The 72,089-nt window shown below is 46.5% G+C and overlaps 1 protein-coding gene and 2 pseudogenes across 2 annotated transcripts; 2 read left to right on the top strand and 1 right to left on the bottom strand.

The window, feature by feature from the left end:
* The first annotated feature begins 21,805 nt into the window (after positions 1–21,805).
* LOC146171722 (uncharacterized) lies at positions 21,806–23,484 on the top strand (annotated as a pseudogene).
* A 30-nt stretch (positions 23,485–23,514) lies between these two features.
* Positions 23,515–30,411, top strand: LOC146171721 (uncharacterized; annotated as a pseudogene).
* Positions 30,412–47,682: 17,271 nt separating this feature from the next.
* On the bottom strand, positions 47,683–67,069 carry LOC146171720 (anaphase-promoting complex subunit 10-like). Of its 2 annotated transcripts, none has more exons than XM_084586300.1 (4): positions 66,639–67,069; positions 64,047–64,173; positions 63,798–63,960; positions 47,683–48,043 (listed from the first exon to the last, which is right to left on the bottom strand). In XM_084586300.1, exons 2-4 carry the CDS (start codon positions 64,135–64,137, stop codon positions 47,785–47,787), a joined length of 513 nt encoding a protein of 170 aa, XP_084442426.1. In that variant the 5' UTR covers positions 64,138–64,173; positions 66,639–67,069; the 3' UTR covers positions 47,683–47,784. The 2 variants fall into 2 exon arrangements, with proteins under 2 accessions (XP_084442426.1, XP_084442425.1); XM_084586299.1 differs by having other exon boundaries at positions 64,047–64,141; positions 66,639–67,067.
* Positions 67,070–72,089: the final 5,020 nt, after the last annotated feature.

Here is a 72,089-nt window from a genome sequence, read left to right as displayed (position 1 = left end):
TGTTTCGATCAGGTACCGGAGATAGTCTGTGCAAAATGCTACAGTGACACGCGCGCCGCAAAGCAACGAAAATACAAATCAAAGCTCTTTCATGCTCTGCTTCGGGAAGCCAGCTTCCCGCTTCCCTGCGTTGGCCCGTCGAGCCGCAGCTATGACGTATTTGTCGACAACGACGTCGATTGGTCTGTCTCGCTGTCTGAGGGTGAAAGATGGGAGTCTACCGCTCGCTGCGCGCTTTAGCGTAAGTTGGAAAAGGGGCGTGGCAGCGTCTTTCGCCGCGCCGCGGCGCTCGCCACCTATGCATCAAGTGTTCCGCGGAGCTTGGCGCAAACTATAAAACACGAGTTTCCTCAGCTTGCCTCGAACCACAGTCGAGCTGCCAGCTTTAAAATCCCACGGGCAAGACGGTAGCAAACAATTTCGCGATTGTTAACGTACTAATAATATGAGGCTGACATGAGCAAAGCTAGGCAGCGACTACCCGAAGTTGCATGGCTGGCCGAAGCATGAATGCCTGCTCTAGCGCTCTCTGCAGCGGTTCCGCGTTTTTTTTTTTTTTGTCAATTTGTATATACACGCCGTGCATTTGCCAGTTCATTAACTTGCTAAACACAGTATTTACGAGTGTGGTGACGACATCCATCGCATGAATGCAATTCTATAAATGGTTCCGCCACTAGCCACAAGATTATTGCTGACTTGGATACATGTCACGATAGCTATTTTTTTTTTCTCTCGCACAATTTTAAAGCAGCCTTGGAAGATCGTAAACACGCAAGTTCGATAGAGGTGAAGGGTAATCGTGGCGCGTTCAGGCACCTCTGACGTCATATGAGTATATGCGAGGTTTTCGGAAGTGATCCCGTTAAAAACGGATCAGCTTATATACAATAGAAAGTGAGGAGAAGCTATTACCTCGCTTGTAAACTACGCGGCCCATCATAGCATAAATTTGCGCACAATTATCTCGCGAGTTGCAGCTTATTTCTTGTTTTCACTTGTTTGCATATGCTACAGACTGGGTGCAGTGATTTTATTTTTTATTTTTACTGCTATTCCTATACACGCAGTGGGCCAAGCCGAGCAAGTGGGTTAATTCAAACGAATTATGATTAGACTATATTACAATGGCACATGGCGGTGAATAAGATTATCATACACGCCTGCCACACTAGTTAGCAATTTTTCATTAACTTTCAATGATACAGGAAATTTATAGGAACATTTTTGGCACTAAACCTCCGCCGGTTGTAATGATACTAACAACGTTCTGAACTAAATTACGAGGCAAACACCGTGAGCAATTTAAAAAAAGACATGTTTATTTACAAAATTTATGAGGTGGACTAAGAGAAAAACAATGTGGGCAAGCACTATCGAGAAGTACACACAAACATTTCGTTATTTGCAAAGTTCAATCACTACATGATGATGTCATCTTTTTAAAAAATAAGGCACTACGACCGCCACCTCCACCACGTTGAACAAGTATCAGTAGTAGTTTAGTGACAAAAGGAGGGTGAAATTGTTCTCCGACCGCGGCAAGTGCCATTTTTATCATGTACTGGAGCTGCTGCCGATAAAGTCACAGAGAGTACTGCTGAGGACGGAGCAAGTTAACGCTGTTCGCGCTCGAGTACTCGGACACTGTTGCACGTCCAAGTTCACTCTATAATAAAGGCTGCGCACATATAGCATTCTACTACTAATGAATCGTGAGAGCGGCACATGCACAAATGACTGAAGTGCAGCGCCCAGCATCCACCTGCAAAAAAAAAAAAAAAAAAAAACAGCCGGTTTTTCAACGTGGTGTTATCCTACAAGAACATTTTTGGTTGATGTTCATTTCTATCTGAAATTAAAATTATAACCGAGATCATTCAACTAAGATTCGACCCTGGATTCGTAATTTGGGTACGCGGCTTTCTTGCTTAGCAGATGGCCAAATTTCCTGAATAATTCCCAGCATGCCGTCCTAAGCACTCTTCTTTATCGCTACATATTCTACATACACTTTGAAGTGGTTGCCGAAATTATCAGCGATTATGAAGAAGGCGAATTCCCTATCGACGACAAACAATCGAATCGTCGGGGGCACTTTACCAACCTCAGTGTTGTGAACTCTTGAACTACAGACAAATGTTTGCATCGGAGAAATTACCTTCTCCGCACAGTTAGCTAATAAATCAAGCACAAAGCGCAGCACCAGGTTTGACGCACAAAATAGTGCAATACTTACAGCACTCACTTCAACGTCTCCAAGCTGCACTTTCACGACATCGTTGAAACTTTCGAACAGCCAACTGCTATTCAGGCTAGTAACATGCGCGTTAAAATGCACTGAGATGCACTGGTGCAAGAACCATGATACACGCATTCTTGTGTGAGCACTAAGTATGAGCGCTTTGGAATGAACCATTTCCCTATTTGAACACAAATTCCTGGAAGTTTTAATGCTTCGTATGGTTAGTGCGGACGCAATTACACTATCAATCACAGCAATTGTGGGTACTTCATTCGTCTGCAGTAATATATTTACCTACCTGTCAAGCAAAGTAGCCTCTTGGCAGTCTGCGCATTAAAGCTTGTGGATGGCTTGCGCTTTCTTGTATAACCCATTGTTCTGGCGCGCTCCGATGGTGGCACTTTCCATAACCCAACCTTCCCAAAGGAAAAAGGCAAAAAAGAAAAAAAAACAAAAAAGGAAACAGAACAAAGGAGACATAGACATGCGCCTCCCCAAACACACCGAGACAGGACGCCACGCGTTTCTTGCTGATATTGATGATGCATATTGAATAGAAAAACAGCGTAGGAAACTGACTGTGTGTATCATTGGGTCAAAAGAAGCGAAGCCGCGATTTAACTGGGAGTTATGGCAGCTTCACGACAATCTACTCACAGATGAAAATTTTATAGATACTGTGCAGCGACGCATAAAATCCTTATTAGAAGTAGAACCTGAAACAGTACTTGGATCATGGGAGCATTTTAAGGAGGATGTTCAGATACACGCAATTGAGCGATCGGGTTCCTTATACAGAAAACAAAGGAGTAAAGAGAAAGAATTTCAAGATCTTGACATTTTGTTTAGCTTAGAGAGGTGCACAACCAAGGCAATATATGAAGGAAATCAGAATGGTTAAAAGCCACCTAGAGGCTATCGATATACGCAAGTATAAAAGGGCTGTCGTCCGAGTACGTGCAGAAAAATTATTTTCCCAAGAAGCGCCCACCAAGCGTGCAATAGTAGAGGAAAAAAAAGTAAGCGATGAAGAATGAAATAAAAGATATCAGCACCAGCAATGGGGTCACAAGCGGCAGGGCGGAGATAAAACAAGCGTCCGTAGAATATTTTCGCTCCGTGCTAGGCCACGCAAGGAGACTGGAGGAAGGATTTGAAAAAAAACTTTTTGCCACTGATGTCAAGACGCGATAACACCGTGAAAGCAAGCTTGGAGAAGCCCATCAGAATGTGAGAGATAGAAATTGCTACAGACGACCTGCCCGGTGGAAAATCACCTGGTCCTGATGGATCGGGCATCGCTTTTTATAAAGCTTTTAAGGGGGAAGTAGCGCAGGCATTGCATCGACTTTTTAGCGAGCCATTTGATAAAGAAGAAACGCCACCGTCATTTAGAAGGACGCACGTGGTGTTGATACCAAAGAGCGATGATCCCGTCAAATTGTTCTCAGTGAAGTCATATCGGCCTATAACACTTGCCAATGTGGATTACAAAATCTTAATGAAGGTGCTAGCGAAACGGTTGCAGAACGTAATTAAAGATGTTGTTGGCCTACATCAAACATGTGGAATTAAAGGGAGAAGCATATATACAAATATTCACATAGCTAGAGGCATTTTGGAATGCTGTGACGTGTTTGGAGATTACGTTGCAATGCTGCAACTTGTGGGGATTCACAATCCCCTTCCTCCATTATAACGCCCGCGCGTAATTAACACGCGTGATTACGCGCGCTGGCAGAGAGGTTGGCGGAGGAGGCCACCCCCCGCCGCCTCCCGGGCCTGCGGCGACGCTGCCGCGGGCTTCCCTCTTTCCTGCCGGCGTAACCGGGAGACCTCCTCTCCCGTTCCGTGTCGAGGAGCGCGACTGTAGCAACTCGCTCGGGGTTCTTCGGCGAATGAGCGCGCACGCGCGCGGTTCATGATTTCCGCCGAGGAGACCACCGCCGTCACCGAGAATCGCCCATTGACCGTAGGCACCGCAACGGGATGTGAGCGAGAAGCTGTGTCAGGTGAGCAGACACTTCCTCTCACCTACTTGACGCGCTTCCCTATTAGGTGGTTGTTATTTCACCCCCGTACGCGGCGTTCGCTCGCTACACGGTGGTTGTTACTAATTGCTATTCCTTTGCCGTGTACTCGAGCAGTGCAATAAACTCTGTTCGAGTACGTAACTCGGTGTTTGTCCCCTCTGGCCCGAACCCGCCGCAGTGGCGATTTCTCGCACCGCGGGTTGGGGGTCACAGCTCTGTCTGCTAGGGCTGGCACGTCGGGGCTAGAAGGCGACTGTAGCATCTAGCCCCCCCGTGGCGCATTCTCTTACGAGAATTAACCCCCATAAACTAGACCTGGAGAAAGATTTTGACCGAGTTAGTCAAGAAATTTTATTTTGGATACTGGATTATGTAAATGTAGGCTCAGTCATATTAGGTGGAGTTAAAATGGCATATGCAAATTGTCTCACTAGCATTATTGTAAATAAGGAAGTCGCAGAAAGTTTCAGATAAGATCGTCCGTAAGACAAGGATGTCCGCTGTCTCCTCTGCTATTTGCCACATATATAGCACCGTTTTGCTTAAAGGTGATTAAAAATGAAAGGGCCCGAAGATTTAGACTTATGGAAAGCCAAGTAAAGATATTGTCATATGCTGACGACACAGCCGTTTTCCGTGAGATTAAGACAGCGTTTCAGAAGCAATCAAAGATGCTTGTCCAGAAACAGCCAGCGAAGTCAACTGGGACAAATGTTTGGGGCTGTGGCATGGGGCTTGGTGTAACGCACCTTCCCTTTTCGAAAATGTTTCTTGGTCTGTCACACCTGCGAGGTACCTTGGAGTGCCGCTGGAACACTACAACGATACGAAAGATTACCGGAATGCTGAACGTGAACGTATCCAGTCAAAAACAACAAAGTAGGGTGGCCTTGATTTATCAATGTTCGCGCGTTCAACTGTATGCAGTTTGTTCATTGTTGCGAAAGTCTGGTATGTTTTGCAAGCACTGTCTATGTCAAGGGTTAGCGTCCAGAAATTTCACCCATTGCTGGCGGTTTTCGCATGGGGTTCAGTTTGGGAGAGAACAAGTCGTACAAATTTGTTTCGCTCAGTAAAACGTGGAGGACCTGGTTTGGCTCATTTATTTTTACGACAAATAGTATCCAGGTTTATGTTCTTACGGAACCAAACCAACCCTTTTCTGCATACGGTTAGACTGAGCCAAGATTTACCCGAAATTTTGGTGTCCTCAAGCAACTTTAAACACAGAAGACTGAGTGTTTTCTTGCGTGAGGTTGTGGCTTCTTTTAATATTGTAAAGGTGAGATTCTCAATGGAATACCTATGCTCTGTAACCTAAAAACAACTGCATAAGGACCTGCTTGATGTAATGATGCCAGTGCCGCTGTATCGATCATTACACTGTGAAGGGGAAGGTAAGGACGTCCTAAAAAGAGTTAAAAAGATGGCAGCACGGTCGTCAGCAAAACGTTTTTTCTTCCCATTACACAGTGGTACATTCCCTTTTAAACCGTGGTTACGGGAAAAAGGTGTCTTTGTTCTGTGGTCGGTGGACTGCTTGATTTGTCATAACCCGGAAACCATAGACCATATTTTTGTTGACTGCTGGGATGCAGTCTTTCCGTGGGTTATCTTGCAGAGGACTTTAAAAAAGGACTTGCCAATTACACCCTATGGTGTACGGTACCTGCCGGTTCATAATCAAGGGGGTATGCGATATGACTTATTCATGTTGCTTTGCCTCCACAGTGTATGGAAAACGAGAATGGCTGTGAGACACGCGGACGTCGATACTAGCTCAGCGAGAGAGTATTTCATTGAGAGTATCAACAATCTGACCGCCATCTATAATACCCAAAGTGAGAAACCTGAATGGATGTCAGTTTTGAGTGAACTGGCCAACCTAAAGCGTTTTTGAAACTTTGTGAACCCTTACTTTTGCTAGAGCGCTTTGTAGCATTATACTTTGACTTTGCCAAACTGTAAATATCATTGTTAACAGGAAATAAATAAAAAAATAAAAAAGCCGGGGTGGCGCAGTGGTTACGGCGCTCGACTACTGTTCCAAAAGACGCGAGATCGAATCCCGGCCTCGGCGGCCGCTTTTCTATGGCGGCGAAAAGCAAGGCGCCCGTGTGCTGTGCAATGTCAGTGCACGTTAAAGAACCCCGGGTGGTCGAAATTTCTGGAGTCCTCTGCTACGGCGTCTCTCAGAGTCTGAGTCGCTTTGGGTCGTTAAACCCCACAAACCAACCAAATTTTTTGTTCCGTCGAAATGAAAGGAAATCTTTGCATTTCCTTAAATATACTCTACCTCTGAGTGGTAAAGTAAGGTAAAGTGGGGTATTTTTCCGACATCGTCAGAGGCTCCATACTATTGAAAATTTGAAAATTGAAAACAAAAATTTATTTCCAGTAATATAAAGAAAATGGGCCTCGGGCGAAAAGCTACAACGATAGCTTGAAAGATGCCCGAACGTAATGGCCTATGGTAAACACAGTGTTTAAGTCACAGATGTGAAACACCGCTACAATAAACTTAAATACGTTTTTAGCGCACACACCGAAAAGCTTATCTGTAACTCATTCGTGTGACGAGATGTTGATGTTTGATTTTTCATCTCCATTCAGTTACGCGGCTTCGCGCTAGCGGCCGTCGCAGAAGACGCGACCGGTTTTCCGAGGTGCATGGATGGGAATTCTGGGGATGGCAAGCGCGCATGGCAAATAAAAGGGTGCTAAGATTTGCATGCCAACTTTATTTTTCCAATTTTTTGGGGGAAGAAAATATTGGGCCAGGGCGGTGCTTAGAATCGGAAGGTGCCTAGACTGGCGAAACCACCGTATGTCGTCGGTTGGATCGCAAAGTGGCCTCCAGCCTGGCTAGCAGATATGGATTGTAACTGGGAAGCCAAGTGATATGCCCTGAATGCTGCACCAAGAACAGTTGCGTCACAATTTTGATGACAAATGAGGTCGGTTTTCCCTTTGCAACCACGACGCATACTTTTATGCGACAGGGGGCCTTACGGCGCTATCGCGTAAAATCAAAGGCGGCGGCAGGAACCACATGCGAGGGCCGCGTCTTCGAGCTCAAGAGCGTACGCTTCATAAAAATACCCAGCGATTTCCGAAGTAATAAGAAATAACCTGATTAGTCACTCTCAGAGGATAATGGGCATCCATAAAGTTCATATCTCATATCGCACTTGACCTCCCGTCGGCATCACACATTCCACCTTGATTAAGCTTGAACCAGCGAGACTTCGTGGCCTGTGACACTAGAGCTCCCAACTCCAAGTTTCGATGCGCGACAACAGCGCCAGAGCGGTGCGAGGCGAAAGTGCTGGGGGCCGGCCGGCAGCGAAGTCGTGGAGTGCAGCCATGACGGAATTTGAGTGGTGGCGAAGGCTGAACCCAAAAGCGGATTAGCGGTACCGCACCATAGCCACAGGTCGGGGGGCCAAAACTCAAATTAAGAAATTATATTTCTACATAATAAAAAGTATGAATAAACATAAGAAGAATATATATTTTGATAACGTTGCATGTGAATGAGGTAAGGTATTTTATTCAATCATTCTTAAACCTTTAAAAATCTTGCAATACTCCTAATGCGTCTCTTGTGATGTTGCCTCGGTCTTGGTGAGATTTTGCAGGCCTTGTTAGGTTCTTGCGAACTTGCGAAGTAGGCAATCATGGAGAAAGGTTTTTCTGTCCTCCATGTAGGCAATCATGGAGGTAACCAATGCAACAAGGCTGACGAAGCCACGGAGCGGTTTCTTATCGCTGTCAGCTTGTGGTGCGCTCGGTAAAGCGTGTAACATTAGCTCGCAAGTCTGAAAATGTTCCTTTTGCGAAGATGTCGCCGTTCTTGCTGGTCGCCGCACTGTAGCCGTCTGGTAAGATTAATCTCCCCCTACAGCCGAGTTTTCTTGGTTTCGTCTCCTTCGGCGAGTGGTCAGTGAGAAGTCTCTTTGGAGCATTGTATTGCGCTTCTCGGTCTTTATCGCAAGATGAGCCCGCGCTAAGTGAGGACGCTAGGCTCTGTGGCACATTGCGGCAGCGTGGACTCAACCATCGGTGTCTTTGTACACCGTTTCCGTCTGACTTTCACCCATAAGTGAGCTCTTGTTAGTGTCTTGTTTTCGCAGCGATTAATTCTCGACCCCCAACAAAGGCACTCCTCAAGGGTGCGTCATCTCGCCACTACTTTTCAACGCGGCTATGATCGGACTCGCGAGACAACTCGAAAAGATTGAAGGCATACAGCACGCCATATACGCTGACGACTTCACGGTCTGGGATACCTCTGAGTCGCTCGGCCAGAAAGACGAACGACTGCAAGCAGCGGCTACCTGCGTGCAAGAATATGTCCGTGCACGAGGCCTCGCCTACTCCACAGAAAAATCCGAACTCCTGCGAGTTCACAAAGGCAAACACAAGAAAGGGACCCTCAATGGCTCCCTCGAAGGACAGCTGCTTCCCGAACGAGACAAGATACGAGTCTTGGGAATGTGGCTGCAGATCAACCAGCGATGCGGCCATACGCTCAGCCTTCTAAAGCAATCGACCACTCCGGTCGCCAGGATGATCACGCGCGTGTCGCAGAAGCGGAGCGGCATGCGAGAGGGGGATACGCTGCGCCTGGTTCAGAGCTTGGTGCTCAGTCGCGTGGGCTACGCCCTCCCGTACTTGAACCTCAACAAAGGAGAAGTGGAACGTGCAGATATCACCATCCGCAAAGCTTACTAGACAGCCCTGCACCTACCAATGATCACCTCCAACGCAAAACTACTAGCTCCTCGAGTTCACAACACCTTCGAAGAGATCAAAGCAGCCCAACTGGCCACGCAGATAGCCAGGCTCCAGCAGAGGGGCGCACGCTTCTTAGGCAACTGGGGATAGGCGGAACTGCGGAAATCGAGAATTGTACTGCGAGCATACCGGACGCAATTCGCCAGACGCTAAAGGTTAGCTCCCTTCCCGGAACACGGACCCCAATTTGCATGAGGCCCGTAGGGCAGCCTGGGCGAAGTATGTACAACAAAAACTAGCTACAAAATCCACAGCGGTATACACGGACGCGGCTCCGTATAGCAGGAAGATCTCATAACAGCCCAGTGGCGGTAGCTATTGATTCCAACCTAAAGGAATTAGAAACCGCCTCAGTGAGGGAATCCACGGTAACCGAAGGGGAGGAGCTGGCCATTGCTCTAGCGGCGGTAGCCGGTTATCGAAGCAACACGTCCCTTACCTTTCTTACAGATTCGAGAGAAGCATGCCGTAACAACACGAACGGCCGCATTGGTCGCGCCGCGCTCTGGCTCCCACAGAGCGCAACCCCGCCAAAAGACACACACAACATTTACTGGGTGGCTTCCTCTCAATCGGACAATCTACCCGAGCGAGTCGGCCCTACGTACTCAGACATTCTCAACTACTATAAGGGGGTACGGATCCACTCTTCACTGGTACCAACGACCACAAATTCCCGATTAGCGGGCCATCTAGAGTGCGTGAGCAATTACAATCGGTGGCGATTCCGTTAAACTGAGCAACGTCCTATTCTACCTCACGGACGTTGCCAACCCAAGGTTTTGTGAACGCGAAGCCGACCTCCCAACCTAGTCTACCTTCAGGAAGAGCTTAGGGGATGTCTTCGGCCGCCCCGCGGTGCGTAAACTCCGCGCCGAGCAACGTATCTGTGCACGACCTCACCTTCCCTCGGAAACTGCTGGCTGCATTAAGGACGTGGTTGAGTAGAACATCCGCCTCGCATGCAAGAGGGCCGGGGTTCAAATCCCGGTGCCGCGCGATTCTCCACCGTATTAAAAAAAAAAAATATCCGCGTGTCGATGGAATTGCATAAACAGGTTTGGGGTGCGACCTGATGCCGTTGAACACCTCCGGCAACGCACTCCCTCCCCAGAACAGGAGTTGGCCGCCCTGGTGCAGTAAATGGCCGCAACCTCTCATGATAAGCTCCATAAAACCCAGCCATTAGTCACCAGCGGCTGTGGAACAACTGACCACGGCGGCTGTCAGACCTGTGACGCAGAAGGGGGTGCTAGGAACTTCTGGCTCCACTGGACAGGCCGCCATTGGAAACTGACCCTGGCAACGTTTAACACTAGAACCCTAGCTAGTGAAGCTAGTTTAGCAGTGCTGTTAGAGGAACTAGAGGGTATGAAATGGGATGTCATAGGGCTTAGTGAGGTTAGGACTAGGCCGGAATGAGGCATATACTGTACTGAAGGATGGGCATGTACTGTGTTATCGAGGTTTACCAGAGAGCCGACAACTAGGAGTAGGTTTCCTTGTCAATAAGTGTATCGCGGATAATATAGATGAATTCTATAGTATTAATTAGAGGGTGGCAGGTAATTAGGCTTAATAAGCGGTATATACTGAAGGTTGTGCAGGCCTATGCACCTACATGTAGTTATGATGACCAGGCAGTTGAAAGCTTCTACGAAGATGTAGAATCGGCAATGCGAAAAGTAAAGACGCAGTATACTGTACTAATGGGGGATTTCAATGCTGTTGTGCCGGTGGGGTTATCACACAGTAGCCCACCGTCAACAGGGTTGTGCCAAGGAGTTGGTAACGCAGCGCTCGTCACCCGTTTCGTGAACGAGGGCTGTCAGCTCCCTGGGCGGTAGCGATGAATCCGAGTCGGCGTTGGTGAGATGAAGAAAAGGCTTTATACACTATTTACAGGTACTTAAACAAGGAGTTCGGCTCTGGGGCCGAAATCTACCATAGCCATACGCGACTGTTCTCGCGCAGCGACGGCCGGGGAGATTCCGGCGCGTCCGCACTGTCAGGGGGCGAACTCCTCCCGATGGACGCAATTGACGAACTCGCACTCGGAGTCTCGAACGGAAGCACTTGAGACTCCGTCGCCGAGAACCGTTGACGCTCAAAATGGTCCAATCCGATGGCAGCACTTTCGCAGGGCCAATGGGAGAGCTTGCTGCGCTCTCGCTTCAAATATGCCGCGGGGCGAGAAGGGGTTCACCGTCAGGGCCACGGCGCGCCGTGCTGTCAAGACATTCAGCTCATGGTGAAACATGTCGCTTCTATCCCTTTGGTACGGCTCGCCTCCAGTGCATTGGTGCTTTGCAAAGAAGTATCCAGAGTTTGTGAAGGAGGCGTTCGCCGAAGAAGTTTGGCGTCCGGCTGAATTTCTGGGCGGCTTTGGCCAGGCACAACAATGCCAAGGTAGGGAAAAAGCAGGCGGGAGATCAGGCAGTAGGCGACTATGGCATTGGTTCTAAGAATAGCGGGGGAGTTAGTAGTTGAGTTTGCAGAGCGCAATAACTTAAGAATCATGAGTACCTTCTTCAGCAAACGGAAGAAGCGGAAATGGAGATGGAAAAAGTCTTAACGGGGAGACTAAAAATGAAATTGACTTCATAATGTGTTCAACCCCCGCCATTATGCAAGATGTAGAGGAAATCGGGAAAATGCGATGCAGTGAGCACAGGATGGTGAGTTCCCGAATAGCCTAAATCAGAAGAAGGAACACAACAGATTAGTAAGAGAGAAACCCATCAATGAATTAGCGGTGAGGGGGAGGGCAGAAAAGTTCAGGATCTTGCTACAGAATAGTTATTGAGCTCTAACCGAGGATGGCGACATTAGTTTCAGAGATATCATTACTGAGTGTGCGGTAGAAGTAGGTGGTAGGATAGTTAGAGAGTATACCGGTAAGCTGTCTAAGGAGACGAAAGATTTGATTAAGAAACGCCAGAGTATGAAAGCTTCCAATCCAACAGACCGGATCGAATTGGCCGCGATATCAAAGCTAATCAATAAGCGCAAGGTGGCCGATATAAGGAAGTATAACATGGCGAAAATTGACCATGCTGTAAAGAACGGGGAAGCCTTAAAGCGGTAAAGAAGAAATTGGGCATAGGAAAAAACCAGATGTATGCTATAAGGGCCAAGGCGGACAACGTCATCACGAATATGGACAAGATAGTCAAAGTAGCCGAGGAGTTCTATACAGATCTCTACAGTAGCCAAAGTAGTCAGGGCCGTCACGAGATTGGCGGTAGGGAAAAAACAGCCAGACTTTCCACCAATGACGAAGGACGAGGTCAAGAAAGCATTAGAAACTATGAAAAGGGTGAAATCAGCTGGCGACGATCAGATAACTACAAATTTGGTGAAGGACGGGGGGATATCGTACTAGAAAAACTGGCCACCCTGTATACGCAGTGCCTGGTGTTATCGGCGTTACCGGAGCCATGGAAGAATGCAAACGTTATCCTCATTCATAAGAAAGGGGACACTAAGGAGCTTAAAAATTACAGACCAATCAGCTTACTGTCTGAAACGTATAAGGTATTTACTAAGGTAATCGCTAATAAAATCAGAGCAACCTTAGATTGCAATCAAGCAAAGGAATAAGCAGGTTTTCAGGAACGGTACTACACTATCCATCATATCTATACCATCAATTAGGAGAAAGAACAATGCCCGGAATATAACCAGCCCTTATACATAGCATTCATTGATTACGAAAAAGCATTTGACTCAGTTGAAACCTCGGCGGTGATGCAGGCATTGCGAAATCAGTGGGTAGATGAGCCGTACGTGAAAGTGCTGGAATATATATATAGTGGCTGCACAGCAACCATAGTTCTGCACAAAGAAAGAAACAAAATTCCCATAAAGAAAGGTGTTAGGCAAGGAGACACAATCTCCCCAGTACTATTCACAGCTTGCTTAGAGGAAGTATTCAGAGACTTGGAATGGGAGCAGTTAGGGATAATGGTAGATGGAGAATACCTCAGTAATCTGCGATTTGCTGATGACATTGCCTTGCTAAGCAACTCGGGGGATGAACTGCAAATAATGATTGGTGACCTAGACTGGAAAAGTAGGAAGGTAGGCTTGAAAATCAATATGCAGAAGACTAAGGTAATGTTCAACAGCCTCGGGAAAGAACAGCAGTTTACATTAGGTAGCGAAGTACTGGAAGTAGTAGGCGAATATGTCTACTTAGGACAGGTAGTAACCGCAGAACCGGACCATGAAAAGGAAATAACAAGAAGAATAAGATTGGGATGGAGCGTATTGGCAAGCACTCGCAGATTATGACTAGCCGCTTACCGGTATCGCTCAATACGAAAGTATACAACATTTGCATCTTACCTGTACTCACCTATGGGGCTGAAACGTGGAGGCTAACCAAGAGAGTTTTATTTAAGTTGATTACAACCCAGAGGGCTATGGAACGAAAAATGGTAGGGGTAACATTGAGAGATACGAAGCGTACAGAGTGGGTCAGAGAAATAACTCACGTTACCGACATTCTAGCGGAAATTAAGAAGAAGAAATGGGCATGGACAGGACATGTAGTGCGAAGACAGGATAACCGATTGTCGCTTAGGGTAACAAGGAAAGCGTAGCAGGGGGCGGCAGAAGGTTAGGTGGGCGGATAAGATTAAGAAGTTCGCAGGGGCCAAGTGGATGCAGCTAGCACAGAACCGGGTTAACTGGAGAAATGTGGGAGAGGCCTTCGCCCTGCAGTGGGTATAGTCAGGCTGATGATGATGATGATGATGAGTTATGCAAGCGTGTCAACGCGCCTATTGTGGATATCAATAAAAGTGAATCACTTTCTGAAAGGCATCGCAGGTGGCGTTTTCAAAATGCTCCTAGCAAAGAATCCCACCTCTCATAAATGCTGCGTTGCTAAGTTGTACACGGACAAAGGAACTGGACAAACGCTGAGGTTAAGCGCAATCTACGAACTGAAGTTTTATTCCTGTTATGATTTTCATATTTTCTTTTTCATGGTTTCATTCCTTAGAATACGAGAGAACCAATCTTGAATGTGCGATTGATACCCATGAGTTTTGCAAAGCTACATCTCTGTGCATGTTCTGTTCCGATTGTATTGCGCGAATAAACGTTAATAAACAAATATTTCAAGTTACACGTAATTTCTCGATGCCTCGGATAGAGCCTATTTCTCATCTTCCTCGAATCGATACGCGATAACGGTCGTAATTAATGGTCTAAAAGCAGAGATATAGAAGGGCAGCGGCTGAGAAGGCGATAGCGGAAGTAACCGCCTTGGCGGGCCGCCAAATGCGCGATTCGACTTCCCTTCTTGCGGCTCTCTTCATACCCTTCCAATGTATCATTTAAGGTGTCATATATGTATCACACATCAAAACAAGGCACCCACGGTACGAACGGCGGTGCTGAAAAACAAGTAATTGGCAAAGAACTACAAAAAATATCGCATGACGTCCGCTCTATAGTATGCGTGAAACGCGCATGCGCAGACAGCCGGCCCTTGACCCAATGAAAAGCGGCGCTTCTGCTTGTAGCTTGCTGTCGTTGCACGCCAGCAAGTCTAGACGACGGGAAGACGCGGACGTTGCAGCGTTGCGTAGGTTGCTTTGTTCTTCAAACTCGAGTTGGGACCGTTCCTGAACCACGCCGTGATTTGGTGGCGTTTCTTCAGTGGTTTGTTTGGGTCGCATCGCGTCAGTAATGCCGCTAAACAGCAGGGCCCTGTGGGGTACGTTGCGCGGCAGCTGCAACGAACATCACTGTGATTGTAGATGCTACGTCGTTATGTGCTCGGCAGACGCCTCCGAACCCAACGCAATTCGTTGCGACTACTGCAACCACGTTCTAGGGGTTCATGGTAGAATAACGGACTTGGGTGTGTGGCCTTTTTTACCATATGCGTAATAACGGCTTACGAAGTCATTTATTTCATGCTTGTCAATGTGCGTATTTTCTCTGTTTGCCAGCTTAATTTGTGAGGCTCGTTCAATACACTTCGAAGAGAAATCTGGTTCATTAGTTTGAGTGCCACAGTCAACTATTGCGCGAGGTTTCGTGTCAATAAGTTTGGTTATCCGTAATATTGGTTTTACACTATTGCCGCCGTATGTCTTTGGGCTCATTGGGTGCAATAATATGGGGGTAATCCAGCACTAATTATTGATTGTTTGCACGCCTGTACGCCTTTGCATACCTACAAAAGAGCACGCTTGAAACGCACGGCGGTGCTCTCGTTTTGAATCTGAATTCTGGAACTTTGCACGGCGTTTAATTATATATCAATTGTTGGTGAGTCATAAGAGTTCGGCAATACAGCTGGGCACACTAAAATGATACTGAACGTGTGGCGCCACCGAACTACGCAACATGTCAGTAAGAAAGCTGAGGATTCAGTGTGGTACAGACAGTGTGCAGCGCGTCCCTATAAAGAGTAAAAAAAATTCTTGCCTAATGATTCCATCGCGCGTTTTAATTCGTATTTTACCTAGGCGGCCCAGAGCATGACAGTGGCGTTGCTGGAGTGCCGCAGCATATTCCGCAGTCAAGTAGCTTCCAAGGTTAGTGGGCTCAAGAAAGGTATTTGTAATTTCGGCCTAAAAGTTCTTGTTTTTTGTGAAACCGTTGTCCCTTGTTCGCCGATCTGGGCTGTTATGTGGACTTGTGCTTGATATCAGGGATAGTTTTTTGTATTCATGAAAGTGGACACCTGCAGAGTGGGGCTGCATGCGGTATACGTTATTAAACGGGGCTTCTCTAACTTGATTAATAATTTCTGTGCTGCACGCTTTTGGAGCTTCAATCCGCCTCGGGTTATGATATTTGTGTGGCTGTTGCCAGAACCTATGCAAGCGGATGAGTTCCTGCACTGACGACACCACCTTCTCTATATCCCCCCTCCCCTTTCTCTTATCGAGAATAACGTTTTTCCACACCACTGCATAAGGCACAGTATGCAGCGACCACGAAATAACACGTGATCTGTCAAAGGCATGATGGAAGTCTCTTCCTAACCCTGCCCACACTCTGCATAGGATAGGAAAAAAGTTTATTGATCTAGAAAGGTTTTGTGCTAGTAACAGACGAGAAAGAAGAGGTCCATCTTCCGTCTTCTCACAGGGTCGGTGCCCCTATTCCAGGGCTCCGCTGAGCTTCGCTGCTCGCTGGGCGTGCTGGATCAGACATTGTTGGCAATCCAAATCGCCGCTGGAAAGCCGGCTCTCCCACTGTTCCGCACTCAGGTCTTTACGAAAGCTATCGTTCTTACTGCATTCCCACGTGATGTGGTATAACGAAGGTTTGCTATCACACCACGGGCAGGTGTCCCGATATTGCGACGGGTAAATCTTGTTAAGCATATGCAGGTTTGGGAATGTTCCTGTCTGCAGTCTTCGCCAGTACACTGCCTCTTGTTGATTTAGGCCACGATGAGGCGGCGGATAGCGGATCCGTACCCCCTTATAGTAGTTTAGAATGTCTGAGTCCGTAGGGCCGACTTGCTCGGGTAGATCATCCGATTGGGAGGAAGCCACTTAGTAGATGTTGTGTGTTTCTTTTGGTGGGGTCGCGCTCTGTAGGAGCCAGAGCGCGGCGCGACCTATGCGGCCGTTCATGTAGTTACGGCACGCTTCTCTCGAATCTGTAAGAATGGTAAGTGACGTGTTGCTTCGATAACCGGCTACCACCGTTAGAGCAACGGCCAGCTCCTCCCCTTCGGTTACCGTGCAATCCCTGACTGAGACGCTAGCTAATTCCTTTAGGTTGGAATCAATAGCTACCGCCACTCCGCTATTATGTGAGCTTCCAGTATACGGAGCCGCGTCCGTGTATACCACTGTGGATTTTGTAGCTAGATTTTGTTGTACATACTTCGCCCGGGCTGCTCTACGGGCCGCATGCAAGCTGGATTCCATGTTCCGGGGAAGGGAGCTAACCTTTAGCGTCTGGCGAATTGCGTCCGGTATGCTCGCAGTACGATGCTCGATTTCCGCAGTTCCGCCTAGCCTCAGTCACCTCTGCACATATATATCTATACTACAGTTCGATGCGAAGCTGCATGCGTGGCGTGTTTAATTAATAGCAGAAGCAGAGTTATCACAGCGTGACTCCACATCTGTCTGCAAATTCAAGGATATTATATTCGCATAGCGAGCTACGCAGATTTCACGCGGCAATTTTTCTAAAAGCGTCAGCCAAGGAGCGGTCTGTTTTCTTGCCCGCGCGGAGTGGCTGTTGCTGTTTCCCCATATGAAGCTAACCACACCGTTGTACAGACAGCCTTAAAGGCGGAGGAGGAGGTCACACGCTGGGGCGGACGCCGTCGTCTTTGACTCTTTGTGGGGATATGCGTTGCGACCGACCGTCCCCGAAGCCGTTCGAAAATTGGTTAACTGGCTGCAGAGGGGCGAGTCGGAAGTTCGAGTCCCAGCCGCCAAACGAAAGTCGTTCATTAGACGGTCCCCCGGCGGTTCGCTGGCGAGGTAGCGGTAGTTTATGGCTCTGGACGGCGCACCGCGTGACAGACCGGATGTCTCTGGAACGGGTGACGAAGGCTGAGAAAGCGGACGGAGCGTTGCGTTTTGTACCGACTGTGTTTGTTTTTGTTGTGTTTCTGCTGCCGTTTTTCTGTGTTTGTGTATGAAGCGAAAATGCATCGCGTCTTTCTGGAATCCACGCGGTGCTCGAAAGTTGACATTCTCGTGGGCACCGGCGTTCTATCAGTTCTTCACTTCTCCGGTTGGTAACCAAAAGGATACCCAAAATACTGGGCAAACGTATTTCAGGGGGGGTTTGGCGCCAGGTGGAAGAGGAACGGCGGCCGTCCTAGGTGCTGCTCGGGAGCTCTGCCAGGAAGATGTCGCGTACTATGACTGACTGCTTTGCTGTTTGATATATATATATATATATATATATATATATATATATATATATATATATATATATATATATATATATATATATATATATATATATATATATATCAGTTCATTCGATTTAACTAATGTTCGGTCTCATATTTAATAAATAAGGTCAACTAATGGCGTCCATCGGCCCCCTTCCTCGACCCGGCGGAGCCGCCGTGCCGTCACGGACGAACGTTTCGTTACAATGGCATTTACTAAAAGCACTAGTTTAGGCTTGTTGGCTCGTAAATCATGAATTCAGATGAGTGCGCGAAACCTAGATGAGTCTCCAGAGCTGGCAACGTGGGCAAACTTTCACATCTCGTACGTTTCGGCACAATTTCAAGTTAGGCACTCTAAGCACCTTCTGAGTTTTATTCGAAAATTTTCGAGAAGAAGGTCTGTGTCACCTGTTCTTATTTTCATTATTGAAAACCAACAAGAAACACTAAGGTCTATGAGTGTTGACGCAAGTCGAAACTTTTCCACGCATGTAGATTTGGCGGAGAGAACAACCGCTTGATCACGTGCTGCTCCTATAACGACGGCGCTTTCTTCCTCTCATACTAAGGGGTCGTTATCTCTGCAAAGCGCGCCACCTTAATTCGTCTTCCGCCGCGGCAGCTGCCTTGAATAGCGTGTCGGGATTCCTCGTATTTTTGTGAAGTATCAATTTTTATAGTCTTTTTTTACTTTGTATTCTGCCTAGGCAGCAAACCACAAGAGGCTGTATTTGCTGACGTGCCCCGGCTTTGTCCACAGCCTGGTGTTCGAAAGGTTGGTTGTCTCAAAACAGCTGAAAAGTTTTCATTTCTGTTAAAAAAGACTTGTCTCTCAAAGCCGTTTTGCCTTACCCACGAAATCACGGCCTTAGTGAAGAAAAGCTTCGGTGCGAATTTCTCACTGCTTTCCGAGCTTTAAAGACTACATGTGCACATAGTGTAGTGTGTTTCATTCTTCGGAATTAGGGGCGGGCAATTAGTGTACACATAAGTCACCACATGCAGTATTCCCCTGGGAACCTATAAAATTGAGGTTTTATCTGATGCTTTATCTTCAACAGTCCAGTTATGGTTGTTACCTAGAGTAGGGCAGAAGCCAGCAGAAGCAAAGGTAGCTTGTCTGCTCTTTTACGCGATATCAATTAAGCTCTTGATTGAGGCTGACTCACCGTTGTAATGCAAGCCATGCAGCAAATATTATATGCCTTTACCATAAAAAGCACTTATATATGCTCACCACCAACGACCAAGAATCTGGTCCGTATGATCTTGTTTGTTTATGCCCCTTTGGCAACACTGACGAGCATGCTTCCTCGTGCGGATACATGAAACTAAGTCCGATATAGGGGCTGAAATGCAACGCTTCGAAATTTCACCGCCTCCGATTAGGACCAAAATCGATGTCTAACAACCGTAACTGATTGCGCTCCACACAGTGGTAGCCATCACGTTTGGGCATTGCCCAATCGAACATTTGGCCCAGGCCATTGCCAAATTAGGCCCCTGCATTCGTACTCTAATTACCGTTTAACAGAGATAATCCCTGCTAACTTTCTGCTACACCTCATATAATCTATGATTCTAATTTTAAGTAGCAGTCATTGTTTGGCTAGTGAAACTGCTGTGAGAAGGGACCTCTTTATGGCCTAAATAGCTCTTGAAGTCAAATTACACAGAACATTCCATTTGTACTAATGCCTTGCGCATCATTGCGAGAAAGAAAATATATTATTCTTCAATCAGGGATTTTTGTTCGGGCGCTTGTTAAAACGCATCTTCAGGTACTCAAATCGCTTCCCAAAAATTGTCTAAATTTGTTATACTCACATGTTAGGTATTACGATGCGTAATAAGTCCTTTAATACAAAAACATTAACTAAAGGAAGGCAGTCGTGATTTCTTTTGAATTATTGCTTGCATGCCATTATGTACAGTCTTGGTCAAAACTTCTAAAGCCAAGGATTTTCGTCTCAGCCGTAAAATGAAGCAGTGACAGCATCATTAAAGGCCGAAGGGCCTTCAGAATGCTAGGAAATGGGTTCTTGTGACAGCAAGAAACTATACCAAAGCATTTCCTGGCCCTATAGTTTTTAACGGTTTCATGGCGGCTTCATTTTGCAGCTGAGACGAAAATATTTTGGCTTTAAGACTTTTGACCAATACTATACACGAACACCAACACAGCATCCATCAAAATATGAAAGAATAAAAACAAGGAGACAAAGGAATAGTCGACGATGGTAGCGGTCATCAAAGTCACCTTCCATTGTAGATGGCTGATCATGGGTCGAAGATCATCCGCCATCTGACATGTCAGAACTTCCTCTAGACACAGAAGAACAACTTGCCGTTGCACGCACTGCAGCAGGTAAGCAGTGGTGACATTTGTCACACCTTTTATTGCGAAAGCATACTACTCGCACTTTCAAGTCTTCGCGTGACCCGGCCGCAGTTACGTATTACCCACGTGACGCTGTGACGTCACATCCCACGTGACACACGGGCTGGCAGGAGCTGCCAACTTGGGCCTCTAATTTCACATGGGACGGTTATGCCAGAATCAGCCTGCTAGGACCCTGGCATTCACGTTACCCCTATGGGCCACTAAGGCACGTTCATATGGGTCGGTTAAAGCGGGGCTTTATATGTGGGCTGAGGAAGAAGAAAAAGAGAAGAAGAACGCTCGGTCACCCGTAGCTAATACTTTCGCTCAATATTTGGTTCAGCAGCGTTGAACCCTTGTAATGTTTTTCAAATCGCAATGCATGCACCCTACTGAGAATTTGTAGAGCACTGAGAATTGGCACAGTCTTTGTTTTGGTATTTGTAATGATGTTGCTTGCACAGAGCATTAACTTTAACCATTATCATAAGAGTTGTGAATTGGTTGTGAAATATTGTTTTTATTTATTTATAAGATGCCTTTAGCTGGCCAAGCATTTATTGTATTCGTACTCGCATGTTACTAGTTCATTATTATGAAATAATAATGAACTAGATACTGGGAGAAATGTATGACATATATACAATTCAAGTCACCATTTTCTCAAGACTAGCACATGGAATTCCCTCGAGCGCAGCTCCGCATCAAAGCGTGAATTAAGTCCGTGAGCCACCAAAAGGCAGCAAGGTCAGAAAACACATCTGTGTGGCATGCAGATTTACCACCAGGCATTTTTATGCTTTACGGCTACATGTCCGGGAGGTGCACATGAACAAGGTCGCTTTGGTATGCACAAAGTGCAGGAAGAAGTTTCTATACATGCCACAATACAAATCGCATACTGACAGTAAATTCACTATCTAAAAGCAATGATTACTGCTTTATAAGTAGTCGTGAAAAGGAATCTAATGTCCCCATGGCTCGACAGGCGTCCTCAGTTGCTGCAACTGAAAAAAAGCAATACTTTGTTAAGTGCTGCGTCATACTATGGAGACTGTGATGTGGAAAGTTCTGCGGGGTATTCTCACAAAACTCTCATGCCTGGCAAGGCAGCTCGTGTCACAATAGCGCTGTGCAATAGGTGGAGTCGATGCGCTTGTTGCGGCAGTAGCAGATATTTTAGCAACTGCTAGAACACCCATCGATGTGTCTGCTTTTGAAAATGACCGAGCAAGAAGTCCTTGTACACCTCTCAGGGAATTTATGTTCCTGAAGAGGAAGTAAAGCTTGAACATGATGAATGAGCATAGTTTGTGCCACTGAAGGGATTGATTGATAATTTGCTACATCATCCAACCTTTGCCTGCCTCTTGCAGTCTGCACTGTACACATCAAGCAATGGGTTGCTTAAAGAATTCACTGACAATACACGATTTCAAATGCACCCAGTTGCAAGGTCTCAAAATAAAAACAGTATTGTAATGCTTCTGTACTGAGATGATATTGAATTGGCCAATCCACTATACATGAAAAGAGCGCTGAGGCAAGCTAACTGTGTTTTATGTTTCTTTTGTGGACCTACCACCATCAGACAGGTCCAACGTAGCCAACGTATTCTTGCTTGTAGTAGAGAAAGCAAATGCTCTTAAATCATTAGAAGTGGAACGTGTGCTCCTTCAAGACTTCATTTCCACCTTAAATGAACTTTACAGTGGCTGCATTCTGAAAACTGTCTTTGGTGAACAAGTGTTTTATGGTTGTTTTTTACTTGCCTACAATGGAGATTCACTGGCATTCTACAATGTAGCAGGCTTTAAGGAAAGCTTCAGCAATAATGTACGCTTAGCATGCCGGACTTGCAAAGTTCCCACAGTTGAGTATCAAAACTTGCACTATGAAATCCAATGCCCACTACGTACACAGCGAAAATATGAGCAGGACCTATTCACACTTAATGCAGGAACTTCAAAAAAGGACCGTGCTGAACTGTCGGCACAATGCGGCATTAAGTCCAACTCGGTTCTTACTGAAATGGCTAATTTCTTTATACTCACAGACTTGCTATATGACCCCATGCACAGTTCGCGAGAGTCGATCATTCCTCTGGAGTTGTCACTGTTTAGTAAGTTTATTGTAAGGGAGGAAGCATGGATGAGTTTAAGCCAACTTAACACTGCCCTGTCTCAGTTCTGCTTTCATAGACAAGTGAGTAAGAGTGATTACCCTCCAAGATTTTAGTCTGACTTTAGCTTTTTTTGTGCGGCAAGCTCTATTTTGATACTACGTCTGCATTTTCTCTTTTTATTGATGAATGTATGCCTGAAGAGGCTGTGCAAGAGCCCCTTTGTGAATGTTTTAGGCTCCTGTGCATCATCACACAGCTGTTAATTTATCCTGTTATTTCCCCAGACGCACTTGGGGACATTGAGTGCATGGTAGCCCACCATATTGAACTTTTTGTGCAGCTGTATGGTTCCAACTTATTTCAACCTAAGTTGCATATGCTGGTGCGTATGGTGTCTCAAATACGGCGCTTCGGTCTTTCCAATCCTCACCGGACAATGAGGTTTGAAAGTAAAAATGCTCTTCCGAAGTCGAAAAAATTCTGGAATTTCAATAATATTCCATTATCTGTAGCCAATTACTTTAAGATGAAAATGTCCAGTGACCTGTGGATAGGACCAGGGCAGCCTAATATGAGCTATGCACAGAGAAGCGCTAAATCAGATGTAGGTGCACCAGTGTGCCTATCATCTGCTTTTTTTGCCTTGTGGACTGCATCCCTCTGCTGTTGGCTTAACAGCTATATGCGTTCAGCCTTTGTCTCTGGTGTCAGGATCTTAACTTCTGATGTGTGCTTGTGTTTGAACAAAATGGCCTTCGAATGTTTAGTACAGTAGAAACAATTGTACTTTGGGAAGGAAAAATTTTCGTCACTCATCTGATTTTGGCCAAAGGTAGTTATTCACAATGAGTGAATGCATTTGTACTTATGAAGACACCGCATAATGTCATCAAACCTGAACTCCTTTTGTATTCCTGGCCATTGTATACTTATGCAAGAGATGACTGTTTGTATGCTATTACAAAATGTCTTCATGAGTCATACTTGTTGTAACGCTGGTGGCTTTCGAATGTTTTATTCCTGATGTTGCTTACTGAAAGCAAAAAAAGATCTTGTGTGTGGTATTGCAGATTTTCATTGAATAAATACTAGTTTGTTTCCTTTTAGGAATTCTGAGACTCGCTCCATGCAAATATGCCAGAATTCTCCGAGTGTGTTCAACCAATCCTGCAAGGGATAGCTCTTTCGGACAGGTCAGAAAAAAAGCCGTCACGGCAGCTTTGGGTAAAAATGGCCCTGTTCCTGGAGTAAGTTTTGCTTGTTCTTCGCTGAATGTAGTGCACCTTGCTGATATACCGAGTGATCAGCGAACACTTTCAATATATCCTTGAAAAACATTTGGAACACAAAAAAAATATTGAAGCATAAGAGCAATTGACAAATAGACATGTTGAAGGCAATTGCAATAAAGGATTAATTTGTTACTTCAACGACTAGGTTTCTGAGAAACCTATCAAGCTTTGTACTGTAGTTGCATGGCTGTATTGGGGTAAATGATAAGAAGTAATTTTTATTTAATAAAAAAGCTAATTTCCGGTACGAACTCTCAGTCTTGGCGAGTATAATTGTCAAAACATTCGTCTGGTCACATAGGAAATAATTAGCCTACATTGGAGAGGTCAGTGGCGGTGTCACATCAGTTTTCGAAGCAACATATAACCCTTATTTAATGAGCAATAAGCTTGGTGAGAACGTGATCCGCCATTATTGCTGTTACAATAACAATGGCATTCAGCCAAGCAATATTTGCTATTTTGTCATGTCATGTGCATTATTCCGCTTCGCTAGTAGTGCAATGAATACGACACTCATAGCTATCTACGTGAATGTCATTTTTGTGCGAACCAGCAAAAGATGGTGCATGATATAATCCAAGTGAGATGAAGTTTAGTGCTGTAGTCACTGCAGTCAGGCATCAACAGACCCGCATTTCCATCTCTTTTTCTGTACATTTATCGCACTCAATTTCGGTTTTGTGCTGAAAAAAGCTCTGAGTTACTTTGAGATAGTGTATTAACGATTAGTTTTTTTTTCACCTTGTCTATTAGTACAAACTCTTCATTGGCACCAACCACCACATTTGGTTACTTTATTAGTTGACTAACAAATTTGAAGTAACTGGCAACAAATATGATTTAAACAATGGCTACAGTATGTTGTACTTACCGTGGCTCAGAATTTGTTCCTGAAATATTTTTTGTATTATGACTGATATTTTTAGCAATTTTCCAAAGTAGCTGATGAAAAGTTTCCTTCATTATAAGGGGACCGCATGACTTAATTTAGGGTTTAAAAATGCACTACTGCTCTGTAAGACGTCACAAATTAGGACATATGGTAGAAAATTTGCAGATCAAGTGAGCGATTTTGAATCCACAACTGGTTTCCAAAATGCTGAGTTAAGCAAGTCACAATGCACTGGAAAGGCAGTCATGCAATCTTACTTTTTCACTTTTTGCGGTCCCTCTATTCAATGCTGAAAAAGCTAATCCATGTGATCAGCAGTTATATTTTACCCTCAGCTTAAATCTTTGTTTATGTAAGTGGCCTATACAGATATTGCATAACTGCAACATTGGCTTTTCCCTATGGCAAAGTCTAGAAAGGAGCGTCTAGGTGCTTATAACAGCCACATTATTTTCGTTCTAGTGAGCATAATCTTATAGTACTGGGAACCAAGGTGAAAGGCGCTCAATATGCAAAGTCCTTGGTGATGCACCTGCCTCAAAATATCCACTTCTATTATGGGATGAGCAAAAACCTGACAGCCAAATTTTGGATACAAGGACTCGTGCTTATGTAAGCATACTTTGGCGTAGCATGATTTGTAAATCAAGGTGATGCTGCTTCTGGATGAGATTCCCTGTTCATACTGTCATTTAATGCAGTACTAATATGTATTCACAATTTAGGTCTGCCTCATAAGTTGTGGATGTCAAAGGGGGTGATGTCTTTATTTCCAATTGACAGATGTGAGACTGTCTGCTATGGTCTATTTTTACTTACGTATATTTTTACTCCTGTGTTCAACACAGAGTTAATGAGATTAGTCCCAACATTTTTGAAAGCTCGTTAATTCGAACCACGATATTTCGAATTTTTTGATAATACGGAATACACTACTTGGTCCCGCCAAGCTCTATAGAGATATGTGTATAGAAAAGCCCGTTAATTCGAAAGCGAGTGTTCCGATAAGGACAATTGGAACTACGCGCCGCTGCGTCTGGGTGGCTTAAGTGGCACACAGCGCATGGCCAAAAAAAAAAAAAAAAAAAAAAAAAAAAAGCTCCTCCACAGAGTAAAAGGCTGCGCATTTCCTGCATGAGGAGAGAAGATGGAACCAGATTGGATTGGATTGGAAAACATTTATTGTCAGCAATGAACGATTTGTGGGCGCTACACTTAGATGGCCTCAAGACCGTTGCTCTCGGCGACCTTTTGAGCCCACTCAGTAGCCCGAACTTGCGTTAACGGGTCTGAGCTGGCCAGTATAGCCTCCCACCGCTCAAAAGAAGGGACTGGTAGTAGGTCCGTTGGTGGCGGCGCTTTTTTGCAGCTCCATAATATGTGATCATATCCTGTTATTTCGCCGCAGTGTTTACAACTTGGATTGTATTAAGCTGGGTACATGTGCGCTAATTTAGAAGGGCTGAAGAAGGCACGCGTCTGGAGCCGACGCCAGATTACTTCTTGCTTTTTGTCTAGTTTCTTGTCTTGTGGAGGATATATCCGCCTTTCTAGTTTAAAGTGATTAGTGTAGTCACGGAATGAGATTAGTGCATCTCTCGAGAAATTGGGGGAATCAACCTGGCTCACTGCTCGGCTGACATAACCTCGAGCTATACTGTGAGCCAACTCGTTTCCTTTGTTCCCCGAGTGTGCCGGCACCCATATTAATTCCACCTCTTTTTGGTTCCAGTCTTTATATCTTAAAATTCGCTCTGTCTCTTTAGAGATCATACCCCTCGCAAAATTGTTTATAGCAGATTTGGAGTCGCTAAATATGGTAACCGCTTTGGTGCTGACCATCGCCATGGCGACAGCCGCCTCCTCCGCTGTCCCTGAGTAGTTGGTTTTTATTGAACTTGCCATTAATGTTTTACCCTAGTCGTTCACGCCCACGATAGCAAAAGAGTTGCCTCCTTTGTAATCCGCCGCGTCTACATAAACAGTGTATTTAGAGCCTTCTAACTTGGCCTCAAGAGCCTTTCCTCTTGCTTTTCTCCTACTTTCATGAAAAGCAGGGTGCATGTTTTTTGGTAGCGGTTTAATAGTAAGTGCGTTCCTTACTTTAGTCGGCAGTTTTACTTGTGCATTTCTTTCCGGGGTCCTATCAGTCCTAATTTACCCAGGAGTTTCCATCCTGTGGATGTGGTGGCGAGCCTCTTTAGCTGTGTTATTATATGTGCCTCGCATAGTTCCATGGTGTTACTGTAGACCCCCAGTTTAAGAAGTCTTTCCGTAGGGGGCATGCAGTGAGGTAGCCCCAGTGCTGCTTTATATGCCTGCCTTATGATCGTTTCAATTTTGTTCTTTTCAGCCACCCCTAGCTTGAGGTAGGGGATGGTGTATACTAATCTGCTTATCACAAAAGCCTGAACAATTCGGCACAAATCTTTCTCTTTGACCCCGCGTCTTTAGTTGGCTATTCGCCTTATCAACCTGGTTGTCATGTTAATTGTTGACTTAAGTCGATTTATTATTTCTGTGTTCTTTCCATTGTCTTGTATTATCAGTCCCAAGACCCTGATTTTGTCCACTCTGGTTATCGGTGTGCCATTTAATTCCACCAAAATGTCTTCAGCGTTGATACTGCGTTTTTTTTTTTTTTTTGTCCCTCGGATTACCAGAAGTTCCGATTTCCTTGGTGAGCATTTCAGCCATGCCCATTCTGCATATTCTTCAACAATGTCGATCGACTGTTGAAGATTTTGTTGTATTTCCCCATCGTTGCCTGTGCATGTCCGTAACGTGACATCATCAGCATATAGCGTATGTTTCACCCCTTTCACGGTTTTCAGTAATGGTGGGAGGTTCTTTAACGCTAGGTTGAAGAAGAAAGGGGAAAGAACTGGGCCCAGTGGGGTGCCCTTGTCTCCTAGCCTAATTGTTTCAGACCTGATGTCTCCAAGGCTTATTTCTGCTGTTCGGTTAGAAAATCCCTAACGTAATCGTAAATCCTCTTGCCAGGGGCAATTTCCTCCGGATTATTTAATATGGTTTCGTGTTTGACATTATCAAACATGAATAACAGAATAAACAGAAAGCCTTTGATAATGGAACCAGATAAAACCATGGAAGAGTGGGTAAAGTGTAAATGGCGCCATTACTAGCACGGCGGCCGGCTGCTCCGGAGGGTAAAAAGGCCCCAATATAGTCCGACGTTTTCGACGCGACTGGCAGAGCCGGCAACGTCGGCCATGGTACCATATATATATATATATATATATATATATATATATATATATATATATATATATATATATATATATATATATATATATATATATATATATATATATATATATATATATATATATGTGTGTGTGTGTTACTCTATGACGGTACGTCGGCTACGATGGGCGCGTCAAAACACTGCCGCCTCTACAGTCTGGCGCGGCTGGCGCGCACGGTGCCACAAGACGCCCTCGAGGGCTGGTACATTTTCGTGTGCATTTTCGAGCAGACGACAGGGCACCTGCAAGGAGGGACAGGCTGCCTACCGAGGCACTAATTACTGTTGTGATGAAGGCAATGATGCGATGTGTTTACTGCGAATGTTCAAATGGCACAAAGCATTTACAGCCAGCCGTGGAGACGTCCAGCCCAGCAACGGCCTGAGCCCGACGGCTACGGACGGAACGACGATTGTGTACGTGCGTTTTACTGAAAAGTAATTATAAGTTAAGTATATGTACGATTACAGAAGAGTTAGAGATTACATAGTAATGAGGATCACTTTCTCGGTCGGACGCAGTTCCTGTCGAATTCCATCAATTTCGCGAATTCCCTGGTGGCTGAGCCGCTGACGTTCCGTGGGGCCTAATCGAGTACGGCCTTCGATTCCGACGTGTACCGGTCACAACTCTATGCGAAGCCACTTCCGAAGTTTCTGGTATTCTCCCACTGAATGTACTGCAGATAAGTGAAACACCACCATCGTTACACCTCCTAGAGCACTGCATTAAAACGGGTATGGCACACGCACTGCAGCGAAGAACTCACAACTGTGCCCGGCCGTACTGCTGATAGATTCCATCCCAGGCATTTTTTTTTTTTTTTCCTCTGAACGTCTCTGAAGTTAATCCGCTTGGTATTACGGACGCAGGGCTGCCCTCAAATGCCTTCTAGCAGGTTTTCCGCAACAGTGTCTGAAACGCGCGGGCGGTCGCTGTCTACATAGCAAGCCGCCATCTTCACTGCACGTGAGGAATACTGGGATGCGTGGCTGACACGGCGGACGCGGTCGGCGAGAAATAGGCGAGATTCCATTTGCGCGTCGGCGACGTCAGGCCGCATCGGCTCGCGGTCGCTACGTCCATCACGCCGTGACGTTGGATTATAGACCTCGGTTTTTTGCCGACGTAACGTCGCGGAGGCCGACGTGCACGCGCGCTTGCGTTACGTCGGACTATATTGGGGCCTTAAGGCTTGGCGGCCGCGGTGGTGCACCTGCCTACCCTCTCTTCCGCGCAACCTCCGAAACTCGCAATACTCGTTACTTCCAGCACTCATTCGGAAATACGGATAAGTACTGTCCGCGCGGTCCCAGCCAACGCCCATGAAAGGCTATGACTTCCGACGGGCGCTACAAATTACTTGCCATTTCTCTTTTTTTTTTTTTTTTTTTTTTGCGAGCGTCGTTCCTCCTTTCACGCATTTGTCGCCAACGGAAGCACGCGGTCAGCCGCGATTGTGACGCCAGATTTTAGCATCGTTCGTTCGCTGCAAAAGGCGTTTGCTGCTGTCGCGCGTTCCAATGATGAAGTGATAGTAGACCGCGTCCGCCAGTATCACCCATGGCACGATAAGGCGAGCGTACTGAAAACGAGGCTTGCACAACCGGACGAGCGCTTCCCTCCTTGCTAGAGTTAACGTCGAAAGGTAAACACACCGTGATGTTATCGCTGCGCAGCATCTTAGCGCACTGCCATGAAATGCGCTGTGGACCGTGACGGTGCGAAACGAAGGGAAGCGTTGACTGACGCTTTTTTTTTTTTTTCGAATTCTTAGGCAAACATCAGATTTCGGTAGGGTCATTATGGAAATGGGTTCGTTACGCGAGCAAATACAGTACATATACCGAAATACCAATATTGTTCTTTCCAGTTTTTTCGAGGCCATTCGATAATGCGAACATCGGATAATTTTTTTCCTCGGTTCCGTGAAGTTCGACTTAACGAACTTTTACTGTGTTGTCAACCAGTAAGTACCATATAAAAATTTTCTTTCATTAGGCAAGCAACATCAATGATCTGTATTGATATGTATTGGCTACTTGCAAGTTTATTCAGGTGTTTGAAATACATGACTATCAAGGCTGCCCACACAAACACAGTTAGAAAAAATGCGTACTATTTATAATTTACCATAAGGAGGCTGTCAGAAGCCCGAAAGGTGCAGAAGCACAGGAGGATGAAAAATGCAGCACTAGTGACTGATTCTATGCCTGCTCCAGTGGTCACAAATAAGAATGCTGTTGCCGCGCTAGAGGTTAGCTCTAATACACAATTCTGATGCCATAAAATTGGGAACATATACCTCATATGTGCTTCTTATTGTGACGTGTTTCAGGCCTTGAGATCTGTTGACCTGACAGCAGTGGCACTCGACGTAGAATGAATACGAGTCCTACTTAAAATAACGTACGAGGACCGTTGCAAACGCCATGATGATCCCTGCCCCAGTATTCTTAAGTAGAAAAAATTGTAAGTGAATATTGCAAGAATATAATCACAGATCATTGCCATATAGCCTGCTGCAGTAAGTACCAGGCAGCTGATTACAAATTACGATTTGTGAAGAAATGAGGCCTAGTGATGTGTTAAAATATTATTGAATTTATTACAACCCCAATTTGATTGCACTCAGATTTAGTTGCGTTAGGAAAAACATTTATTTCTTTTAATAATTCATTCATCTCACAGGTTATTTGGCATCCTGGCTTTTCATGATGAACAGCTCATTTTTTATTATGATCAAATCCTCTTAAAAAATCTCGTGTCCTTTGTGTACAATGTTTCACTCTGGTCGCCGTGGCCAGGGACCTAAAATCTTAGTTTCACTCAATGGGCGTCCATCTAAATGCTACAGCGAACGGCACAGACACTTCCTTTCCTCACTGTATATCGGGCAGCCTCCCAGGCACTGCTCCGTTTTATGAGAAGCACAGGCCTAATCGAAAGACTATGAGTTTGCAATGACATGACTATAACGTGATGTGATGTGGCGTGTCTGTTATGTGACTGTATTAACTTCAACTATCCTTCTCTCACAACTTTTATATCCACTCATCCCCTTCCCCCAGTGCAGGGTAGCAAACCGGTTGCTTTTACTGGTTAACCTCCCTGCCTTTCCTCCTCATCTTCCTCTTTCTTCCTTCCTCTTTCACTCTGGTGAGAATATCAGCCATGGTTTAAGTATGAATTGTTGTTTACTGGCTCTAATTTAACATTCCACAGATCCCACTGCCTGAAGAATTGCAAGTCACTGCACCTCACGTGTATACCTGTGCTGAATACACCTGCGTTTATAATGGAAGTACTAAAGAAGTGTTCTCGATCAGCGACGGCAGCCTACAGCGTGCCCTCATCATCTGCTTGGTGACGTATTATATAAAGAACCTCTACTATCCGCCGGCGTTTTCCGCTATACTCATCCTGCTGCAGCAGATTGTCCTGCCAGACACTATATTGCCGCGTAGACTATTGACAATCCAACATAAGAGCCTGTTCATGCTCTTGAAAAAGAATAATGTGTTGTAATTTTCTAGAAAGAAATTCTTTCAATTGTTCATTTTGTAGCGTGTGCAACATTAGCCGCTAGGCGGCTGCTCATCGAGAGTCTCGTGCGCGGACTCGAAGAAGTGGCCCCGTGGCGTTCGAGAAGAAGCTGAAGTCTGTTGCTGTCACTCAGTGCTCTCTGGACCTGCTCTTCGGTGCTTACTAGGTCAACCCCCTATTAAAACCAACCTTCTGGTTACGGGCCTGAACGGCTACGTGACATTGGTGGAGGTGAGGCCTTGAATTACATGTCTCGGGCCTCTCGCAGCCGCTCATCGAGTCCCAACCGGCTTCCGCTCGTGTCGACACCCGTTCATCGCTGCAGCCGTCGCCTCCGAGGTCTGGCGCCGGAATTCGCTCCTCTACCTGAACCGACGCCAGCTGACCACCAGTTCAAGACTTCTGTAATGGCACAAGCAAGTCAGCATCAGTTGCTGCTTCAGCAGCCTCGTACGCCTCCCAGTTTCCATGGCGCTACTGCGGAAGATGTCGACGACTGGATCGACCAGTTCGAGCGAGTGGCGCAATTCAATCAGTGCAGCCCTGCTCAGAAGCTGCGAAATGTATATTTCGCCCTTGAAGACTGCGCAAAAACGTGGTATGAGAATAGGGAAGCCAGTCTTCAAAGCTGGGATTCCTTTCGCCAGCAGCTGCGGGACACTTTTGCCAGCCATGACCGCCGTGATCGCGCACGCCGCCTCCTAGACGCTCGTGTGCAATTACCTAACGAGAGCGTGGCCATGTTCGCTGAGGACGTGACCCGTCTCTGCCGACGGGCTGATCCCGACATGACAGAATCAGCGAAGTTGCGCCACCTGATGCAGGGCGTAAAAGAACCCCTCTTCGCTGGTCTGGTTCGCAGTCCACCCCAAACCGTCGCGGACTTCATTGATGAAGCTACCCTCATTGAGCGAGCCCTGCAGCAACGATACCGGCGCACGGAGTCTGCCTGTCGTCAACCCTTCAGCAGTGTGGCCACATTGAACGGGTTCACTGAAGATCACTCTCTGCGTGAGCTGATCCGCGAGGTAGTTCGCGAGGAGCTCCTCAAGTTCAATCTTGGATCGCCTAACCCGACTGCCGCGGCTGTCACCGAAGCCGTGCGTGAAGAAATCCGTCAGACATTTTCACCGCCTGATTCACTATTGGAGCCACGTTCTATGAACTACGCAGCGGCTCTTCGTCGGCCTGCAGTGCCTCCTGCGCAACAGCTTCGTTTCGAAGCACAGCCGCCGCCCACTCTGCAGTCACCGTTCTACCAACCTTCCTACCAGCCGCCAACCCAGCAGAGCCTCGTCATGCAGCCGTCCGCTCCTCAGCCACTATCCTACCAGCCTCCCTACCAGCCGCCATCCCAGCAGAGCCCCGTCATGCAGCAACCGGTTCGGAAGGCAGACGTCTGGCGCACTCCTCGCCAACGGCCGCTGTGCTACCACTGCGGAGAACCCGGCCACTTGTACCGTCGTTGTCCATACCGTGAACTCGGTCTTCGGGGTTTTGCTCGTTATTCCCCGCGTCCCCGGGTCGGCGAACGCCCTCCAGAAATCGAAGAATATCTGGCAACCCGGGCAACCTCTTCGAGCGACAGTACACAGTCTTCCCCCGTGCGCTACTCGTCACCCGGCCGCCGTGAGTTTAATCATGTGCCGAGGCGCCGGTCGCCAAGCCCACACCGGGGAAACTGAAGGCGGCGACCTCAGGGGGGCAGGTTGCTGACGAACGGAATCGATGTCCCGAAGACCCTTCCGTGACGACTCAGCCCGATGCTGTGACTACGATGCCTCCGCCGCCCCATGAACCCGAAACTCCCAATCAACTCCAAGCCGGTCACGTTATTAGCGCCGACCTTTCCGTTCTCGTCGACGGACACCCAGTAACCACTTTGGTATACACCGCAGCAGACTTTTCAATAATAAGCAAGAATTTCGCAGATCGGCTCTCCAAGGTGAAAACTGAATGGCTGGGGCCGCAAATTCGTACTGCTGGCGGTCACCTTATGACGCCGATCGGACGATGCACTGCCCGAGTAACCATCGCCGATTCAGCCTTTGTAGCCGTTTTTGTTATCCTGCCGCACTGCTGCAAGGACCTCATACTCGGCATGGACTTTTTACGTGAGCATGGGGCCATTATTAATGTTCCTCGCCGTACGGTAACGTTTTCGACGCCTGCAACAATGACCGCTGACTCAGAACGACGCCACGCACCTTTACGCATCGTTGACGCGGATGTATCCATGCCGCCATGTTCGTCTGCTCTCGTCACAGTCAGGTGCGACGACCAGTCCTGTGCTGCCGGTGTTGCCGAACAGAACACAGAGCTTCTGTTACATCATGGAGTCTGTGTTGCACGCGGTATAGTTCATCTGACTAATGGCCTAGCTCACGTGCCGATTACGAACTTCGGAAACGAACGGCAACGCATCGCTAAAGGCACCACGGTAGCTTACTTTGAAGGTGTCGCAGAAGCTGCCCACGACTGCTTTGTTCTTGAGACCAACACGTCTGCCAGCCAAACGCCCAACTTCGACCCTGATGTGAATCCCGCTCTATCACCGGCAGAGAAGGAAAGACTCGTCGGGCTACTCTTTCAGTTCCAAGACTGCTTCTCATCCGCCTCCGCGGTTAAACAGACGCCCTTGACCAAGCACCGCATAATAACCGACGACCGTACCCGACCAGTCCGACAGAACCCCTACCGAGTGTCACCGCGGGAACGCGAAGTCATTGCTCAACAGGTCGATGAGATGTTAAATGACGGTGTCATCCAGCCATCGAGGAGTCCCTGGGCTTCGCCTGTTGTCCTCGTTAAGAAGAAAGACGGAAGTTTAAGGTTCTGTGTGGACTACCGCAAGCTCAATCAGGTCACAAAAAAAGACGTCTACCCGCTGCCACGCATTGATGACTCATTAGACCGGCTGCGCCACGCGCGCTACTTTTCATCGCTTCATCTTAAGAGCGGTTACTGGCAGATCGAAGTCGATGAACGTGATCGCGAGAAGACAGCGTTTGTCACGCCCGATGGACTTTATGAATTCAAAGTCCTACCTTTCGGATTGTGCTTCGCTCCAGCGACATTTCAGCGAATGATGGACGCAGTTCTATCTGGTCTTAAATGGCAGATGTGTCTAGTCTACCTGGACGACGTTGTTGTGTTTTCACCAACGTTCGAGGAACATCTCCAACGTCTTTCCGCTGTGCTACGGGCTATCAGATCTGCCGGCCTCACGCTAAAACCACAAAAGTGTTACTTTGGCTATGAAGAGCTCCTGTTCTTGGGCCACGTCGTCAGCCATCGAGGAGTTCGTCCCGACCCCGCTAAAACAACAGCCGTCACCAAATTCCCTACTCCATGTAACAAGAAGACAGTTCGCCGTTTCTTGGGCCTCTGCGCCTATTACCGCAGATTTATTGAAAACTTTTCACGCATTGCCGCTCCGTTGACACGTCTCACCCGGGATGATGTCACCTTCACCTGGACGGACGAACAGCAAAAGGCATTCGACGAGTTACGGTACCACTTGCAGACAACACCTGTGCTTGCCCATTTCGATGCGAATGCCGAGACTCTTGTCCACACAGATGCCAGCAACGTGGGTCTAGGCGCTGTACTCGTCCAGTGGCAAGACGGTGCCGAGCGAGTTATCGCATACGCCAGCCGGACTTTGTCCCGTGCCGAATCGAACTATTCCACCACCGAAAAAGAATGTCTGGCTGTTGTATGGGCGGTAATGAAATTTCGACCCTATCTTTATGGCCGGCACTTTCGGGTTGTGAGTGACCACCGCTCTCTGTGCTGGTTAACGAACTTGCGAGACCCCTCCGGACGCCTTGCACGATGGAGCTTACGGCTACAGGAATTCGACATGACCATCGTGTATAAGTCTGGACGTCAGCACAACGACGCTGACTGCTTGTCCCGTTCACCTGTCGAGGCTGCGCGGGAAGACGAAGAACCAGACTTTCCTCTTATCGCAGCCGTCGACGCGCTCACTGTTTCGCAGCAGCAACGTAACGATCCAGCTCTCGCACCACTTATCGATTTTCTGGAAGCGCGCACTACAGAAGTTCCCCGCCTCTTCGCCAGAACGCATTCATCGTTCTGCATGCGAAACAATGTCTTATACAAGATCAACTTCGCTTCGACGGGAAGAGATTACCTCCTCGTCGTACCACAGTCTCTTTCCGAAGAAATCTTACAGGCATGTCATGACGAGCCCACCGCGGGTCACCTGGGGTATGCTCGAACTCTGGCCCGAATTAAGAAGAGTTATTACTGGCCAAACCTTGCGGCCGCAGTACGACATTACGTGAGAACATGCCATGATTGCCAGCGACGGAAAACACCGCCTGTGAAACCGGCCGGTTTACTGCATCCTGTTCAAGTGCCAAGATGCCCATTCGAACAAGTTGGCATGGATCTGTTGGGTCCTTTTCCAATCTCTGATTCCGGCAACAGGTGGATAATTGTCGCTACAGATTACCTCACGCGTTACGCTGAAACGAAGGCCCTCCAGCGTGGTACGGCAATCGAGGCAGCGAAATTTTTCATCGAACGCATAGTCCTGAGGCACGGCGCCCGACAGTTATAATAACGGACCGAGGCACTGCTTTCACTGCCAAGCTACTCGAATCTGTCATGCAGCTAAGCGGCACTACCCACCGCAGGTCAACCGCCTACCATCCACAAACTAATGGCTTGACAGAACGTCTGAACAAAACTCTCGCCGACATGATGTCCATGTACGTGGATGTTGAACATCGGTCTTGGGATGACGTCCTCCCGTACGTCACGTTTGCGTACAACACGGTGCAGCAGGAAACAACGCAAATGACGCCGTTCTCCTTATTGTATGGCCGCGAAGTTTCGACAATGCTCGAAGCCATGTTGCCCCACGACGGCCGTGACCTCGAAGTTGGCGCCGAGGAGTTCCCTCAACGCGCAGAAGAAGCACGACAGCTGGCGAGGGCACGCATCCGGAACCAGCAAGGCCGAGACGCCCAGCGTTACGATCACCGCCACCGCGTAGTGACTTTCGCGCCGGGCGACAGAGTGTGGCTCTGGACTCCGATTCGACGTCGGGGACTATCTCAAAAACTTTTGAAGCAGTACTTTGGGCCATACAAAGTGCTCCATCAGCTGAGCGACGTCACGTACGAAGTGCTTCCGGACGGCTTTTCTTCTACTCGTCGCCAGCAGAAATCCGAGGTTGTCCATATCGTGCGCATGAAGCCGTACTTTTCGCGAGAAAATTAGCGCACCGCCTAACGCATGTTTCTTGCTTTATTTTTTTTTTTCTCACTGCTTTCGAATTCATCAAGTTGACATGTTTTTTAGAGAGGGGGGTAATGTAGCGTGTGCAACAGCAGCCGCTAGGCGGCTGCTCATCGAGAGTCTCGTGCGCGGACTCGAAGAAGTGGCCCCGTGGCGTTCGAGAAGAAGCTGAAGTCTGTTGCTGTCACTCAGTGCTCTCTGGACCTGCTCTTCGGTGCTTACTATAGTCAACCCCCTATTAAAACCAACCTTCTGGTTACGGGCCTGAACGGCTACGTGACAATATGTGCTTCTTATTGTGACGTGTTTCAGGCCTTGAGATCTGTTGACCTGACAGCAGTGGCACTCGACGTAGAATGAATACGAGTCCTACTTAAAAAAACGTACGAGGACCGTTGCAAACGCCATGATGATCCCTGCCCCAGTATTCTTAAGTAGAAAAATTGTAAGTGAATATTGCAAGAATATAATCACAGATCATTGCCATATAGCCTGCTGCAGTAAATACCAGGCAGCTGATTACAAATTACGATTTGTGAAAAAATGAGGCCTAGTGATGTGTTAAAATATTATTGAATTTATTACAACCCCAATTTGATTGCACTCAGATTTAGTTGCGTTAGGAAAAACATTTATTTCTTTTAATAATTCATTCATCTCACAGGTTCTTTGGCATCCTGGCTTTTCATGATGAACAGCTCATTTTTTATTATGATCAAATCCTCTTAAAAAATCTCGTGTCCTTTGTGTACCATGTTTCACTCTGGTCGCCGTGGCCAGGGACCTAAAATCTTAGTTTCACTCAATGGGCGTCCATCTAAATGCTCCAGCGAACGGCACAGACACTTCCTTTCCTCACTGTATATCGGGCAGCCTCCCAGGCACTGCTCCGTTTTATGAGACGCACAGGCCTAATCGAAAGACTATGAGTTTGCAATGACATGACTGTAACGTGATGTGATGTGGCGTGTCTGTTATGTGACTGTATTAACTTCAACTATCCTTCTCTCACAACTTTTATATCCACTCATCCCCTTCCCCCAGTGCAGGGTAGCAAACCGGTTGCTTTTACTGGTTAACCTCCCTGCCTTTCCTCCTCATCTTCCTCCTTCTTCCTTCCTCTTTCACTCTGGTGAGAATATCAGCCATGGTTTAAGTATGAATTGTTGTTTACTGGCTCTAATTTAACATTCCACAGATCCCACTGCCTGAAGAATTGCAAGTCACTGCACCTCACGTGGTTTAAGTATGAATTGTTGTTTACTGGCTCTAATTTAACATTCCACAGATCCCACTGCCTGAAGAATTGCAAGTCACTGCACCTCACGTGTATACCTGTGCTGAACACACCTGCGTTTATAATGGAAGTACTAAAGAAGTGTTCTCGATCAGCAACGGCAGCCTACAGCGTGCCCTCATCATCTGCTTTGTGACGTATTATATAAAGAACCTCGACTATCCGCCGGCGTTTTCCGCTATACTCATCCTGCTGCAGCAGATTGCCCTGCCAGATATATTGCCGCGTAGACTATTGACAAACCAACATAAGAGCCTGTTCATGCTCTTGAAAAAGAATAATGTGTTGTAATTTTCTAGAAAGAAATTCTTTCAATTGTTCATTTTTAATATGTTGAAGTATATTTTCTACAGCTGAATTCAGAAAGTATTTTTTTTTCAACTGCAGTACACAATTTGATGTACTTATGCGAGTGTTTTTCAAGTTTACAGCAGTGTAATGTTACAAGTTATTGTTGTGACTGAGCATCTCTGTTAATAAAGTGACTGGAGGAGTTACGAAGGACTTTTGTTTGCATATTCTCGGCAAGTTGTGCTGAATTCGCTGATGTTGCGCACCTTTGAAAGCTCTTAGATACCTACATGTATGTATGTATATGTATGTATGCTGCTTAGCCAAGATGTTTAAATAGATTGATTGTTGTTGAGGCTTGCATGTGACCACAAGTATTAAACGAACTCATATTATCTGCACTGCCTCTATGCCCTTTCTTGGTATCTTATGGTAGTCACTTTAATCTTTCTTTTAAGAAGTGTGATAAAATATGTGATCACAATATTGCCATCTGTGATATTTTTACCATTTGTATTTTGTGTCTGTTGTATCCCTTACAAAATGTCAAGTTGACATGGCGCTTGGTCTTTAATTGGGCTTTTATTTTGTTCACCTTGTAGAACAATTACAGTGCCTACTTTTTAATTACATTGCAATAGGTGTGATGTGCTACAGACGAGCACTTTTCGATGCTTTATTGAGTTGCTTGTTCAACGTGGTTCTTTGTGACATGCCAGCAGTAGTGCTGTAAAATGGGCCCATATTTCTGTGCCTTGTATGCTTATTTATTGTGATATTGTTTTGAAAAAGTTAGCAAAAATGGTGCCTCGAGCATACCTGCATCTTTTACATTTCTTAATTTTTCTTTAACGTACACAACATTTGGGAAGTTTTGTTGTTTTGCATTTGCTTTACTGTTTTGATGTTGCACTCAATGAACAATTTGACTACCATATGTTTGTCATTTTTCTCCTTTCTAAACCATTCTCTTGCTTGGCCAGTTCTCGTTCCATTCAAATCGAAATCCAGCAGAGCTCTGTATATCATCACCTTCAGCAAGTTGGAAGGATATTTTTGCCATTATTAGGCCATCCATTCTGGCGTACAAAGGTTACACATTTTGGATCATGTAAAGTATGCCTAACTCAATGATCTATACTTTTGTAAAGTTTACAGCACCAAAAAGGCGTGTAACCTATTACCCTTTACCATTTGTAACTTTTACAAAGATAAAAAGTGGAAAGGTTACATTCTGTAACATTTAAATTATAGGTATTCTTATAGGAAAATATCACTAAAACATTCACCAAAGGTGCTCGGTCTTTTTGCTTTCACGCAAAGATTAACGTCGGACCCAGCAAGCATTCACACACTCACGCACACGTTGCATAACGCTTCGTATAAATTATGCACAATTTATAGCAGTTTAGGGGGTTCAAAAACCAAGGCATGGATAGCATAGTTTCTTGCTCTTACCTAGAGAGAAAGCTGTGCAGCCATCTATGGGATTGTGCATGGAGCTTCCTGACGACCCCTTCAGCCACCATGGGCGCCCAACGCAGAATGGGGCACAGAGCTACCTGGTAAAGAACTACATTTGGCCAAAAATAATGCAAAAGTAAACGTTGTACTAGAATAAAAATGTCATAGCATTCAATATCGTTTCTATAAATTGCAAGAAGCGAGCGAAACAGCACGAAAGTGTAAATTTGTCAAAAACGAACAATGGCTCTCTTTCCTATTGGCTAGGTATTGAGCTTTACCGAAACCAATATTTCGCACCTAAAGGGATACTTTAAAAGGAAAAAAAAATATTTGAAAAATGTTTATGGTTGCCCAATTACTTTAGGAAGTTTTTAGTGCCATTCCGAAAAACAAGAATCTTTTATTGGCGTCGTCTGTTTTTGCGCCTTCGCTACTATGGCATTTGCGCTCTATTTTGGCTCCTCTAAATGGTTATGACGGTGATGACACAGCTTAGTAATGCCGCTATGTGTTCAACCCCCCCCCCCCCCTCCCCTCCCTCCAAAAAAAAAAGAAAAATCGGACAGTCCCGCAACAAGCAGCACACCGGCCCGTGATGATTAGCATGGTGGCTGGAGTGCAGAGCCGTCAGCTTTCCCTTATAGGTAAGGGTAAGAAATTCTACGATGGATAGGATAGATAAAAGGTGTGATGAGGGAAAGGAAGAACAAAATAAAACGAATGCTTAAAATCAGGGGACGGCTTTAGGAGAGAGGTGCGCAGACAGCATAGCCGCGTAAAGGTTCGAAGTTTACACAACGCAAGATTGGCACCGGCACTGTGCTTTAAAAACGAGCCGCGAGGTTTGCGCCGTTCAAGAAACGCACGAGCGCCCGCAATGGCCACTAGGAAAAGTGAGCTCCCCGGCAGTGGTCTTTCGCCCGAACTGGCAAATTTGGGACAAACAAAGAGGAGGTGTTCTTCGGTGGTTTCCAGAGCACCGCAATCACTGCATGAACCGTCGCCTACAGACCGCAGATGCGCTACCGGCGCACCGTCACTCGACTCGCGGTTTATTTGTCTCAACTGCGGAGCCAAGCATGTGGGGCGCATCGTGAGGCGCGCCTGAGTCAGCACGCATGCTGCTATTCCATGAGGAGACCCGTCGCATAGCTGACCGTCTGGTATTCCCGGCAGCGTCAAGTAGCCAACTCCGCGTAGACCTGTTTCCTATCCTGACCGAGGCCGGTTTTTCGGAAATCACTTTCGCCGCAGTTGGCAATCCCGCTTCGGGAGGTTGCCGTCATATACCTGTCAGCCGTGGCGCCTTGTTCTCCATTTCCGACCGCGCCTGCTGATGTTGGTCGCTTGTCTTCGTTACCGCCAGTGCGTCAGAATAGGCTTCTTTACATCCTGTAACTTCTAGGTTTAAGATCGTGTCTCCTCTTAAGTTTTACCTTGATCGCTGCTTGCAGCGTGGTTTTGGGTGTACCTGACGTGACGTTCACGGCCTCGGCTAGCTGATAGCACGCGGGCGCTTTGGCATCTATAGCTCGCGCAGCGCTTTCTGCGTCGTATGCGCCTTTTCGCACACACCGATTGACTCATTCGACCTTTCCCTGCTCAATGCGCGCGATACGGTCCGTCGGGCACTTGACGTTTGCGTTGGTCATCTCGTCTCGCGTGAGGGTGAATGCGTTCACTTTCTCAGTGTAACATTGGCCGCCGCGGCGCTCTGCGCATTTCTGCAGCTTGGTCTGCTTCACGCTGGATCATGTGGAGCCCTGCTGAATTAATCACGTCATAGTCATATAAATCTAATTCCTCTATGTTAATGTTTTGCAGAGGGTACGTATATCATCCGAACTTCATTACATCAACTGACTAGAATGGAATGCGCTCCATGTAGCCCGGAAGCTCAAAAGCCTCAACAACCTCCGCGAACTCTGCCACCCGATGTAATCCAAAACGCACGCGGCCATCTGGGCATGAATCCGTGGTCTGCTTACTGCGATGCAGCTTCGACTGGGTATTTCAATTTGACATGCATTTCTGAGTCTCAAACTGTTTCTTCAGTTGGCTTCTTCTTCTCTAATAACTTTAAAACCGTTTCAATAAGGCGTCCTCGAATGGCTTGCTCTAATTGATTTTTTTCTGATTTCTACTTCTGCTAAAGTCTTTTAAGTATCGAACTCGGGCCTTCACGCCTCGATATTTCTTCTATCTCCACCTTTATAATTTGTAACTCGGTCTCTCCCTTTTATCCGCTCCTTCGCCTTTGTCTCTCGGCGGTTACTTGGCAGGGCAATGAGATCCGGAGATCTAAGGGTAGTGTCAAGTGCTGACCATTAAATGCACTCCTCCAAATCCAATTCTGTGAAGAGCTCCTGTGAACACGCTTCAATGAGAGCGAAGAGCTGCGTCTCCTTGCCTCTCACCGATCCTGGCTGGAACGAGGTGAACAGTACAGCTCTCGCGTATCCCTGTATGCGCCAGAGAAAATTTCAGGTCCCTGTCTTGGCTGCGTTGCCTGCTGATATCATTCGTGACGGGATTGGTTGCATGGCGCACTCTTTATGCAGGAGGTTCACGTCAGCTCACTGCTATCCGAGCGTGGCATGGCTCTCTTCCACCGCTACGCCTACTCGATCGAGGACGGGAACGAGCCGTTCGACTCCACTTAGGTATGAAATGCTGAAAGTTCTATAGGGAACAGTTGAATGCGCTGCTTCCCATTGCTTCCCATCTCTGCGTGCGATTTGTCAGGAGGCGGGACGCATCGGACGAGCCTCGGAAGTGAAGTGAGAACTCGTTCTATTCGCTACCAAACCATTTAAACGGGGTGGTCATCACAGTATAGCCATAATGAATGTCACACATAATATATTCAGCTGCACGGCGCTGCAACCTTTCAAAAGTTTTCCAAATAAAGCAGTCATTGGCAGCTGCTCTTAGAAATGGTCGGTGTAATGTGCGTTTTCTTTTTCGCTCCTGCACTGCCTGGAATTCAGCCAAATTCAACCAAGTTCCACAGCGATTACCAGACTGCGGATCCTGTCACCAGTGGTCTTATGGTACAGCATCAGCATTAGCTTCGGGAGGTGTGGGTATGCGTCCCACTGCCGGCAGGTTATTAACCGATGGTTTGTAGCCTTGGCTACAAACCATCGCTCACCGTCTCAGGGCGCACAACTTGGAAAAGGAGCCTACATCTTCAAATCCCGTAACTGTCTGCTTCAAGTCGTCACAATGGGATTGCGGTACGTGGAGGGAAGATTTTCCGTCTAGGGAAGATCTTAATGTTCTTTCTTATGCATTTCACTCCCCATAATAACTAAGCACAAGGTTGGGAAACCATCCACCCGATAGGCGGCACAGGGGATCGAAGCTGGTACCACTCTTGCGGATGCTCTGCTGTAAAGTCAACAAAGTGCTCCGCGACATCGCCTCGGTGGCTTCAGAGTATTGCTGTCGCTCGGAGGGAGTTAAGTCCAAGACAGGTGGTCCGTGCGCGCTCAGAACAAAGTAACTTAGATTTAGTTCTTAGCATACATACGGCTTGCTGCTCATACCTGACGCATTTGACCTCTGCATGCATGGCAGTTGAGTTGTGAGGCTTTCGCTTCCAGGATCTTTTCACAGCGTAAATAACATCCCTTAAGTATTGCGCTCGTCGGCTGGGGCGATCCTCTCCTCGCACTCTCTCAAGACCGCTACCAACACTGGAAAGCACGAAAACCTCCATGATATAATAGCACATTATAGGCTATTATTATCTTTGTAAAGCCGGCGAATGTATTATGTAAATGGCTCATCGCGGCGCCTGCGCTTACGAAACGAAACCATTCGGGAAGAACAAGCAGATATTTTGATAGTTTCGTCGCTTCCTGGCTCCTTTTCGCTCACTGACTTTGGGCATCCGTAGAGCGCTAGAGACACTGCCCACTTAATGCTAGTGAAGACGACGACAGCTGGCAGGAACACTCTCTCCAAAACTAAACACCCTTTCATGAATTGCAGCTAAATTTCCTGTAGCAAACAATGTACGCCTGCATTTGGTGTCCCTCCGGCGACCATCTGACGGCGGAAAGCTATCTGCGCGGAATAAACTCCTTGAATATTTTAATGGGAAAGATGCTACGTATACGGCGACGAAGGGCTCTGTGTCAGAAGACGAGAAAGACGCCGACGAGCTTCAGGGCTTTTCCTCCTCCACACCACCCACTCGCCGCTGCCATGGCGTCCAGCTGCAGTGTGTGGGCTTCTAAAGGAGTGCTGGCGTCAAATGTGGGCAAATTCGGCGACCCCGACGTGCAGTCTGGATAGGACGCAGCACGACGGGAGCGCCTGTTGAGTATTGGTGACGGGCAAAGCCTCTGGTCTGACCCGGCTCAGGTTAGCCACCACAAGGATAGGGGGAAGAGAGGGGGGAGCTGAGGCCTGCGTGGGTCCATATGCTTTGTCCTGTGCTGCCATTAGCTCTAGTGGCTGATAGATCCGTTCTGCGAAGCGACGGCCTCCAGCACCCTGTAAAGGGCGAGGCCATCAGCCGCGCCTGTCGCCGCCTTGCGCTGCGCCATGTACATCAGCCGATGGCGGAACTCGTCTATAGGCCTTATCCGGCGCTCGGCAAAGGGCGCGAGTGAGCGGCATCCCGTTGCTGCTGCCACCAAATGTTACAGGTCAACGCACGCCCAGAGAAATCCACTCAAAGTCGCAGGGAACAGGAAGTAGCCCCTACCGGCGGCGGCAACTGTCCAGTCTGTGACTCGAGCGCGTCACCTTCTAGTTTTTTTTGCAGCTCTCTGTATCGGCGTATCCTGTAGCAATATGCAGGGTGTCCAAGCTAACTTTAGCCAAGGGTTAAAAAAATGGAACGCTCGAGATAGGCCAGAGAAACCACCTGTATACAGCCGCCCCGCGAGCCATCTGGTGCACCAGAGGCAATTTTTTGTTTTGCAATTAATTAGTAATTAAGATTATTTTTCTAATTTACTAACTATTGCCTTTAGACAGCAAATGTGATTTGCAAAGTTGGAGAGCATCTTCTAAAACCCCCATTCCACCTATTTACGATAAAGGAAGCTTCACCTGTATCGTTTTTCCAAGCCTTAAAGAAAGCCCGCTAAATACAAAAAATATCACGTGACTGGCGCATTTGTGCGATACGATTGTGCTGCTCTTAAGCTGACTTTCACTGAACGAAACCAGCTGCGGCATTGGCTCCACGACCCCGCTGAGCGCGCAGGCCGATATATGTCTGCGGTGGTTCTTCGTCCGCTTCAGGCAGTCGGCGTATGGTCGGCGCGCCTGAGATGCAAGTCGCAACGAGCTCATCGCGCCGACTGCAACCAACGACAACATATCAGCCTACCGCTGGGACTGGGCTGTCGAGTCACAGTCGCAGCTGATATCTTTCACTCGGGCCACGATTGAGTGAAAGATATCAGCTGCGACAATCGTGGCGCACGAATGCGCCAGTCACGTGATATTTTCTGCATTTCACCGGCTTTCTCTAAGGCTTGGAAAAAGATACACGTGAGGCTTTCATTATCGGAAATAGATGGAATAGGGGTTTCAGAAGAAGCTTGCTAACTCTGCCAAACACATGTGTTGTCTAAGCGCAATGTTTAGTAAATTAAGAAAAATTACCGTAATTACTAATTAGTTAATTGCAAAACAAAAAATTGCCTATGGTGCACCAGATGGCTGGCAGCTGTACACAGCTGTACACAGTATACGTTGACTAGTCCCTAGTTGATATTTGTAAGCTCTGCAGGGAAGCGCGCGAGTGGGCGCAGAGAGCGCACGAGGCAGGAATGGGACAACTACCCCGCGTTATTGGCCCAATCGAAGAGGTCTTTATGCTTGAAGTTATGCTTTTGTGTGAAGTAGCTATGACATGCTTGGTACTCACAAAGAGACGTGATGGTGAAGTGCCTGCTTGTTTTTAGAGCCGAACCCTGAGAACAACTCGAGTTGTTCTGCGCTGTTAGACAACTTTCCTAATTGATCGAGGAACCCGAAATGACCGCTTTGCTCGCTTCTCTCACCATCGGCAATTAAAAAGGCTTCGAAAAGGTGCTATGTCAAGTGCAGAAAACATTTTTTTCGTAATTATTTCTCTGCAATCGTTTGCGACTTGTTTTATATTAACTTTCAAATTTGTTAACTCTAGTTTTTTCTAGTTCATAAAACTTTTATATGCATTGAGCTCAGTGCGGGGTGCATTACAACTACCACCATTATAGTGCCTTTATTTCGACTAAAGCGGCCCCTAGAGCGTGTACACGGAGCTCGCTGCATGCCGCTGACACAATGTGCTTATGGAAACTTAATAAAATTGCATGGAATCACTTTTTAGAGGCAATATCAATTACGCTGTGTGTAGCAAAATCCGTGTTCTGCTATATTTGATGGCAGAACAGCCAGGCGGCCGGTATGGAGCAGTTGTGGAGCAATAGTGTGTGTTGGAGCAGTATAAAGCAGGAAAAGCAGTTTAGGGTGGAATGGAGCAGTGACGTCCCGATTATAGGGCTCTTTTCAGGGTGGAGAGCAGTAATTACACACGAAATAAGACCAACAACAGGTTTAATAGAGATGAACGCCCCCGCTCACCCGACGGTCTTAAGGCTGCGTCTGGACGCCACTGCGGTAATCCGGTGGGAGATGGAGACATATAGGTGCGGGCAGCACTGATGATGATGGTTTACACGGCGAGTTCAATATACGGAGCTGGCAGGACTAGGGAGCCATCTTCGTATTTTCAGGCAGTCGTCCCTCGGGAGACGAGGCTGGATCGACCTCCCCTAGCGCGTCTCTCGTTCCTCTGTGCCCCACGGTCCTTTTGCGCCTTTCTATGTCATCTCGGGTCCTTTCTTCTCGTTCTCGGAACCTTAGCCATCCTCGCAACAGCGCCCATGTAGCAGTCATTAGGGCGTCGTCCCCGCATTCCAGGACGTCGTTCATCGGCCTTCCTTCGACGCCGGTTTTCGGACAAAAAGCGACATGGGCAGGCAAAAATTGTGGAGGTCCTTATCTCCCGGCTCACCGCGCAGCTCGGATCACAAGCTCCGGCACAGACAGGCAGCCATCATAGAGGAAATAGAGCAGCGCTTCCATCTCTGTGAAATGTTTTCACTTGACGGAGTTTTTTCTTGTTGGTTGCTATACAGTATATCTAACAGGAGGTCACCGTTTGCTGACTTCTTAATCTTGTAACCCTGGCCTTAAATATACAATCGGGGACAAAAGCGGTTTTTTCAGGGCCTTCCTTGGACATTTCTTTTGCTGGGAGGGATATCATGAGAAAAATGTTTGGAAGCCTTAAAAAGTACGATGTTCGGCCTTGGTGCCAGCCGCCACTCAGGGTAGCTAGCCACACATGGTTAACTCTCACCGCCTGGAAGTAGAAAACGTCCAAGCAAAAAGCAGACGGTGCAGTTGCGATAAAGAATATAAAAAAAAGTGAAAGGTGGAGAAAAGGACAGGAAAGGGTGACTGCCGATTTCCACTCGGTCGGGTCAGCCAGCGCAGTCTACGGGAAGCTGGGGTCAAAGTGTTGCTGCCTCCGACGAGGGAACTTTAAGGACCAAACACTCAGGATAGGCTTCCCCCTTTTTCACCGAACATGGCGATGCCACGCACGGCTAAGAGTGTGCGCTCGGAGTACGTAGTGTCGCACAGTACGCATCAACACATACTTTAGCAGCTGCCCCTTGCGGCGAAATTGACATCTAAGAATTAATTGTTCCCTGGCTGCATAGAGTAACTACAATAACAATGTCTTGGGCTTTTCCGAGAAACCAGTTATTATGCTTGCACCTGAAAGAAAGAGGCGGAAATGACCAAAATGTAAACAAAAGGCGTCAGAACAGGAGGTGAATACAGAAACAAATCGCTTTATTTACCAGCTTACATTAGTAAAACCTGCCATCAAGGCTGCGGAAGGTAAGGTTGAAACACACCACGGTAGGCTTGGCATTACTGAGTGGTGAATGTAACGTTATAGCCAAGAGGTGTGGAGAGCAGCGGGAGAGGCGTGAACACCTTCATATGCCGTATGTGAGTGTTCAGACTGTTCATGTGATTTTCCAATACAGCGATCTGCACATGGAAGGCACGAACAGGGCGTCCAGCCGAATCTCGCGGAGTGATGCGCACCCATCCTGTTGGCTGATTGAGGACGATAGTATCGACCTCCCGAAGATCATGGAAAGTATATCCCACTCTCACGGAAATCCTGAAAACACAGATCAGAACAAATGTTAGCAGTACACAACAGTGGCACTGTGCGTTCGTGGTGCTATGCATGCATGGGACAGAGGCTGAATTTAACCAGCTCTAGCTGCTTCGAGCAGCCTCTCTAGCCAGAACAGGGGTTCTGAAACGGTTCCTCGCACTGCTTCGCGGGCTCTGCGAGCACCTACTGTGCTCTGGTTCCAATTCTTCTGAAGCGTACGGGACGGACGTAGTGTCTGGTTCTTCGAAACCCATTTTGTAGCGTTAGATATTGTTATTGCATTCCTCAGTTTCGCACCGTCAGCGAAAGCACTGTCCACAGCACAGACCATCGGATCGCACCAAGTTGCTGTGCGCCACCTGCCTGCGTAGTTGCGACGGGAACGCTGGCGGGGGGCGGTTCGCCCGGTGCACAAGGCGCGCCAAGTTGCGTTTTCGTCATACCTATCTCTAGACATCCGGCTAAAAATGTGAAGCTGGCAAGGCTGAAGAGGCGATGCTCATACGTGCTCTCAAGCGCGCGTGGCGGCTGGAGTGGAGAGCACAGCCGCGTTAGTCCACCAAAGCCAAGAAAGAAAACCTGCGCATCTGATAGCGATTTTCATGGACAAGGTGCCCCACCGGAACCCAACCGAAAACCGGAACCGAGCCCGCTTTTTCGCCTGGAACTGACTGAACCCGAATTTTTTTTTCCGCCACGAAATGAACCCGGACAGGAACAAATCGAAAGAACCGTTCCGAACTGGCTCGCGGTACGGAATTCAGACCCACTTTTGCTGGAACTTACGTCCATAATTTTCTAGTTTCTGGCTGCTTGTAAAACGTTCTCACTTATTTCCAAAGCGCCACAGCGCACCGGAAACTACGCAACCATATTGAAAAATTGTCTTCAGCAAAAAGATGAAAAGAACGAAGGAAAACATGTCGCCACATGCATGGCACCAATCTCTGGCGTCAGGCTATTGTTTCATCCCGAACACAGGAGGCCGCTGCACTGCGCAATGGCGCAGCGCATGGACAAAGTTGCCTCATACGAGAGCCTTTCTAAGCAGTGAACGAATAGCCTATAAATCATAACTTGAGCTGCTGATTTAGATAAACATTTAGATATCCATCCACAAAAGATCTGTTTTCACAAATTTCACACAAATAATTTTATTTTCCTGTCGTTCGACGACGTCGCAATGACTCGCATGGCACATGCATAGCCGCCATATGTGATGCGATGCCAGCAGATGCAATTTGGTTGACGAGACTTCAGCAGCCGATGCTGATGGTGGGAAGGCCGCCTTGGAGGGCAATTTACCGCTTTGTTCTCGAGTTGTACCTACCCTCAGGACAAAGACGATCCCATAAACAGGATTTCCCCCTTTGCTTTCTCTTGATTTTGTCCATATCGAAGTCTGCTTGTTTTATTTGCCTTGGAAAGTGAACCTATGCCACGAGTGAAGCTTCGATTTTAGCTGTGAAAACTGGGTGGAGCAAGGAACTGAGTGGCCTTACTGGTACGAGTATTAATTCTCAAGCTCTGTTTAGTGTGCTGTAGTTTTTGCCTGTAAAACCATGGTGTCGAAAAAAAAAAAAACGAAGACAGTCTAGAAAGGTGGCACTGAAAGCTAGATGTACACCATTGAGAGAAAATGTAACTATGAGTAACCTGTTCTACGTGCTGCGCAGTAACGAGGGTGGTCGGAAAAAAAACCTTGAAAAGCAGGGAGAGGGACGAGGTCAGGTGGGCGGAAGGAAAATAACAGACGAGGGAATGGCAGTAATTGTGCAATCGGCAAACTGCAGCATGAGACCCTCGATATTCGTTACGTTGGCAAGCGAGGAAAGGTGCGAAGCCAAACAGCATTTGGTCACCACATGGAAGCGGCTGCGTAGGATCGCCGGCACCGATCATGTACCGCTACAGGCGGCAACAGCATCTCCCACTAAGAGTTTACAAGCCGAGGATGAGCCTGAAGTGTTTCTTGAGGAAAGAGAAGTACACAGCCTGCTCTGTGCATTTGAAAAGATGCTCAGAATAAGCAGACTCGAGTGTTATGAAACTTTGCTTGTTTATTTGTCTCTTGTTTGTTTGTGGGGTTTAACATCCCAACGCGACCGACGTTATGAGAGACGTCGCAGTGGAAAGCTCCAGAAATTTCGACCACCTGCGGTTCATTACCATGCACTGACATCGCACAGCACACTGCACACACTGCCGACTAGCTATCCACCTCGCCTCAAAAGCTGCCGCTGAGGCCGGGATCCGATCCCGGTTCCTAGGTCACAGTAGTCGAGCGCCCTAAACACTACGCCACCACGTTGGGGCTTATGAAATTTAGGGAGACGTTGCGGGGCCAAGAACTGTATTTACTAGCTACAGTAACGTTCGTAGTGCGATCTACACAAGTCAGCGTCGAGACAGCATCTTCTAGACTAAATCAACAGCCCTTGTCAAGCCCGATTCCTCCGGTCTTTCTATGCTGGTGCTGGTAAAACTTTAATATCCAACAGATACAGGACAGGCGTCAACCTACCTGCCTAGACGGCGGCCTGGAGATTATACCTAGCTGAGTTTCGAGGTGTGAGCTGAACAGTAGAGTCTCCCAAAATTCTGTTTTTGTGTCGTGATTTATACTTTAGATTTCTGGACACGGCCATTACATATGTACCAGATCCGCCCTATCCTCACATAGTCTGCATCTGTCTGAAAACTGTTCTAGGCACCAATACATGGCTACGAGTATGGATTCGGAAAAGTATTGGTTTGCAAGCGCCTCCAGATGATTTACTGGCTTTTATTTAGTGTTCTATTTGCCGGGGGGTATTCTACCCTATTTAGCCGATAGTGCTCAGTAATCTCTTCATAGCTGACTAGCTTGTCCCTGCTTGCAGGAGGTTCATAGCCTACACGGAAGGTGAGACCGTGGGCAAGCTTATGAACTCCCGCATTTCCTTGAAGCTGGCAGAGGCCAAATCAAAAAGCTAGCAGCATTCAATAGGCACATAGTAAAATATTTGCAAGCAGCCATGATGTCATGTCATGCTTGCTGTAAATTATAGGACCAAACATACCAGTCTAGCTTGAGAGTGGTTCTAGGAGAAAGTATATAGCGCACAGGCAACCACGACACGCAACAAGACAGTGACCGCATCGCGTCGAGGCCACAGGAACGAGACAATTAATTCAGATCTCCGGCGAATACAGTGATGACTTATCCAAACACGTAGCGGAGGGGCCATTTGTCAGCGCCTTTCGGCCCACGACACAACGGGTGCCTTTGGGTTTCGCCTCCATATAAACGAGAAATGCTAAGGTATCCGCGTGCTGTGTGGTATACAGTCGCACATATGGTATATAAAAGTTTGGTCTTGGCGTGCGTGCTAGGTTTGACCTTGGTAGGATTTGAAATTTCTTCAGTAGGAGCCGGACGGAGAATTGTACTTTACAGGTTGTAGTAGTGGCTTCGCTCTCAACTAAAATTTATGTGAAATTTTGGTTATCTGAAAAGCGCAGCAGGAAACGTTTTCTTTTAACTTCCTTTCAACACGTGACAGCTTTAGCTGGTTATGGGCCAAAGAAAAGAAATCATTTTCTCCCATCCTGCTCTAATTGTCGGTCACTAATATAAATATTGTAAGGTATAACGCGAAGGTCAGACTTGGGGGATCAGGTTTTATTGGAGACCTGAAGCCTTGGTCGCACACTGCAGCCAACCCCACCCCGCTATGACGATGGGCATTTACAAGAGAGAGCAGGATGAAGACGAAGCAGCACGTTCAGCCATGCGGAGGATGAAGCACCACACAGTGCTCACAATATTTTGCTCAGGTCTGCAAGCAAAGTGGAGCGCGTCACAACTGACGACAAAAACAACAGACGGACTAGAACGTGAATTTACAGCGGTTACTACATACGAAAACAGGAAATAATACTGAGCATTAAAAAGCGGAGTAAGAAATGCGGCCTAACGTTATTTTAGTCCGTTTGAACCGGTTCGGGCCGGGTCGAATGGGATCGAACCAGAACGGAATGTGTCTCCGGAGCCGAAATCGATCTCGAATTGGAACCCAAACCGAACCAGAAAAATTTTAGGTTCGACACTCTGGTTCTCCAGGAGTTTTGATAGGCACTGAAAAATTTGAGCAAGTTGTAATAATGTCTATTGGAGTTACTTGACCTAAACTTGTCTAGGGCAAGCGGTTGTGATCCGGTAGCGGAGTAGTACTAATGCGTGCTGCGATCTGCGAGCGAGCGGGGAGAACGAAGAGGAATGACCTGCTGAGAACACTATGACTTTGACTGAGCAAATCATCATTATTATCATCGCACGTATCTAGCACCGGACCTCCACCGGACCTCCACCGCACTCTCGGACACAACAATTACGCGGGAGTGCGAGAGGGCGAACTAAAGCCGCATGCGCTTATCACTCTCAGTCACGAAGTGAAGACAGCAGCAGAGCAAGTGGACCAGAGCAAATTCCACGGTTGGAGTGTAGAGGGTCAATGAAATTACTCGCGGGGAGGTGCTTGGCGCTGTTCCGTGTTGAAGTTTCGCAGAACCGTCAATAATTGTGCAAGACAACGGCGCGAAAAACCGTGCAGGGAGGCAAGAAGCGACTAACACAAAACCGACCGATATGGGTATATTTCGCACACTCTCGCATTAACTGCAGAGGGCATACAGCAAAGACAAAAAAAAAAAAACTAAACTAAAAAAGCGAACCAAAACGATCACTCCGAAATTATCCATATCTAAGTAGCCTATCTCTTCTTGAATAAGCGAAGCGAAGGCACGCTCAAACATTTAATCACACTTTTGGACAACATATGTTTCGCAAAGTTCGTGTGGTTGCCTAATACAAGTGCGAAGGATTTATACTTTTAAAAATAAGGAATGCCTTCACAGGTTGCCACATGCATGGTTAGTGCGATTCTTCCGTCTATTGTGACATCGACTGCATGCTCTCTCAACCTGTCACTTAAGCAGCGGCCAGTATGGCTGACACATGTAGTTCCACATGAGAAACATGAACCTACGCAGTGGCTCAATAGTCTTCCCTTTTGCAGAATAATTTACCTTACATCGGGTACTTTATTTCCAATGGTTGTTTTGCACCATTCTTCAACTTACGTCCGATTCCTAATATCGGAGACCTGACAGGCAAGGATGCTTGCGTATTACGCCGAGAATGATTTTGTTCTGTCAAAGTTCAGCCGGCTGGCAAGACCTTTCCCCCCGTACCACACGCAAAACGTCGGGCTCTACAAGATTTTTAGTTCCGAATCCCAGAATAAAGTCCGGCGCTCTTGCGTCTCTTATCTGCTTTAGAGAACCAGCTGAAGGTTGAGGCAGAAGGCGCTTTTACCAAGCCTTACAATCTGCTGCCCAAGTCGCTGATTGCATGAGGCGCAAGATCGCAGCCTTCATTCCCAGGGAACCTCGTTGTTCCCAAGCCCAGTAAGCTACCCACATATTGGGCAATCAACAAGTGTCTGATGCGGAAAACAAAGCGCTTAGCCAAGGACCAAACTTTTGGCTACACTCTCAGCTTGACAGAGTGGAGCTGCTTTCGCTTGTGAGAGAGCGCATGGCGAGGAGGGATGCTGAGGAGCTGGATCAGCGAAGGCGTCGACGTCGTAAGGGCAGCTATATACAAACAAAAAAAAAAGACTCAAGACGCTCACGACGATCGCCTGCCTTAAAGCCGGTAGTTAATGAAGGCGGTTCCTCTGTGATGGAATGGGACACTTAAAAACAAAAACAGTCGTGAAGCAATTGCAGCTAACGTCCGTGCTTGTAAAACATGAAAGTTCAAAGTGTGAAGATATGAAAAGCAGTGCAAAGAACTGCAGCTAAACAAGCTGGCTGATTAATTATTCATATCAAGAACCTCAGCTAGGCGCTATATACCTCTTAAAACCAAATACTAAATTTCCTTCTTTCTAGCAAGTTAATTGATAGCACTTGGTCGGCTCTGTTGCAACGGGCGTTATCATTAGTGACGATTAACGACCCGTTTCCGGTTAATAGTGCTCAAGAGGTCACCGATTTTTCTTTTTTTTTTTTCATAAGCAAGAATTCGGAGGAGATGAGTGCTCTTTCGGTTCACCTAAAGAACACGTGTTACTCCTTTCCACGCAATGCGGGGTGCGATGTCGTCACAGAAAACCGTGAAGTAAAATCAGTCACCAGATTTCAAAACCCCTGTGGCGTAGACACTGCAAGCTTTCTTGAGTTGCTGTCCCATCTGCGCTCTGCCTTCGCTGAATTTTAAGAAGAGGGGACGTGCATAGGATCTTGTATGGCGCACTGACCAAAGATGCATGACGTCTATACTTATCTTCGTGATTTCGGGCAGCGGCTACTCTAGAAGCGGCGTAGCCAGGGGGATTGTGTCGCTGTCAGAACACCCCTCGAAAATTTTTGAGCTCTGCATATCCCCTCCCCTCCCCCCAACCAACAATTCAAAGGGTGAAAAGCAAAGGTGGAAAATCTGAAGCGTACACAAAAGACAAGTGGAAAAAATAACTACGCCATCTTGCCGGTTGATAAGAAAGGATTGGTTCTATTAACAGTGTTTAACATACAAAGCAACTAAGTCTATGAGGGACGACGCAGCAGAGGACTCCAGATACTTTCCCCACTGACATCGCACTGTACACGGCTGCTTTGCTTTTAGCCTTCGCTGACGGTCACGATTACATTCGCATTCTTGAATTCAGCAGTGGAGCGTACTAACCGCTGAGTCAGCGCGGCGGGGCAAATTTAAGAATTTGGAGGCTGGTAGTACAAGGCAAAAATTAATCACCACAGATCTTTTATATTTGCGGTTGGCATGGTTTAGAAACTATGGTGGTGGAAGTTCACGTATTGCAACCGGATGTTGAGAGAAAAAAGAGAAGTAGCGGAGCTATGTCGTGTATACGTTATCCTACCAACAACGACAGCACTGCTCCGGAGGCTCTCTTAATTTTTACTTCTGAGAACATTCGGATGACCTGAGCTGAAAAAAATTCTAAAGGGCACTTTGGATCACTAAAGTGCGATGAGGCGAAAGCCATTATGGCGCGGTTGATCGTAGCCCTCCATTACGGCAAGTCTATCTCCCTCTTATTTTTCACTTCTACCTTCCTCCCTTCCTTTACGGCGAGGTAGATCAGATGTGTCAGCGGAGAATCGTGACATACTGACTGCGCCTTTTCTATCCTGTAAATCAATTTGAAATTCCGCTGATGCCTAATGTACTAACATCTTCTAGATATCTGGGTCTGCTTCTGTTTGCTGTGTGGTGCGGCGTTCGAGGAAGCGGCAAATGAAAGGCGCTGCACGGACGCCTGGATCGGACGCCCGGCGGGGTCAGCTTCGTCTATGCATGAATCCCTGGTGACGTCATGACCTGTCGTGACGGTACATGGCGCATCCCTTGTCGAACACAACCAGCATTCCATTGAACGCATCAAAGTTCACCGGCGTCCTATAATTAGTTTACAGGAAATTAAAGGCGCATTATCTGTCACTCGCGCAATCCCGCTATCCTCACGGTAGACAAGGAGAATTATGAGAACGTTTCACGATTCGGGGCATGACGCAGTTGGTGAAGCACTCATCTGCAGAATCCAAGGGATTGAATTTCAAATCCAGATGGAGATAAGGTTTATTTATTTATTTTTAATTATTTGCATCGAAAGTGTGACACCCTCTGCCGACAACTGCTGACAACGATGAGGTATTAAACGCTTTCGCCTCAAAATAAACACTCCCCTCTGCTTTGCATGGTTTCATAGAGTGCTGGTTCCTTCCATCACAGAAGGCCTCTCATCCACCTTCCTAACTCGTAGCAGTGGCGTCGCTAGGATTCCCCGCACCCGGTTTATCTTTGTGAATAGAAAACTACGCAAGTAGTCATCATGTGGTGATTGAACTTTGTAAATGACAATGTTTGTGTGTACTTCTTAATTGTGTTTGCCCATATTGTTTTTCTCTGTCCACCTCATGAGTTTTGTAAATAAAGAAACATGACTTCTTTAAACTGCTCACAGTGTTTGCCTCGTAATTTTGTTCAGAAAGTGACTAGTATCATTACAAACGGCGGATGTTTAGTGCTAAAAATGTTCTGATAAGTTTCGCATATCATTGAAAGTTAATGAAAAATTGCTAACTAGTGGGGCAGGCATGTATTATAGTGTCATTCTATATCTAATCATAATTCGTTTGAATTAACCAGTTTGCTCGGCTTGGCCCTCTGCGTGTATAGGCACAGGAGTAAAAATTAAAAATAAAATCACTGCACCCAGTCTGTAGCATATGCGAACAAGTGAAAACAAGAAATAAGCGGAAACTCGCGTGATAATTGCGCACATTTATGCTATGGCGGGCGGCATAGTTTAAAAACGAGGTAATAGCTTCTCCTCACTTTCCATCGTATAAGCTGATCCGCTTTTAACGGGATCACTTCCGAAAATCTCGCATATACTCATATGACGGCAGAGGTGCCTGAACGTGCCCCGATAACCCTTCACCTTTATCGAACTTTTTTTTTTATTACACAAGCTTGTCATAAGGCATATTATAAAAACACATGTAAATTGTTTTCCGTAAGTACTCTATCGAACTTGCGTGCTTACGACCTTCCAAGGCTGCTTTTAAACCGTGCGAGAAAAAAAAAAAAAAAAGCTATCGTGAGATGCATCTAAGTAACCAATAATCATGTGGCTGTGGCGGAACTATTTAGAGAATTGCATTCGTGCGATGGATGTTTATGCATGTCGCCACGCTCGTAAATACTGTATTTAGCGAGTTAATGAACTCGCAAATGTACGTGGCATTTTAAAGCTTGCAGCTCGACTGTGGTACGAGCGCAAGCTGAGGAAACTCGTGTTTTATAGTTTGCGCCAAGCTGCGGCGGAACACTTGGATGGATGGATGAAATATAGGAGCGTCCCCTTTGAAACGGGGTGGTAGCAGTAGCTATCATGCTCATTTTTCTCCCTATATTTTAATTATTGATTTAGATTAGTTAACTAAACCATCATTCTATTTATTAAATTTTTGTTTCTACATTACTAACATTATGTCATGTCACTTCTCTGCTTTTAAGACACCAATCTTCCAGTCGTTTTTTGCTAGTTTCCACCGCCGGTTTATTCACCCGGCCACTGGTATCTCTAAACCCCAGAGCTTCAGGAACAGTGACTGCGCCTGCATCAATGCAAAGGTGCATAAGTGGCATAAGTGGCGAGCGCCGGGGTGCGGCGAAAGACGGTGCCACGACCCTTTTCCAACTTACGCTCGGCCGGAGAGAAACGTGCGCGCGGAGGTGATCTCGGAGGCCATGCGTAGCCGGAGCAGACCCTCCGCTAGCTTCCTGTGCACGTGCGAAGATCGAGTTGCGCCTGGCGGTTATTTGGCGATACAAAAACGCTTCCGCTGATGCCAAACGGAGGTACTCAGTAGCATTGTGTCATGGGCAGCCATAATAGTAGGCAAAGCGCCGAAATACGAGGCTCACGTGCGAAGCTTTGCAGATTCCTTTCGAAGATTTTCTGCAAGACCTGTTTCCCAACTGCATGACAGCGTTCTGTGAAGTCTCCTGCTCTTTGTGGAAACGAAAAGAGCCAATTTCCCCCTTCTCCATAAACTCGGAAATGTTGACAGTTGACAAAGACAGCTTGGAGAGGCGTCAGAAGAGTACAATGGTTTAACACAATGGATACAAAGGGGAGGGGGTGGAGGATTATCCTGCTCTTCGCTCCCCGCGTGTCTCTTTGCCGATTTCCTGTGCTCTCTCCCTGCTTTGCATGTGCTCTGAAAGCAACCAAATCGACAGATATCCGGCGTGCGACGTTTGGAAAACATGTCTTGCTGAGAAGCTTTTACAGATTTTCACAAATTGGCCAATAATTGAACCAACATTAATATTATTCATAACGAAAATAAAATATGTCGGAAGTGCCCTACAAAAGCGATCCTATAGTTATGGCTTGATTGACACTACTCGCACAGAGCACCCTATTCGCGCCACAGGTTTCGTGAATGCAAACCAAATATAAATGAAGCACAACCATTTAATAAGAACCGAAATAAAACATGATTTTAGTACAAGCTTGGATTTCGCTTACCTTCCGAGCCAGCGAGCCGGTTATGTCGCGTACAGCGCGCGGAGCACTCACGTGTTTTTTAGACATCTAGCGTTCGTGCTTTTGAAGAAACACCTCCTTTGGACTATAACTTATTCTTCTACTGCAAGATTTGCATTAGTAACGTCGTAATAATAAAAACAAGACCTTATATAGATCTGATGCTACAGGCCAAAACGATAATCAAAGAGCGAGCCGCTTTATTTAAGAGTACTGATAATACTTTTGCAGTTATTAAACATATTATATAAGACAATATAATTACATAGCAGACCTCGATATACACTTCCTACATGTCCGCTACTGTGGCAAACGCATTCACAATCAATAATTACTCATCGCCGTCTCCTATACAGTGCAGACGTGAATAAAACTCTTCTCGCCTCTAGTTATGTTTCCTCCGTGGAAATACGCGGCAGGTTGTCCAATCATCAAGACGGAATGCAGGCAGCATGTCACGATGCAACTGTGAGGCCGCATGCTCGAACGAGAAAGCGCGCGGCGCACGCCGCGAAGGCAGCGAGAGTCGACGGCAGCCCAGTGTGTGTTTTTCTGCCACAGACTGCAGCTGCCCATCAGGAGCCGCAGGTATCGGTTATGAGATAAGAGTTCCTACAGCAAATATACCGGGATAACAAAGTAGAAATTACATGGGAAGGGATAAGAAGTACGGAAGCTGTCAAGGTATGCAAAGAATTAAGACAAGGTAGTCCTCTATCACAGCTGCTGTTCATGCTTTATGAGATAAACATGGAACGGAAGATACATGAAAGTAACCTAAGTTTCAACCTCTCATATAGATTAGGTGGAAAGGCGGTAGAGCAACGCCTCCCCGGTTTGATGTATGTAGACGATATTGTGCTGCTAGCTGAGTCTGGAAGAATTGCAAACTCTAGTTAAGTATTGCGGAGACGAAGGGGACGCTCTAGGCTTCAGTTATAGCGCAGTTAAGTCGGGTCTGATGATTTTCAACTGCTCAACTGATCAGGATCTTAAAATACAAGGTCATAAAATACCGAGAGTAGGCAGAATATAAATATCTCGGTATATGGGTAAACGAAGGATTGGCATGCATTGGAAAGCATGAGCAATCACTTAAGGCCAAAGGGCGAAGAAATGCCGGGATAATGAAACATAGGGCATTGTGGGGATACAAGTATGAGGTTTTGAGGGGTATTTGGAAAGGAATTATGGCGCCCGGGCTTACTTTCGGAAATGCGGTTTTGTGAATAAAATCAGAGGTGCAGTCGAGATTAGAAATAAATCAGAGAGCCGTCGGAGGATTAGCACTAGGTGCCCACGGCAAAACCACAAATGAGGCGGTACAGGGATACATGGGCTGAACATCTTTCGAAGTACGGGAAGCTAAGAGTGAAATATTATATGAGGAATGCCTGAGGAAATTGGACAATAACAGATGGGCCGCTAAAGTATTTAAATAATTATACCTAAAAAGCGTTGACTCACAATGGAGGAAAAGAACTAAACTAACCAGTTAGTATGCTGGTCACAAGGACGAAGAAATAAAGAGCGTTAAGCAACAGGTGAAATACACAGAAGGTAAAAATTGGATAAATTCGATGGAAAAGAAACAGAGTGTGGAATTATACCGAAAGTGGAAAAGGCAGGTCAGGAAGGAGGCTTTCTTTGATAACTCAAGAGGCAGTGCCCTACTTTTTGAAGCTAGATCAGGGCGCCTTAGAACACGCAGCCACAAAAAGAAATTTAACAATGAAAATGACGCATGTGCTGTATGTGGTAACTCCAGCGAAACAATTGACCATATTATACTCGAATGTAATGGTATCCATCTGGCAGTTGAGGCAGGCGCAGTCAGTGTTCCTGAAGCTCCGGGGTTTAGAGGTATCAGTGGCCGGGTGAATAAACCGGCGGTGGACGCTAGCAAAAAACGACTGGAAGATTGGTGGCTTAAAAACGTAAAAATGACATAATGTTAGTAATGTAGAAAAAAAATTCAAGAAATAAAACGATGGTATAGTTATCCTATCTAAAACAATAATTAAGATATAGGGAGAAAAATGATCATCATAGCTACTGCTACCACCCCATTTCAAAGGGGACGCTCCTATATTCCATCCCATCCCATCCATCGCAGCGCCGCCCAGTGATGCTTTGGGAGCCTGTTGCGTTTCTCATTAGTATCATTATTTTACGTTTTTCAGAGAAAAAAAGGTTAGAACGGCATAATGCACTACTGAGCACCCTTGGCTACACTCACTCTAAATTCCCCTTCTAAAGCACCTGGCCCTGCTAAAGGTGCCTTCCTGCTCATTATTATTTTTTTTTTTTCTAGTCAGCGCGTGGTCAGACTTGCCATTCCACTGAGCAACATGCATTCCGTGCCTTTCAGCGTTTTCAAAGTGAGAGATGGATGTGTGAGTGGGCCGAGGAGCGAGAAAGGCATTGGAGATAAATAAACCAGACAAATTTAAAGCACAAGACTATAGGAGAAATCTGCCAGTGGGTGTCGGCTAACAAGCTCCCGCGCATGGGGCTTCCGATGGGTATCGAGTTAAGGCTGGTGTTTCCAGCGTGGTACACGCACGTGCACATTCCCGGTCCAATGTTAAAAGGGCGTGGAGTCTCTGGCATAAACTAAGGCATGTGTTTTCAAGCTCTCCTCAGACCAGGATAAATCCTTCTGATAAGATCACACTTGTCAGTCAGTGTCTCAGCGGCCCTATTGCATGCATTTTGGCATCTTTACACAATAATCCACTTCTCCCCCGCACCTTCCTCCCTCTCACTGCCAAGCTGCACACCACTGAGCGCTGCACCCGCACCCCCCTCGTGACGCCACTGACTCAGACAGTTCTACGACGTGTAATACCGCCTAAGTGCTAGATTCATTGGTACAGGTCGATTACGAGGAAGGCGGAAGCCAAAGGGAGACAAGGAAGGCAGGCGACTGTTTGCCAGTGTCAGGGGAGCAACCAACACGAGCTTCAGCCCGCTACATACGGCAGCTGTAAAGAGAAACCGAGCGTGCAACTGCTCCATGACGTCACGAAGCACCGGACTCTGCTACGCTACTTAAGAACTGCGTCAATATGGCGCGGCATGTGGTGTCCGGCGTCTCATAACTGCATGCATCATGGCTTCACGAGGCACCCTGATGAAGGTTTCCCGGATTTTTTTTATCGCCTGGCTTATTTGACAGACTCATCGACACATGAATATGCGGTCAGCAATGCTGCGATTGCATACGCGACCTTGATATAAGCATAACCATCATCATCATCGTCATAATCGTCAGCCGGATTATACCCACTGCACAGCGAAGGCCTCCCCGTTTAACCTAGTCCTGTGCTAGCTGCAGCCATTGGACCCTTTTGAATTTCTTAATATGGTTCATCCACCTAATTTTATGCCGCCCCCCGCAGCGCTTACCTTCCCTTAGAATACAATTGGTTACTTTTAGTGACCATCTCTTCCAGCATGTCCTGCCCATGCCCTTTTCTTCTTCTTAATTTCTTCTAGGATATCAGTATCTTGAGTTATATCTCTGATCCACTCAGCACGATTGCTACCTCTAAATATTACGCCTACCTTTCTGCTACTCCTGTCTAGATCCTTTATCATTAGTTGTAGTTGGTCCACTGTGTTTCTTAACAAGGCAATGTCATCAGCTAATTGCAGATTACTGAGATGTTCTCCATTGACCCTGATGTCTAACTGCTCCCATTATATGTCTCTGAATACACTCTCTAGGCAAGCTGTAAATAGCACTGGGGAGATCATATACCTTCTTGCCTAACACCTTCCTTAATAGAAATTTTATCAATTTTTTTATGCAGAAGTATTGCTGCTGTGCAGCCCCTATAGATATTTTCCAGTACTTTCACAGATACCCTGATCTCGCTATGCCTGCATGAATGCCGAGGTTCCGACCGAATGAAATGCTTTCTCGTAGTCATTGAACGCTAGGTATAGGGGCTGGTTATATTCACAGCACTTTTCTATCACCTGGTTTATAGCGTAGATATGATCGATGGCACCCTTTCCAAAATCCTGTTTGATCCTTTGGTTCATTTAAAGTCTAAGGTTGTCCTGATTCTACTAGCTATTGCATTGGTAAATACTTCGCACGGAACTCATAGTAAACTGATTCATCTGTAATGTTTCAAGTCCTTAGCATTCCTCTCTTCTGAATACAGATAATATTAGCATTCTTCCATGATTCCGGTACTTCCGATGTCGTCAGGTATTGCGTAGACAGGGTGGCCAGTTTTCCTAACAAAATATCCCCTCCGTCCTTTGAGAAATCTGTAGCTAACTGATCCTGCGCGGCTGCTTTTCCCCTCTTCATAGCTTCTAAGGCTTTCTTAACCTCGTCCTTCGTTACTGGCGGAACGTCTGGTTGCTCTTCTTTACAGCCAATTTCATTCTTGTCCTGACTACTTAGGCTACAGCAGAGGTCCGTTTATAACTCCTCGACTACCTTAATTATCTTGTCCGTGTTAGTAATGGCAATACTCGCCTTGTCCCCGAGTGCATGCATCTGATTTTCGTCTATGCCTAATTTCCTCATTACTACTTTCAGGCTACGATCGTCCTTTAGAGCATGCTCAATTTTCCCCATGTGATACGTCCTTATGTCGTTCAACTTGCGCCTACTGATTTGCTTTGATACCTCTACCAGTTCTATCCGGTCTGTTGGGTCGTGATATAAGCAACCTACCGTCAAAGAGACCGCGGAGGGGACAAAAAATTAAAAAATAGGTGACACACATTATGGCACATTCATATTGAAATCTTGCATCCCTCACAGAGATAAAGGCTTTTTTTTTTCTTTTCCTCAGACAGTAAGCACGCATTTTCTCTTTATATTTGGACGCATCATCGCCTACCTAAATATCGCATGTAAAACCATTATTTATACGCTAGGGGCCACCCATGGAGCCCGTGTACACACAGCTGGGTCAACGTAAGCGTCATCTGCACGCCTTCACACACGGCTGACACCAAAATGAGACGCGCCGCTGTTTCCTCGAGCAAAGCTACGCCATAAGGCATCGTAAAATGCGGAAGTATGATTGTAACTAGATCGTGTAACGTGCGACTGAACGCGTCTATATGTGGTCGAAAATATCCGGCCTATGAGAGCTTTGGCTGATATACAGGACACTATACTGTGGAGAACACTACCGACGTCTCAGTGGTGGCGCCTCCGTTTGTGCCTGCATGAGCTAGCCTCAAAATTAGTACATAACTGCTATTTCCATTAGGTCTAGAGACACCAATATGGCAGCAGGTCCGCGACGCAATTATAAGCGAAGAAAATGCCGTTCCAATCCGCGCTCCCGCGTGAAACCTTTGTCGAGTAGCGGTGCATGCCGCCGCGAGCTCGGGCCACTTGAACACTCCTGATGGTGCACCAGAGCAGCATCGCGTTTGGACTCGGGGCGATCACAAGGAAAGCTGCACGCTCTCCAGGACGAGGACCCGGGGAGAACAAAACGGGCCTACGAGACTTGGCACCAAAATGCAGTGACCACGCATCCCACATGTGTTCGGCATTTGTGTCGTCCACAAGACTTCCTGTCGGGCTACGTCCTATGCGATAGCGTCAATTGTTCGAGTGACATAAGCCAAACTAATACCTTTTGGGGGTGTAGCTTTCGTCGCGTCTGTAGTCCAGGTACAGACATATCGCGTGAATTGGCATTTTTCTTGCAAACTGAATGTTCACTTCATGTGGCAGAATCCCGTCCGATTGCCAGTAGGTGTCAATGGAGTCGTCCAACAGTTGATGGATGCCATACCCTGCGCAAGCGTGCGAAGAAGAGAGGTTACTTGAGAATCGCCTGCTAGAATTCCATGTTCACTGGTACTCTGGATTCAGAGCTCACCGCGCATGCAGGATGAGAGGGACCATACGGCTTGTTCTCCGACGTCCCGGACACCGCGCTCCATCTCCAAACGTGGGACGACAGCGTTCATGGTCCTAATAGGAAGAGAAGGACACTTCCGTTTACCCTATGAACTGGATGATATAGATGAGTGTACATTTACGTGTTATGCGGATCAAAATGCCTCTCTTGCAAGGCGGATAACGTTACAGTGAAAATAAAAGAATGGGCTGAAATTGGCCGCGCGCCAATATCCGCAGGCTGTCGTTATCCAACTGTCATTTAGGCGGAAGCGCGATGACGAGACCACGACGACATGCGGTTCGGATCTGCTCTAAGATACACGTGCCTCATCAACTAGCCCGCACGTTGCCTAATTCAAGCGATATTCAGCTTCATAAACAATTAGATAAAAGCGGGGTCCGACTGCGCGTCGCTGCGGGTCACTCTAGTTCGTGCTGCACAGCCACCACCTGGTGCAAGCGTGGAGACATTCTTTCTCTTCTTTAAGACCTCCGCATAACGAAGGCACTCCATGAATGATCAATAAATAATCATCACATAAGAATACCATAATTACTTTTTTTTTCTGAATCGGGAAGCGCGTAGGTGCTTTTTTGTTTTTTGTTTTTTCAGAGAAAACCTTTTGCACTTGCGAACAAAGAGCAACCGGTTTTCGACCCATGAATTTCCGGATAGAGACCATAAAAATAAAAGGCCACATATAAACCACGAGAAGTGCGAACTTTGACCGCCTAGAAACATTTCGACCGAACGCGCACAAATAACTAAAAAGAAGTAAGAGGCGACTTCTGCGGTATACCGTGGTGGAAATGTGGGCTACATCGTGCACGTATAGCATAGCGGAACGAGTGAGAACCGTCAGAACTGGTAGATGTGGCGTCTTGTGGTTCAAGTTCTTTTCCGTAGTTCCGGAAACAAACTCGGCATAAGGAGCATTTAAAAATTTGTACACGCACAAAACAACTGCACTTGCAAGCTAACGACTGACACAGAATAAACAGTCAACCAAACAATGCTAGACCCCGTGATCACGTTCGCAAGGATATGCATAGAAATGGCAGTTGGTTGGGTGTGGTTTGTCGGGTGGTTTCACGTTTGGCAGTGAAGTTCAAGAAGCAAGCATGCAAGCCTCAAGAAGCTGGACAACTCATATGAGTTCGCATTTGCCCTGCTTTTTTTTTTTTTTTTCCAAGCGGCTCCTCTAAGGACAAACTTGAAAGACGCGCGAGCAGGCGCATGTCATGTCGGGTTGCCGAGGTAAGCAAACTGCAACGTGTTTACTGTGCGCTGCTTGACCCGAGCCACCACCGAAACGTGGCGACACGGGCGCAACAAGGCCGCGTTCAAAGTGGCCGCGAAAAACAAGTGATTTCAAACTGCGCTCCACCTATCGACAGCTGTGCAGCTGCAACGGAAAATAATTAGCACGAGTGCCTCGTAGCCGAACCGAAAAAATCGCGATATGCGGCGCTTTTGTTCCCGTACAACAGTACAGGCCCCACTAATTTGCCAAGTCGGGGTGGGCGGCAGACAGCAGTCCATCAAACTAAGCCCAAACTTTGCTGTTTATTTATTTATTCTTTACCCACAGCGCCAATTAGGGATTACTGTGGAGGGAGGGGGATAGCTACATACAGCATAAGAAACGGCAAATATGACAAAATACAATACGACAGCAGCCCGATCAGCCAAAGATAACAAAGTAGTAATAAAAGAACGCAGCACACAAGTCAACGTACAGGCAATGAAACAAAATTTCTCATCCGTATTTCACGCAGGCATACTGCGCAGAGATGAAACCAAAGTGGAGTACACTATGAAGACACATGAAACAGGAAAGATGGCTGATGTGTACAGATAACACTTCCTAAGCTAACGATTATTTCACCCAGCAATTTTTTTAAAAGAAAAACTGCGATAAAGACACCGTTGCTCACAGTGCTAGCTAATAACTTAATAGTTAAAATCATGTGGGCAGCCACATCGGCGCATTACTCCGCCGATAAGCAATGCACAATTGTTCATTCATTATGCGGGCTTTCGCATTGTCCAGTGCTGGAATGGGCTGCTTTCTGAAATAGGACGTGCCTGGCACACTCAACGGCATTCGGCGCATACGGCAACAACAGCGCCGCGTCTGGCAATTTTTCTGCTGCCTTAACGAGTCACTTGTACTAATCTTTTTTTCGTTGGAGCTGCACGTAAGTTCCCTTCATCGTCGACATTATTATGACTGTTAATTAAGCTATCCCTAAAGCTGGACAAATGCCTCTCAAGCCCTCCAGTAAAACCCATGCTACGCCGGCTACGTAATCTCATTCCGCCAAACTTCCCGATCTCATCCGCCAGCCTCATAGTTGCCATGCTTGCCAATTCTAGTGAAATCACATTCGCTGAGGTATGGACCATGGTTGCCGTGATTTCGCGAAACGTTCCGTGTTCATTATCTCAACTAAGATATCAATCGCTAGCATTCGCTCCTATCGCATTCTGTCGCTTAAAGTTGCGTCAGAAAGCTAACATGGATTACGCATACGCCTTCAAAAGAAAATCACGAGATTCGCTCACCTCTTATGCCAGTCGCAGATAGCGCTGTCCAGAAGCAATGAAATGTGGACGTCGTCGACGTCGCCGCAGCACTTCGCTGAGCGAGGCTGGCGAGGCTTACGGCACAGTCAGCGCAGCTTAGACACGAAGCGGGGACACAAAGACGACGAAGCTTCGCCTCCAACCTTGGCGTGGCCTGGTTGCTGTTCGCTCTATTACTACGTTGGATGGGCGCCGCTCGCCGTCGTTTCAGCACATTCGTCAGTTCAGTACGCGGGCTATCTACTCTCGGATCACTGTCAAGCTATTGACGCGGACGACGCTTATGAGAACACTGGGTAGCCGTTATCGCTGGCGAAAGGGAATGGGGATACAAGCTTCTATCCCGGATCTAGTTACACGAACCTAGGTACTACATTCACTCTCGCAGTCACATGACGAACGAATAGCAGAATGTTTCCCAGCTCAATGCCACTTGTCCCTAGAAATCCCCAGCCTCCCCTGTTTGCCGCGTGGAACCTGGTGGTGCTCGGCGAAGCGACAGCCGTCCGATTCGCTGCGGATTCTTGTTCGCTCGCGAGAGAAAAAATGATGCGTAACACCTTTGTGTGCCATTATTCGCGCAGCATAGCGGGTAGTCTTAACATGCGGGATATTAAATTATGAGCCTTCTTCGAACAGTAGTTCTGAACTGCCCGTCCCTCTTCTGGTTATTTGACATACTTGCGTAGCCCAGTGCCTGTGTCTGGCTCTACTAATGAGGAAGAAATGAATGCCATAAATATCCCGAATGAACGCGTGTACCCTCGCCCACGGCGTGGATAGTGTCATTAATTAGAAAATTGATTTCGGGCGAGCACATACGTTTCAGTACAGGGAGAAATGAACTCTCTAATTACGTCTGAGCTCCATGCTTTGTGACTGAACTTCGTGCCTTCTATTTACTGAAATTTTTGGTACAAAAACATAAAATGGATATAGCTTCCACTGAAGTGTATTATTTTTTCGCTATTGAAAAACGTGCGAAAAGCAAATAAAATGCACACTCAGTGCGGCGTCTCAGTCGACGAGACAATTTAATTCTTTGGCACGCCTCGTCATTACTTATGTGTATAGAAACATACTTGGCTTAGCTAGCCACAATTTCGTAGGTCCACATTCGCCAACACATACTCCAGAGAATATCTCGAAGCAAATAACAAGGGTTGATGAATCCTACAACGCTCCTGACACCACCAATACGAGTACCGTTCTTGCTATCAAGCAGGGCGGAAGAGCTCACTAGTATCCGCAAAAGGTGCACGAAAGAGCTTGCACGATGTTAAAACCAAACGACCAACGGGCTTCAACAATTTCGTGTTCGCCACAGTACTCATTCTAAAGATCCAGTACTCTCAAGTGGTTAGCGTGGGGTTAGTTTAGTTTGGTTGGGTTTGTAGGGTCTAATGTGCCAAAGCTACTTAGACTCTGACAGACGCCGTAGTGAGGGACTACCGTAAATTTCGATCGCATGGGGTTGTTTAAAGTGCAATGCCATTGCACAGTACACGAGCGCCTTGCTTTTCGCCGAATCTTAAAAGCGGCCGCCGCGGCCGGGATTCGATCTCGCATCCATGGCTGCACCTATCGAACGCGCCAACTTCCGACCCGCCGTGGCTTTTTTATTATTTTTTTTTATTCATTTCTGGCGTTTAGGCCCACATAGACCACTGAGCCACCGTGGCGTGTCAGATGCCAGTATCGTTCACGGCGCCGTGAAAATGCTGATACGTACGCACACCTCGCAGCACGAACAAAAGCACTGCATATTAAAACCTTTGAGCTTATAAAGCACAGTGGCACGCAATATATGCAGGAATAGTCGGCTTAAACCACTATAAAGGGCGAGCTTTGACCTATTCCTACTATATATTAAGCTCGATAGTGTTCACTCCTGTTGCGCTCATCAACGCGACATACCACACCGCCGGCTACTGGACTGGCGCCTGCTCGTCGAGAGCACAGCTGCGGGGCGTGCACTTGAGAACCGGAGCGCCGTGCGTGACTTTTCGTTCATTTCCCGTGACCCTGGATCGCGGATCGCCTGGCTGGCGCGGATTTCAAGTCGCCGACGCAACCCCGCCCGCAAGACGACTCCGGATGTCCCGCGTCGGCAAGGCGAGCAGCAGTATTCCGAACCGCAGATCATCCACGGTGTGTGGAGGTGTGTGTTTGTGTGTGTGCGCGCGCTGGGCTCTTGTGTAAAGGAGCCGCGGAGGCCAGGAAGCTCATTCCCACGGGACTCGGGCTGTCCGGCAAGGACGTACGTGACCACGGCGGTGGATTTGAACTCTGGAATGTCCCTTTTGGCGTAACGATATGGTCTTTGTTTAGGGAGTCTATTTAACGAGCTGTCAGGGGTGATTTAAAAAAAAAAAAAGGAGAGACCAGTTGCAATAAACATGCTGTAAACCTGGTTCGACTCCGGGTAGTACTCCAAGGTGCCCAGCAGGTACAACTCAACAAACCGCCGGTCAGCGCCACCGAGCACGGCGGGTGAGAGAACCCTTTCGAATGCCAGCAGCTGAACAGACCGTCGCCCTCTGGACGAGCACGGCGGGTGACAGCTTGGAGAGCGGCTTCGAAACATAACTACTCCTATTAAATTAGTAGAACTAAACGGAGGAAATAAACTAAACAGTTGCACAGTAATGCAGCAGGTAAACTGAATACACCATGTCCCATATAAATATCTAAGTGTCAGAAGACCAGTGACGCACCATGAAACCTGAAATACCTACAACGTTATTTACCATTGGTGATCGCTTGGAACGGAACCGTAGGTCGTCAAATTGAAAAAAGGAATTGCATAATCTGTGCTACACCTTGGTTCACCCTCTGCCCGAATGCGTGCCTTGTCCAAACTCCTGATCTCCTTAGATACGCGAGGTAGGCAGTGCAAAGGAGGCTGTCTGTATAAAGAGAATGTTACACTGCATTCTTTCCAGTACGCCACTTCGTATTCCCACCTGTCAGCAGCAATGGCGTAGTGTGCATCACGTGGAATACCCGCCTGGAATCGGCGCTATGATTTTTTTCTCTCTATAGTGTCGTACCAGTTGACGTGAGTCCGGTTGACGTAATTTCAATCATGGATATTTTATTCACCACAAAGAAGTGGAAGGAGGCCGAGGGAAAAGCCTGTCTGCGGCTTGAGAAGTCCTCGGCCCCCTTAAGGCATGTAGAGCAGCAGGGTGAAACGAAAGTGGGCACACAACGGTTACAGGCGTTAAAAAAGATGAATCAAGGAAAAAAAAAGAAAAAAATAAATAAAAAAGACAACATAATGCACATCAGAAAATACACGCTGAAAAAAAGAAAAAAGACAATCAACATGCACCCGGCAATATCCTCAGCATAATTAACGTTAATAAACTACAACATGAAACCTATATAAGGTACGTTGTGAGATATATTTTCAGTGATGATAGGGACCTATTGAATATATCAATACCACGCATTTCTACAATGTTCAATAATCGCGGAAGTGTGTTACAGAGCATTTGTTGTCCATAGGTTTGGCGGCACATTGGAACATTCCATTGTTCTGGATTTCGTGTTCTCTAAATTGGATTGTTAGAGCATAGTTCTGCATTTTCTTTCAAAGTCGAACAGTTTCGTTGGGTATTCAAACGGTACTGCCGGCACACCTTACACACGTATAGGTTGTTTATGTCTAGCATATTTGGTGATGAAAAAATATGAGAAGTTGGTGCTGTGTAATCGACATCTACAATGATTCGTAATATCTTTTTCTGTAGCCTGTGCAACTGTAGTAGGCTTGGGTTTGTTGCAGTTCCCCAAACTAAATGAGAGTAGTTTAGGTAGGAGGCAAAGAGACCATTGCATACCATCAGTTTAATTCTTTTCGGGAGAGTAGAGCGGTTGCGATTTAAAATTCCCGTTCTGCAACTCAATTAACTTATTAGACTGTTTATATGATCCTGCCATTGTAATGTTGATGTAAGATATACCTTAAATACCTTAACACTGTCTACCACGTCAATCGGTTCGGATCTAAATATTATGTTTTCCTGTAACGATACTTGTTTTCCTTTTGATCGAAAAACAACTACTTTGGTTTTGTTCGCGTTAATTATCAAATGATTGTTACACCTCCAGGAGTCTAATTTACGCAAAACAATGTTCGCCTTAAGGATTCCTTCAGCTTCAGAAAGAGATGATACCAAGGCACTTGTATCATCGGAGTATATCATGAACTTATTGTCTGAACAAATGTGCACAATATCATCAATATATAAATTAAATAAGACAGGACCTAAGATACTACCTTGTGGCACCCCAGAGACTATATGCTTTCTTCTAGAAGCGAATCCATTCATTTCAAAATATTGAAACCTATTTGACACGTAGCTCTTCAACCGTGCCAAAGCAAGTCCATGTATTCCATAAGGATTCAGTTTTGCAAACACGATTTTATAACTAATATAATTAAAAGCCTTAGTGAAATCAACAAAAATGCCTGTAACAGTGCGTTTGCCCTCAAAATTTTGTAGAATATATTGCTTTTGGTCCAGCAACGCCAACTGTCTAGACCTGTTCTTTCTGAGGCAGTACTGCGAGGTAGTGATAAGATTATTTTTGCGGCAGAAGCGCAATATGCGGTTTAATATAATTTTATCTAGACCTTTAGAAAAAGCAGGAAGAATTTATAAAGGTCTGTAGTTAGATATGACACTCTTATCACCTTTTTTTAGATAAAGCTATCACTCGAGCAAATTGCATTTTTGAAGAAAAAACTCCTGTAGAAATACAAAGATTAAATATATGTGCCAAAATATGACTGATTATATGTATGGTATACTTCACAGGTCTTATTTGTATATCGTCAGCATCAACGGTTTGAGAATTACTTAAACTCAAGAAAACAGAACACACCTCATTTGCATTTGTTGGTTCGAAAAATAGTGTATCAGAGTTATCGTGCCCTAAAGTGTTATAGGATGCTGTCTGGGTTGTGTTTAAGTCCCTGTGAACAAAACAATTATTGAAAATATTCACCAGTGCTTCCCCATTCCCCTTTTGTCCTTCGTGAAGAATTTCATCAACTGTCTCCTTTTTCTTACATTGGCCCATTAGCGTATTTAAGTTGTTCCACATTAGGTCAGTGCGTTTTCCGCTAGAACTGAACAAGTTTTGGTAGTAGAAGTCCCTTGCTTTTTTCAACTTCTTAGTTAAAATCATTACCAAATCTCTTGAACGCAGCGAGATCAGATTGAGCACGAGATCGGATGAAATTCTTAAAAAGAGGCTCTTTTTTTTTTTTTTTAATCTTCTTCAATAGGTCCTTTGTCACCCAAGGTTCTCGGCATATCTTGTCTGTCGTGCAGCGTTTAAAACAAAATGACGTTGATATAGACCAAAAGAAGCAAGCTTAAAGAAGTGTCATAAGCGACATTAGCGTCTGCTGCT

This window comes from Amblyomma maculatum, unplaced genomic scaffold, assembly GCF_055883805.1.
Source record: "Amblyomma maculatum isolate TAMU_Amacu unplaced genomic scaffold, ASM5588380v1 scaffold_18, whole genome shotgun sequence".
Taxonomy (NCBI): domain Eukaryota; kingdom Metazoa; phylum Arthropoda; class Arachnida; order Ixodida; family Ixodidae; genus Amblyomma; species Amblyomma maculatum.
Note: the sequence above shows the minus strand (reverse complement) of the source record. Positions and strands in the feature narration are given on the sequence as shown.

Coding starts and splice junctions, on each gene's coding strand:
- LOC146171720 (XM_084586300.1), bottom strand. CDS start 64,137: ATGAACGCTGTCGTCCCACGTTTGGAGATGGAGCGCGGTGTCCGGGAC. Junction 63,961..64,046: donor CCTCTCATCCTGCATGCGCG/GTGAGCTCTGAA, acceptor ACGCTTGCGCAG/GGTATGGCATCCATCAACTG. Junction 48,044..63,797: donor GAAAGCTACACCCCCAAAAG/GTATTAGTTTGG, acceptor CTGTGTTTTCAG/GATTTCCGTGAGAGTGGGAT.